Here is a 53210-nt window from a genome sequence, read left to right as displayed (position 1 = left end):
GCTGAGTTTCTCCAGCATTTTTGTCCACCTCAGAATCATATTAAATCTTTTCCCCCTCACCTTGAACCTATGTCGTCTGATCCTCGATTCCCATATTCTGGGCAAGAGACTCTAAGCATCGACCCGATCTATTCCCCTCATGATTTTATACATGATTTTGCCAGAGAGCTGATATAAAAACTGGAAGCGTTGGAAGGGCTCAGTGGGGTCAGGCAGCACCTGTGGGAAGAGAACCAACGCATATGTTTCAGATCGACTAGTTCCTTCCCACAGATGCTGCCTGACCCGCTGAGTGTCTTCTGCGTTGTCTGTGCTTATTTTACGTTGCTGTGCTACCGGAAGCTGGGACGTTGTCCTGGAGAGACATCATTCACTCAGCAGGTCAGGCAGCATCTGTGGAGAAAAAGGAATAGGTGACGTTTCGAGTCCGAGACTGCAGTCTGAAAAATCCCGAAACTTCACCTATTCCCTTTCTCCAGAGATGTTGTATGACCCGCTGAGTTACTCCACCATTTTGTGTCTCATCTTCGGTGTGAAGCAGCATCTGCAGTTCGTTCCTACACATAGTTCACTCGCTTCAGCAGCCCCGCAGTTGTGTTTCTTGCACTGACCTGGCAGGGGTAAAGAAGGGTCTCGACACTGAAGCGTCACCCATTCCTTCTCTCCAGAGATGCTGCCTGTCCCGCTGAGTTAGCCCACCATTTTGTGTCAATATCTCCGGTGCAAACCAGCATCTGCTGTCCCTTCCTGCACAGGGGTTGTTACTCAAACCTTCACCGCAAGTGAACCAGGGGGGGGTACAGGGAGAGGGCAATAATGTGGGCGGGATTGATGCCAAATCCTGGTTGCGGTCTGTGGAGGTGGCTTGTAAACTATTTCTCTGCTTCTGTTCCTTGCTGTTTCCATCCAACAGGACCAGGCAAAGCCTGACCGGTTGTTCATTTTGTTCTCTATCTGCTCTTAAAATGTCTGCAAGGGGCCACAGTTTCTTCAACATAATTCATAGAGGCATCTACTGTGTTTTTTCCCCCCACACTGTATTACTTAGATTACATTTTAACTAAAAGTCGCTGTTCCTCTTTAATGTCGGTCTCTTTCTCTGGTTAAAGGGAGAAGGGAAAAAATTGCAAATGCTTGCCAAAAAAAACTACAGGGCCTTCAGTCCAACCCACGGTCTCGACCCAAAACGTCACCCATTCCTTCTCTCCAGAGATACTGCCTGCCCCGCCGGGTTACTCCAGCTTTTTGTGTCTAAATACTTTAGTTTAGAGATACAACGTGGAAACAGGCCATTCGGCCCACCGTTTCAGAGTTCAATTCATTCCTTGCACACATAGCATCCAAAGTGAAGAATGGCTCTTTGGACTTTAGAGATACAGCGCAGAAACAGGCCATTCGGCCCACTGAGTCCGTGCCGACCAGCGACCCCTGCACACGATTAGCATCCAACACACGCTAAGGACAATTTACAATTTTACCAAAGCCAATTAACCTACAAACCCGTGGGTCTTTGGAGCTTGGGAGAAAACCGGAGCAGCCGGAGAAAACCCACGGGGAGAACGTGCAGACTCCATACAGACAGCACATCATATCAGCAGATGGCAGGCGTGAGCCAGGAATCCCATGATCCCACTCCGAGAGGAGTCCAACGGGTGTCGGCTACGGGAACGGATCCGCCCGGGCCGCAGGGGGGGGTGGCGAATCCGATCGGCCCCGGTGAGGTCGATATTGGTCGCCTCACCCGGCCTAGGCACCACATTTTATGGAGGACTTGTCTGGATTACAGGGGTGTCCAGAACAGCAGAAAATCGGTGGCAGTCCTATATCCCCCAGTTACATCAATGTGTAACCTCTAAAGATGCTTCTGGGGTGAGAGATTGCAACCTTCACGTGGTCCGCCCTGTTTCAACGAATCAACCCGGCGTGCACAATCAAATAAGATCAAATAGAACACGTCCTACAACTTTAGGCTGTGCATGCCATACGCAAGAAGGAGTGGCTTCTGAGCAAAGATCCTATAGCGGAGCAAGATAGGCCTCTCCTGCTAAATGCAATGGGCTGACGTGTATTACCATATAACCAATTACAGCACGGAAACAGGCCATCTCGACCCTTCTAGTCCATGCCGAACACGTATTCTCCTAGTCCCATATACCTGCGCTCAGACCATGACCCTCTATTCCTTTCCTGTCCATATAACTATCCAATTTATTTTTAAATGATAAAAACGAACCTGCCTCCACCACCTTCCCTGGAAGCTCATTCCACACAGCCACCACTCTCTGAGTAAAGAAGTTCCCCCTCATGTTACCCCTAAACTTCTGTCCCTTAATTCTCAAGTCATGTCCCCTTGTTTGAATCTTCCCTACTCTCAGTGGGAAAAGCTTGTCCACGTCAACTCTGTCTATCCCTCTCATCATTTTAAAGACTTCTATCAAGTCCCCCCTTAACCTTCTGCGCTCCAAAGAATAAAGCCCTAACTTGTTCAACCTTTCTCTGTAACTTAGTTGCTGAAACCCAGGCAACATTCTAGTAAATCTCCTCTGTACTCTCTCTATTTTGTTGACATCCTTCCTATAATTAGGCTACCAAAATTGTACCCCACACTCCAGAATTGGCCTCACCAATGCCTTGTACAATTTTAACATTACATCCCAACTTCTATACTCAATGCTCTGATTTATAAAGGCCAGCATACCAAAAGCTTTCTTTACCACCCTATCTACATGAGATTCCACTTTCAGGGAACTGCACAGTTATTCCCAGATCCCTCTGTTCACCTGCATTCTTCAATTCCCTACCATTTACCATGTACGTCCTATTTTGATTTGTCCTGCCAAGATGTAGCACCTCACACTTATCAGCATTAAACTCCATCTGCCATCTTTCAGCCCACTCTTCCAACTGGCATAAATCTCCCTGTGGACTTTGAAAATCTACTTCATTATCCACAACCCCACCTATCTTAGTATCATCTGCATACTTACTAATCCAATTTACCACACCATCGTCCAGATCATTGATGTACATGACAAACAACAGTGGACCCAACACGGAACGTGGGCCTTTTTTTCATCCATTTCCGTAACCGGACCCGACCGTAATCAACGTTGCGGGGGAACAGTTCGTGTTAATAAATTAAAATTCTGAAAATGAGGAGAAGATTTTTACCAAATAACTTTTATTTTTACGAGGATGTTTCCGTAACCGGCTTCCGTCTCCGCACTAGTATCTTTGCTCCGCTACGGGATCTTTGGTGCGGTGACGGAAGCTGATTACGGAAATGGGGCCGGAAATTACCCATGAATCTGCCCACGACCGTACTACGTCTTCTCCGTCGAGTGGACTATCTTGCTCGCTGTAGGGTCTTTGCTTCTGAGTGGTGCTATGTCGCAACCACCGGGCGGGCGGGCGCTAGGACCCGGCGGGCCATCGCCTCCCTTCGCTCCTATTTGCTGACGTGTCCGCTGTCGAGTCCCGCCCACCTCGGCCGGCGATTGGGCGTCACTGTGACGTTACCCCCAACGTCGGTTGGCTAAGCCACCCGTCGTTCAAATGAACTCTGACGTAATTCCCGGCCTCTGATTGACTGCGGGAACTGTCCGTCATGAAAGGCCGGCGAATCATTGATGTCCGCCTGGGGGCGGGGTTAGCGATGGTCCCGCCTACGGAACGATGCGATTGGTCGATGGTGAGGGGGAAGGCGGGCGCACAGGTGGCGGCAGCAGGTTAGGTTACGCCCCCTCCCCCCAGCTAAGTTTGGTTGACCTGCGGGCAGCAGCAGGTTGCGCTGGGTCTGGTTGACCCGCGGGCAACAGCAAGTTAGGTTGCGCTGGGTTTGGTTGAGCCGCGGATGACAGCAAGTTAGGTTGCGCAGCTGTTGGAGGCGGGGTTTGGTTGACCGATGGGCGGCAGCAAGTTAGGTTGCGCTGGGTTTGGTTGACCGGTGGGCGACAGCAAGTTAGGTTGCGCGGCTGTTGGAGGCGTGGTTTGGTTGACGGAGCGGATGGCAGCAAGTTAGGTTGCGCATTTAGGGGCGGGGTTTGGTTGAGCGGCGGGCGAGAGCAGGTTAGGTTGCGCTGGGTTTGGTTGACCCGCGGGCAACAGCAAGTTAGGTTGCGTGGCTGTTGGAGGCGGGGTTTGGTTGACCCGCGGGCGATAGCAAGTTAGGTTGCGCTGGGTTTGGTTGACCCGCGGGCAACAGCAAGTTGCGTTGCGCTGGGTTTGGTTGACCCGCGGGCGACAGCAAGTTAGGTTGCGCTATGTTTGGTTGACCCGCGGGCGACAGCAAGTTAGGTTGCGCTGGGTTTGGTTGACCCGCGGGCAACAGCAAGTTACGTGGCCGTTGGAGGCGGGGTTTGGTTGACGGAACGGATGGCAGCAAGTTAGGTTGCGCATTTAGGGGCGGGGTTTGGTTGACGAGTGGGCGACAGCAGGTTAGGTTGTGCTGGGTTTGGTTGACGGGGCAGGCGGCAGCAAGTTGCGTTGCGCGGCCGTTGGAGGCGGGGTTTGGTTGACCTGCGGGCGGCAGCAAGTTGCGTTGCGCGGCCATTGGCGGCGGGGTTTGGTTGACCCGCGGGCGGCAGCAAGTTGCGTTGCGCGGCCGTTGGAGGCGGGCGGGGTTTGGTTGAGCGGCGGGCGGCAGCAAGTTGCGTTGCGCGGCCGTTGGAGGCGGGGTTTGGTTGACCTGCGGGCGGCAGCAAGTTGCGTTGCGCGGCCGTTGGAGGCGGGCGGGGTTTGGTTGACCTGCGGGCGGCAGCAAGTTGCGTTGCGCGGCCGTTGGAGGCGGGCGGGGTTTGGTTGAGCGGCGGCGGCGGCGGCGGGCGGCGGGGAGGCAGCAGGTTAGGTTGCGCTGCTGCTGGGCCCGGAGCTGGGTTTGGTTGAGCGGTGACGGTGGCGACGGGCGGTTGGAGGTTCGCGCCCCCTCCTCCCCCCCTCAGGCCATGACGTCCACCCTCACCCACAGGCCCCGGCGGACAGAGGCGACCGCGGGCCGGGACGGGGAGCGATGGCGAGACGATGCGGACGACGAGGACGGGCAGCGGCGGGACGGGGAGGAGGAGGAGGCCGGAGACTGTAAGGAGCTGCGGCTCACGCTGATGGAGGAGGTGTTGTTGCTCGGCATCAAGGACCGTGAGGTCAGTCAGTCCGGCCCCCGGCCCGCACCGGCCCCCGGCCCCCTACACCGGCCCCCGGCCCCACCACCGGCCCCCGGCCCCACCACCGGCCCCCGGCCCCCTACACCGGCCCCACCACCACCGGCCCCCTACACCGGCCCCCGGCCCCCTTACACCAGCCCCACCACCGGCCCCCCTACACCGGCCCCCGGCCCGCACCACCACCGGCCCCCCTACACCGGCCCCCTTACACCGGCCCCACCACCGGCCCCCCTACACCGGCCCCCTTACACCGGTCCCCTACACCGGCCCCCCTACACCGGCCCCCGGCCCCCCTACACCGCCCCCCGGCCCCCCTACCCCGGCCCCCGGCCCAACCACCGGCCCCCGGCCCCCTCCACCGGCCCCCTACACCGGCCCCCGGCCCGCACCACCACCGGCCCCCGGCCCCCTACACCGGCCCCCGGCCCCCTACACCGGCCCCCCGCCCCCCTACACCGGCCCCCGGCCCAACCACCGGCCCCCGGCCCCCTACACCGGCCCCCTACACCGGCCCCCGGCCCCCCTACACCGGCCCCCTACCCGGCCCCCGGCCCCCCTACACCGGCCCCCTACACCGGCCCCTACACCGGCCCCCTACACCGGCCCCCGGCCCCCCTACACCGGCCCCCTACACCGGCCCCCTACACCGGCCCCCGGCCCCCCTACACCGGCCCCCGGCCCCCCTACACCGGCCCCCGGCCCAACCACCGGCCCCCAGCCCCCTACACCGGCCCCCCTACACCGGCCCCCGGCCCGCACCACCACCGGCCCGCACCACCACCGGCCCCACCACCACCGGCCCCCTACACCGGCCCCACCACCGGCCCCCCTACACCGGCCCCCTTACACCGGCCCCCTTACACCGGCCCCCCTACACCGGCCCCCCTACACCGGCCCCACCACCACCGGCCCCCCTACACCGGCCCCCCTACACCGGCCCCACCACCACCGGCCCCCCTACACCGGCCCCCCTACACCGGCCCCCCTACACCGGCCCCACCACCACCGGCCCCCCTACACCGGCCCCCACCACCACCGGCCCCCCTACACCGGCCCCACCACCACCGGCCCCACTACACCGGCCCCCCTACACCGGCCCCATCACCACCGGCCCCCCTACACCGGCCCCCCCTACACCGGCCCCCGGCCCCCTACACCGGCCCCACCACCACCGGCCCCCCTTACACCAGCCCCCCTACACCGGCCCCACCACCACCGGCCCCCTACACCGGCCCCCCTTACACCAGCCCCCCTACACTGGCCCCCACCACCGGCCCCCTACACTGGCCCCCGGCCCCCTACACCGGCCCCCCTTACACCGGCCCCCCTTACACCGGCCCCCCTTACACCAGCCCCCCTACACCGGCCCCCACCACCGGCCCCCTTACACCGGCCCCCCTACACCGGTCCCACCACCAGCCCCCCTACACCGGCCCCCTTACACCAGCCCCACCACCGGCCCCCCTACACCGGCCCCCTTACACCGGCCCCACCACCGGCCCCCTTACACCAGCCCCCTACACCGGCCCCCACCACCGGCCCCACCACCGGCCCCCCTACACCGGCCCCCACCACCGGCCCCACTACACCGGCCCCACCACCACCAGCCCCACCACCACCGGCCCCCTACACCGGCCCCCGGCCCGCACCGGCCCCCCTACACCGGCCCCCATACACCGGCCCCCGGCCCCACCACCACCGGCCCCACCACCACCGGCCCCCCTACACCGGCCCCCCTACACCGGCCCCCCTACACCGGCTCCACCACCACCGGCCCCACCACCACCAGCCCCCCTACACCGGCCCCCGGCCCCCTACACCGGCCCCACCACCACCGGCCCCCTTACACCGGCCCCCTTACACCGGCCCCCCTACACCGGCCCCCTTCCACCGGCCCCCCACCACCGGCCCCACCACTGGCCCCCTACACCGGCCCCACCACCGGCCCCCCCACCACCGGCCCCACCATGGGCCCCCCCGGCCCGCACCTACACTGCGCACACACACACACACACTGGGTCTATCACTGGGACACTGGGGTCACTGGGTCTAACAGTGGGGGCACTGGGTCTATCACTGGGACAGTGGGGGTCACTGGGTCTATCAGTGGGTCTTCCACTGGGGCTATCTTCTTGGTTACTTGGTCCTCCAAAATATTCCAACTGGAATTTAAACTGGAGGTGGTGAAGGGAGGGATTAAGCCGGAAAGGATTATTGGGAAGAAAGTGCTACTTTAAATGTAGTTGCATCTGGTTGGGAAACTATAGTTGGGTGAAGATTATTCCATGCTTTCATTGTGCGGGGGAAGAACGAATTGCTGTACACATCTGTCTTTGTAGCTGGGATCACAAATTGGATCGAATGCCCTCGTCTGCTCCTAATTGGTTTGGGGTTGGTGTAGGTCTTGTGATCACTGAGACAGTGGGTCTTCCACTGGGACAGTGGGGGACACGGGGTCTATCACTGGGACAGTGGGGACACTGGATCTATCACTGGGGCAGTGGACACTGGATCTATCACTGGGGGGGGGAGGGGGCACTGGGACATTCACTGGGACACTGGATAAGGCATTTTGTGGGCCAAGTGGATCAATCATTGGGTCCACTGGATCTAAGATAGAGGGCACTGGATCTTTTGGGGGTAAAGGGAACTGGATCAGGCATTAGGGTGCACTGGATCTGTCACTGGGGCAAGAGGGACACTGGATCCACCATATGGGCCTTTTGGGGTATAGGGAACACTGGACGAGGCATTAGGGTCCACTGGATCTGTCACTGGAGCAAGAGGTCCACTGGACCAGACATTGTGCCACTGGGTCTGTCTGGGGAAAGAGGGCCACATGGTCAGGCCACTGGATCTCACTGGGGGGTCAGGGTAAAGGAGGGCCACTGGATCTTACACTGGGGCAAGGAGTCACTTGATTTGTAATTGGGGGCATGGGCAGTCGATCTGGCAGTTAGTGCCACTGGATCTATCACTGGGGCAAAACGGGGGCACTGAATCTTTTACGGCAATGGGGCACTGGATGTTTGGGGCCAGGGGAGACCACTGGACAACTGGAGTGTCATGAGCCTGGGGTTGGAGTTGGGTCACTGGATGTTTGTGGAAATGTGGGCATGCTGCTGCCCTCTGTGAATGGGACTGGGGCGGCGTGGAGTCACACATTGTGGAAACGGGACCTTCGGCCCAGCTATACTAGTCCTACCTGCGTCCCTCTGAACCTGTCCGGTCCTTGCACCTGTCTGAGATGTTTCTTGAACGTTGCGATAGTCCCTGCCTCATCTCCGGCAGCTCGTTCCATACGCCCACCATACGTAGATGACCAGATCTCCTTGGAGAGCTGTGGATGGATTATTGGGAGTTTCCTAAATGCAGGGGAAGCGGTGGACTGCTGTAACTCTGGAGATGCGGGGAGTTGCTGGAGTAACTCAACAGGACAGGCAGCATCATCTCTGGAGGGAAGGAATAGGTGCCATTACGGGTCGAGGCCCCTTCTTCAGACCGAGAGTCGGGGGAGAGGGAAACTAGCCATGTGAAAAGGCACAGGACAAATCAGAGCCCGCAGATAATGACCCAGGGGAGGTGGAGCCCACAATGGTCCTTGTTGGCTCTGGAAGAGGTGATAACGAAGGGGAAATCTGGATGCGAACAGTGGAACTGGCAGGACATGAAAGTAAGCATGCAGGTACAGCAGGCAGCGAAGAAAGCGAATGGCATGTTGCCCTTTATAACAAGAAGAGTTGAGTCTAGGAGCAAAGAGGTACTTCTGCAGTTGTACAGGGCCCTAGTGAGACCACACCTGGAGTATTGTGTGCAGTTTTGGTCCCCGAATTTGAGGAAGTACATTCTTGCTATTGAGGGAGTGCAGCGTAGGTTCACCAGGTTAATTCCCGGGATGGCGGGACTGTCATATGCTGAGAGAATGGAGCGGCTGGGCTTGTACACTCTGTGGAGTTTAGAAGGGTGAGAGGGGATCTTATTGAAACATATAAGATTATTAAGGTAGACAAAAGTGCTGGAGAAACTCAGCGGGTGCGGCAGCATCTATGGATCGAAGGAAATAGGCAAAGGGTTTGGACACGCTAGAGGCAGGAAACATGTTCCCGATGTTGGGGGAGTCCAGAACCAGGGGCCACACAGTTTAAGAAAAAGGAGTAAACCATTTAGAACGGAGAAACACTTTTTCACCCAGAGAGTGGTGAGTCTGTGGAATTCTCTGCCTCAGAGGGCAGTGGAGGCCGGTTCTCTGGATGCTTTCAAGAGAGAGCTAGATAGGGCTCTTAAAGATAGCGGAGTCAGGGGATATGGGGAGAAGGCAGGAACGGGGTACTGATTGGGGATGATCAGCCATGATCACTGTGAATGGCGGTGCTGGCTTGAAGGGCTGAATGGCCTCCTCGTGCACCAGAGTAGGGGAGGGGCAGAGAGAGAGAGAGAGGAAATGGAATATTTGAAATTGGAGAAGTCAATGTTCATACCGCTGGGGTGTAAACTACCCAAGCGAAATACGAGGTGCTTTGGAACTCTGGATATCGGCAAACTCGGTGAACAGAGTCCATGGGATGCTTCCATTAGTAGGAGAGTCTAGGACCAGAGGCCACAGCCTCAGAGTAAGCAAACGGCCCTTTAGAAAGATGAGGCTGGAATTTCTCAATTGTAATCCTGTGTTGCCTTTCCAGAGCACAAAAGCTTTTCACTGTACCTCGGTACATGTGGCACTAAACTCAACTCAAACTCAAAGACTCGCTGGAGTTTAGAAGGATGGGGGGGATGGGGGGGACCTCATTAAAACATACCAAATAGTGAAAGGCCTGGATAGAGTGGATGTGGAGAGGATGTTTCCACTAGTGGGAGAGTCTAGAGTCTTGGACCAGAGGGCACAGCCTCAGAATTAAATGGCATTCCTTTAGGGAGGAAATAAAGAGGAATTTATTTAGTCAGAGGGTGGTGAATCTGTGGAATTCTTTGCCACAGACAGCTGTGGAGGCCACAAGTCAGTGGATATTTGTTGAATGTTAAAGAAGGAACTGCAGAAAAATCGAAGGTAGACAAAAATGCTGGAGAAACTCAGCGGGTGAGGCAGCATCTATGGAGCGAAGGAAATAGGTGATGTTTCGGGATGAGACCCTTATTCAGACTTAAGACGGGGATTGACAGATTCCCGATTAGTGCGGGTGTCAGGGGTTACGGGGAGAAGGCAGGAGAATGGGGTTGAGAGGGAGAGATAGATCAGCCGTGATTGAATGGCGGAGTAGACCCCACGTTCACTTCTGCTCCTCTGACTTCTGAACTTGTGGCGCTGCGGTAGAGGCGCTGGCTTGTCTGCAGGGCGTTTGTACATTCTCCCCGTGACCCGCGCGGGGTTTTCTCCGAGATCTTTGCTTCCTTCCCGAATTCCAAAGACGTGCAGTTTTGTGGGATTGGGCATGAATGTAAAATTGTCCCTGGTGTGTGTGTGGTAATGTCAATGTGCGGGGATCGCTGGTCGGCACGGGCTCGGTGGGCCGAAGGGCCTGCTTCCCCCTCTGTACATCTAAACTAAACTAAGATGCATCGCACATTGCTCTAGTATACATCACTTGCTCCCTGAACAGTCTGTGTATAGATCCGTCTGTGTGTGTGTGTGTGTCTGTCTGTCTGTGTGTGTGTGTCTCTGTGTGTGTGTATGTGTGTGTGTCTCTGTGTGTATGTGTGTGTCTGTCTGTCTGTGTGTGTGTGTCTCTGTGTGCGTGTCTCTGTGTATGTATGTATGTGTGTGCGTGTGTCTCTGTGTATGCGTGTGTGTGCGTGTCTGTGTGTGTTGTGTCTGTGTGTGTGTGTGTGTGCGCGTGTGTGTGCGCGTGTGTGTGTGTTGTGTCTGTGTGTGTTGTGTCTGTGTGTGTGTGTGCGTGTGTGTTCTGTGTGTGTGTGTTGTGTCTGTGTTCTGTGTGTGTGTGTTGTGTCTGTGTGTGTGTGTTCTGTGTGTGTGTTGTGTCTGTGTGTGTGTGTGCGTGTGTGTTCTGTGTGTGTGCGTGTGTGTTCTGTGTGTGTGTGTGTGCGTGTGTGTGTGTGCGTGTGTGTTCTGTGTGTGCGCGTGTGTGTTCTGTGTGTGTGTGTTGTGTCTGTGTGTGTGTGTGCGTGTGTGTCTGTGTGTGTGTGTGAGCGTGTCCAAGCATGCACCAATCTTTGTATTAAAAAAAAACTTTATTTAGTTCTGGAGATACAGCCCGGAAACAGGCCGTTCGGCCCACCAATTCCGTGCCGACCAGCGATCCCCGCACACCAACACTATCCTACACACACTAGGGACAATTTACACACACACCAAACCTGCGCGTCTTTGGTGTGCGGGAAGAAAACGAAGATCTCAGAGAAACCCCACGAGGAGAACGTGCAAACTCCATACAGACAGCACCCGCGGCCGGGATCGAACCCGGGTCTCCGCCGCTGTGAGGCAGCAACTCTACTGCTGCGCCACCGTGACTGACCTGAAGAAGGGTTTCGGCCCGAAACGTTGCCTATTTCCCTCGCTCCATAGATGCTGCTGCACCCGCTGAGTTTCTCCAGCATTTTTGTGTACTTTCAAATTTTCCTTCTCTTTCCCCTATGAAGGAAGAAGGTTCTGACAGGAGAGAGGATAGGATAGGGTTACCTCTTGTAAAGTTGATGAATTCATGAACGGTAACCCCATCTGCCCCTTTCATACATTTATAAAACTCTTATCGGATCTCCCCACAGCCTCTGACGCTGTTGAGATAACAATCCACGTCAGTCCAGCCACTTCCTGTAGCTGAAGCTCTCTCATCCAGTTCTGGCAAGCCCCTTCTGCACCCATCATTAGACAATAGGTGCAGGAGTAGGCCATTCGGCCCTTCCAGCCAGCACCCACCATTCAATAGACAATCGGTGCAGGAGTAGGCCATTCGGCCCTTCCAGCCAGCACTGCCATTCAATGTGATCATGGCTGATCATCCCCAATCAGTACCCCGTTCCTGCCTTCTCCCCATATCCCCTGACTCCGCTATCTTTAAGAGCCCTATCTAGCTCTCTCTTGAAAGCAACCAGAGAACCGCCCTCTGAGGCAGAGAATTCCACAGACTCACAACTCTCTGTGAGAAAAGGTGTTTCCTCATCTCCGTTCTAAATGGCTAACCCCTTATTCATAAACTGTGTGTGTGGCCCCTGGTTCTGAACTCCCCCAACATCGGGAACATGTTTCCTGCCTCTAGCGTGTCCAAACCCTTAACAATCTTATATGTTTCAATGAGATATCCTCTCATCCTTCTAAACTCCAGAGTGTACGAGCTTACCCCTTATTCTTAAATTCTGGTTTAGATGTTGACGTATTTGGCAGGTACGATCACTTTTTTTTCCACTCTCTCCCCTACTCTGGGAGTAAGGCCAGAGTTGCCACGGCAACGAAGGCAGGGCCGGCTCATGTTAGTGAGCTGGTGCAGATAGTTGAAGCAGTGTGTGTGTGTGTGTGTTTACTGGGCCCAGGAGCGCCTGAATGGCGGAACAGCCAGCTGAACACAAGAAAACATTTCTTCCCAAACAGCCGTGTCGTATAGCAAAGTGCCAACACAGGTGGTAATGAAGGTAGACAAAAATGCTGGGGAAACTCAGCGGGTTCAGCAGCAGCTATGATGCTGCTGCACCAGCTGAGTTTCTCCAGCATTTTTGTCTGCCTTCGATTTTCCAGCATCTGCAGTTCCTTCTTAAACAGGTGGCAGAGAACCAGGAGAGGCCTCTTCCACTGGAGAGAGAGTCTCGGACCAGAGAGCGCAATGTACTTGCTGGGGTTTAGAAGGATGGGGGGGGGGGGACCTCATTGATACGCACTGAATAGTGAAAAACGCAGATGTGGGGAGGATTATTTTCACCAATGAGAGAGTCTAGGACCAGAGGGCACAGCTTCAGAATAAAAGGACGTTCCTTTAGGAAGGAGGCGGGGAGGAATTTCTTCAAGTTCAAGTTCAAGTGAGTTTATTGTCATGTGTCCCTGGATAGGACAATGAAATTCTTGCTTTGCTTAAGCACACAGAAAATAGTAGGCATTTACTACAAAACAGATAAATGTGTCCATATACCATGATATAAATATATACACAAATTCTTTAATCAGAGGGTGGTGAATCTGTGGAATTCTTTGCCACAGACGGCGCTGGAGGCCACATGGTCAGTGGATATTTTTAAGGCAGAGATAGATAGATTCTTGTGTTTAAGAAGGAACTGCAGATGCTGGAAAATCCGAAGGTACACAAAAAAGCTGGGGAAACTCAGTGGGTGCAGCAGCATCTATGGAGCGAAGGAAATAGGCAACGTTTCGGGCCTGAAGAAGGGTTTCGGGCCCGAAACGTTGCCTATTTCCTTCGCTCCATAGATGCTGCTGCACCCACTGAGTTTCTCCAGCTTTTTTGTGTACCTATAGATAGATTCTTGATTAGTGCGGGTGTCAGAGGTTATGGGGAGAAGGCAGGAGAATGGGGTTTGGAGGGAGAGATAGATCAGCCGTGATTGAATGGCCTAATTCTACTCCTATTCCTTGTGTCTGCAATGGGGTCATATCCCCATATCCCCTGACTCCGCTATCTTTAAGAGCCCTATCTAGCGCTCTCCTGAAAAGCATCCAGAGAACTGGCCTCCACCGCCCTCTGAGGCAGAGAATGGCGGAGTGAATCGGAAGGACAGATGGGGAAGAAGCTGTCCCCCTCTGGTCTGATGGTGCGTGCCTTCTGACCACGAGTGGGGACTTGTTGTCCAGTGATACTGCCTGAGCCACTGCGTGACTCCAGCACTCTGTGTCCTTGGTTGTAAAACTGTGCTGGCTGCTCCTTGCCGTCTCCTGTAAACATTTGCAGGTCTCTCGCCTCTCTCGGGCACGGACTGCCGTGACCTGTTGAACCAGCCGGGCCGGTTTCTCGGCAGCTCCACCTAGAGATAGTCCTGCGGGTGTATATCGAGCCCAGCCCAATGTAACAGTGGAGTTCCTGCCTTACAGTAGCAATGTCACAGAATTTTGAGATTTAAAGTCTGCAATTTAGATAAAGCATAATAAGAAGTTTAATTTGACACCTAATTCACTTTCATATCTTCAGTATTAAAAAAGTTATGGCCATTTTCATACTCGGAAATTAGCATCTTGTTCCCTATTGCTTTTTCATTGACTTAACACAAAAGCTGTAATCGAGGACAGTCAAAAGCCCATAACTTTCTTCAAAATTAAGAGAACTGAAAGAAATGTTCAGTTATTATAGATTGAAGCATTCTGAAACAAATGTGAAACAATCTTACTTGGATGACCTGAAATTAAAGCATATAATTAGTTAATTACCTGATTGTAGCTAATTACAAAATTCAATTACTAGATCTAAACATCTATCCATTTCTTAAGAAAAGATGAACATTTTTAAATAGCCTAAGTGTCCAAATAACATTCACACAAGAATTCACAATATAACATGATTTTAAAATCTCATTGTCATGAATTTATAGGCCAAATGGAAGGAATTTAGTGTTTAATTCCCGTAAATTAATGGCCATTTTAATCATCTTGCGAGTGGGTTTTTGTGGAACGCGATCGATTGGAACGTTGCGGTTTGTGGTGAATTTGAACCCCATATCGGCAGGAAAAACACTGCCGGTTCGTATGGGGCCATAATCAAATTTTCGCCAATTAAATTTTGATTAAAGTCATCCTAAGAAGCAAGTTTATATGTAAAATAGACGACTTACCTTGTGTTTTGTCCCCTACGTGAGATCCGTCCCGTTGTCGGCGTTAGAAGTTGCTTTTTTATTTTACTCCAGCGATTAAATTGTCCCGCGATTTGTTTTAAAAACTTCCGCAAGTCGGAACAATTTTTCAGCATCAGCTGGCAGCCCGAGAAAATATATCTCGGACAGGCAGGAGAAATCGGCATTTTAATCCCGTCCTCTCCCCCCTCAAAGGCGCCAAAGTCGCGCACACGGCCAGTGGCAGAACTGCAGCGCCGCTAAAGGTAAGTATTATAACATACCTACTTACAGTGCCAGGGACCCAGGTTCGATCCTGACTACGGGTCCGACCAGCCATCACCCTGCACACTAACACTATCCTACACACACACACACACGCGCGCGCGCGCGCGCTAGGGACAATTTACGATTTTCAAAGATCCTATAGCAAAGCAAGATAGTCCACTCGACGAAAAAGACGTAGTACGATCATGGGCAGATTCATGGGTGATTTTCGGCCCCATTTCCGTAACCGGCTTCCGTCTCCGCCATCTTTGTCCGCCATAGCTGAGCAAAGATACTAGTGCGGAGACGGAAGCCGGTTACGGAAACATCCTCGTAAAAATCAAAGATCTTTGGTGAAAATCTTCTCGTTTTCTCTCTGCCCCTCTTTGCCCCGTTAAAGAGACTCACTGGTGGGGGGAAAAGAGGGCGGTAGGGCCAGATTTATATATAAGCCTCACAAGCTTAAGCTTAAGGCCTCAAGATCTAGGGGGGCCTCACATCGGGGATTGGGAGGGGTCTCACAAGTGGAATAGCCTAGGCTGTTCCTATTTACCTATAGGCTGATTGGGGGGGGCCTCGCATGTGGAATAGCCAAGGGCTTCTCTTCATCTAAATCCGCCCCTGGAGGGCGGGCATGACATCCAAAGCTGAGAACAGACGGCCCTTCGGTTTCTTCCCCCCCCCCCCATCACGCTCGCTGCCCGACTCCCAAACTCCGGACCGCTCTGCTCTTCACTACTGCTCTCGTGTCGCTGACTGTCGGACATTTATTCCTCTTTCTGCCAAAATGGCTGAGGTGCTGGAACGGCTCTTTTGTTCGTCCCGCCCCAGTGCTGCAGCAGTTTGCTGGGGGTCGGGCCCGTACCCCAGTGGATTGGAAAGGTCTCCCCTTTTACACTGCCGTGTAAAGGCACAGCCTCTTTGCCCTCCGTGCCCCCTCCCCTCTCCACCCTTGCACAGTCCGATCCCAATCCCGGGGGCTTTGAATCCAAAACATTAAAAAAGAAAATTAACAGAATTATAATTTATTAACGTATTAATCATTCACAAAAAATAACAGAATTATGAATCATGAATCTAACACTATCTCACACACACACAAACTGTTCCCCCGCTACGCTGATTACACTGCGAGATGGATATACAAAGTCGGGTCGGGTTACTGAAATGGCCGACGTTCCACTCCGTTGCGTACTACACATCAGCCCATTGATTTTCGCAGGAGTGCACTATCTTGCTAAACCCTTCGAAACCCCTCCAAACACTAACTCTCTCTAACCCCCCTCTGAACACCTCTAAGCCCCTCTAAATCCTAAACCACTCTAAACTCCTGTAAATCCCTCTAAACTCCTCTAAAACACTCTGAACCCATCTAGACCTCTCTAAAGCCCTCTGAACACCTATGAACCCCTCTAAACCTGTCTAAACACCTCTAATCCCTCCAACCCTCTGAACCCCTCAAAACGCCTCTGAACCCCTCTAAACGCATCGAAACACCTCCAACCCCCTGTAAATCCCTCTAAACCTCTCTCATCCTCTCTAAACCATTGTAAACCCCTCTAAAATGCTCTAAATCTCTCTAATCTCCTGTAAACCCCTCTAAACCCATGTAAATGCCTTTAAACAACTCTAAACACCTCTAACCCCCTCTAAAACCATCTAGACCCCTCTAACCACTGTGCCACCGTGGGATAACATGGAACTAGTGTGATCAGGGGATCACTGGACGGCACAGACTTGGTGGGCCGAAGGGCCTGTCTCCCTGCTGTTTCATTACAAGTAACGTCAGTCTCTGGCTGATTGTTTTTCATTGTACGCATCCTCTTGAGGAATCCTATTTTATATAAACACTGTTGACACAAGAGAACGCACGTGCTGGCATCCCCACACGAAAACAAACTGCTGGAGTAACTCAGCGGGACAGGCAGCGTCTCTGGAGGGAAGGAATGGGGCGACGCTTCGGGTCGAGACCCTTCGTCAGAGGAAACGGGAACACCCGGAGGAAACCCACGCGGTCACGGGGAGAACGTGCAAACTCCCCACAGACAGCGCTCGAGGTCAGGGTTGAACCCAGGTCTCTGGTGCGGTGAGGAGCGGGACTATCTCTAAAGGAATATACCAAGACCTTTCACCTATTCATGAATACAATCAAACACAGGTGACGGACTTCGCTCCATAGATGCTGCCTCACCCGCTGAGTTTCTCCAGTATTTTTGTCTACCAAACCAATCCTGGATAAAACTCACGATAGGCACTAATCTTGCTATTGAGGAAGTGCAGCATAGGTTCACCAGGTTAATTCCTGGGATGGCGGGACTGTCATATGCTGAGAGAATGGAGCAGCTGGGCTTGTACACTCTGGAGTTTAGAAGGATGAGAGGTTATCTCATTGAAATATATAAGATTATTAAGGGTTTGGACACACTAGAGGCAGGAAACATGATCCCGATGTCGGGGGAGTCCAGAACCAGGGGCCACACACAGTTTAAGAATAAGAGGTCGGCCATTTAGAACGGAGACAAGGAAACACTTTTTCCTCACAGAGAGTGGTGAGTCTGTGGAATTCTCTGCCTCAGAGGGCGGTGGAGGCCGGTTCTCTGGATGCTTCCAAGAGAGAGCTAGATAGGGCTCTTAAAGATAGCGGAGTCAGGGGATATGGGGAGAAAAGGCAGGAACAGGGTACTGATTGGGGATGATCACATTGAATGGCGGTGCTGGCTCGAAGAGCCAAATGGCCTACTCCTTGTCTATTGTCACAGCAGCTGAGGTCAGGATCGAACAGCGGCACTACCTGTTGCCTCTAAACATGGCGACTAGTGCGTTCCAGCAAGAACTGCCTGTGATGTACACGTCATTGGGGGTTCAGTATTGATGTGGATAGAGAACTGGCTGGCAAACAGGAAGCAAAGAGTAGGAGTAAACGGGTCCTTTTCACAATGGCAGGCAGTGACTAGTGGGGTACCGCAAGGCTCAGTGCTGGGACCCCAGCTATTTACAATATATATTAATGATCTGGATGAGGGAATTGAAGGCAATATCTCCAAGTTTGCGGATGACACTAAGCTGGGGGGGGCAGTGTTAGCTGTGAGGAGGATGCTAGGAGACTGCAAGGTGACTTGGATAGGCTGGGTGAGTGGGCAAATGTTTGGCAGATGCAGTATAATGTGGATAAATGTGAGGTATTCCATTTTGGTGGCAAAAACAGGAAAGCAGACTATTATCTAAATGGTGGCCGACTAGGAAAAGGGGAGATGCAGCGAGACCTGGGTGTCATGGTACACCAGTCATTGAAAGTAGGCATGCAGGTGCAGCAGGCAGTGAAGAAAGCGAATGGTATGTTAGCTTTCATAGCAAAAGGATTTAAGTATAGGAGCAGGGACGTTCTACTGCAGTTGTACAGGGTCTTGGTGAGACCACACCTGGAGTATTGCGTACAGTTTTGGTCTCCAAATCTGAGGAAGGACATTATTGCCATAGAGGGAGTGCAGAGAAGGTTCACCAGACTGATTCCTGGAATGTCAGGACTGTCTTATGAAGTAAGACTGGATAGACTTGGTTTATACTCTCTAGAATTTAGGAGATTGAGAGGGGATCTTATAGAAACTTATAAAATTCTTAAGGGGTTGGACAGGCTAGATGCAGGAAGATTGTTCCCGATGTTGGGGAAGTCCAGGACAAGGAGTCACAGCTTAAGGATAATGGGGAAATCCTTTAAAACCGAGATGAGAAGAACTTTTTTCACACAGAGAGTGGTGAATCTCTGGAACTCTGCCACAGAGGGTAGTCGAGGCAAGTTCATTGGCTATATTTAAGAGGGAGTTAGATGTGGCCCTTGTGGCTAAGGGGATCAGAGGGTATGGAGAGAAGGCAGGTACGGGATACTGAGTTGGATGATCAGCCATGATTGCATTGAATGGCGGTGCAGGCTCGAAGGGCTGAATGGCCTACTCCTGCACCTAATTTCTGTTTACACACTGCGACACGCCCAAGCCTGAAGCTCCAGGCTGTTGTTTGTGTCGGCGGCGATGTTAAGATGTCCCTCTCACCAGCTGATGCTTACTCATATACACTTTGAGGTTGGCCCGGCTAAATTTTTAAGAGCAGCTGCCTCTTTTGAAGTGTGTTTACTCAACCTTGCGAGGTGCAATAAGGCACAAAACAATTCCTCTCGTTCTCCCCTCTGCGGTTTCCAACTTGATTAATGAACCAGGATGCAATTATCAAAGGTGTGGACCACGGCAATCAGGAACTAGTTCCACAAACAATCCCTTCTTCCTTGTGACGTGGGAGGATATTCAGCCCGTCATGTCCATATCAGCCTGAAGAAGAGTCTCGGCCCGAAACGTCACCCATTCTTTCTCTCCAGAGATGCTGCCCGTCCCTCTGAGTTACTCCAGCATTTTGTCACTTAGAAACATAGAAAATAGGTGCAGGAGTAATCCATTCGGCCCTTCGAGCCTGCACCGCCATTCAATATGATCATGGCTGATCATACAACTCAGTATCCTGTACCTGCCTTCTCTCCATACCCCCTGATACCTTTAGCCACAGGGGCCTCATCTAACTCCCTCTTAAATATAGCCAATGAACTGGCCTCAACTACCTTCTGTGGCAGAGAATGTTTTTCTCATCTCGGTCCTAAAAGATTTCCCCCTTATCCTTAAACTGTGACCCCTAGTTCTGGACTTCCCTAACATCGGGAACAATCTTCCTGCATCTAGCCTGTCCAACCCCTTAAGAATTTTGTAAGTTTCTATAAGATCCCCCCTCAATCTTCTAAATTCTAGCGAGTACAAGCCGACTCTATTCAGTCTTTCTTCATATGAAAGTCCTGACATCCCAGGAATCAGTCTGGTCTATCTTCGTGACCAGACCCAATCAAGATATTCAAGAGAGTTTATTGTCATGTGTCCCAGATAGGACAATGACATTCTTGCTTTGCTTCAGCACAACAGAGTATAGACAATAGGTGCAGGAGTAAGCCATTTGGCCCTTCAAGCCATCACCGCCATTCAATGTGATCACGGCTGATCATCCCCAATCAGTACCCCGTTCCTGCCTTCTCCCCATATCCCCTGACTCCGCTATCTATAAGAGCCCTATCTAGCTCTCTCTTGAAAGCATCCAGAGAACCGCCCTCTGAGGCAGAGGATTCCACAGACTCACCACTCTCTGTGAGAAAAATTGTTTCCTCATCTCCGTTCTAAATGGCTTACTCCTTATTCTTAAACTGTGTGTGTGGCCCCTGGTTCTGGACTGCCCAAACATCGGGAACATGTTTCCTGCCTCTAGTGTGTCCAAACCCTTAACAATCTTATATGTTTCAATGAGATGCCCTCTCATCCTTCTAAACTCCATAGTGTACAAGCCCAGCCGCTCCATTCTCTCAGCATATGACAGTCCCGCCATCCCAGGACCTGGTATATAGTAGGCATAAATAAATACAGAACAGATACCATATACCATTTAATATATTTATATACACACATAAATAAGCATATAAAGTGCAGTAGGCTAATTAAAGTTCAGATTTTGTATGAGTTGAGTTTAATAGTTTCCGTGCTGTAATTGTTATATGGTTATATGGTTATGGTAATAGTCTGATAGGTGGGGAAGCAGCTATTCCTGAACCTGGATGTTGTAGATTTCAGGCTCCTGTATCTTCTACCTGAAGGCAGCGGAGAGATGAGTGTGTGGCCAGGATGGTGTGGGTCCTTGATGATGCTGCCAGCCTTTTTGAGGCAGCGACTGCGATAGATCCCCTCGATGGTAGCCGATGATGGACTAGGCAGTATTTACAACTTTCTGCATTCTTTTCCGCTCCTGGCCGCTCAAGTTGCCGAACCAGGCCACGATGCAACCGGTCAGCATGCTCTCCACTGTGCACCTGTAGAAGTTCGAGAGAGTCCTCCTTGACAAACAGACTCTCCGTAATCTTCTCAGGAAGTAGAGGTGCTGATGTGCTTTCTTTATAATTGCATCAGTGTTCTGGGACCAGGAGAGATCTTCGGAAATGTGCACGCCCAGGAATTTGAAGCTCTTGACCCTTTCCACCATCGACCCATTGATATAACCCGGTTTAGTTTAGAGATACAGCGCGGATAAGGCCCTGTCGACCCACCAAGTCCGCGCCGACCAGCGGTCCCCGCTCACTAACACTATCCTACACACACCAGAGACAATTTACACTTATTCCAAGCTTATTAACCACCAAACCCGCACGTCTTTGGAGTGTGGGAGGAAACCGGAGCACCCGGGGAAAACCCACGCAGATCACGGGGAGAACGTGCAGACTCCACCCGGACACACACACACACACACACTAGTTCTCACTGGTACACAGTGACAACGACAGTCACACACACACACACAGTTTCTCACACACACATAAAGTTTCACACACTCACAAACACACACACCCACACACACACTAGTTCTCACTCGTGCACAGTGACAGAGACACACACACACACATAAACACACACACAGTTTCACGCACACACAGTTACATACACGCACGCACACACACACACAGTTACATACACACACACAGTTTCACACACACACAATTACATACACACACACAGTTTCACATACAGTTACATACACACGCGCACACACACAGTTACATACACACACACACACACAGTTACATCCACACACACACACGCACAGTTTCACACACACACACAGTTACATACACACACACAGTTTCACACACACACATTCACAGATGGAGTTGGGGAAACGCTGGCTGCTCTGGGACACAGACAATGTTTCTACACAGTAGTTCTACTCTGCACCATTTTAGAACCAGCCGTTTTCAATGTGTTTACATCCTGCACCGCACCCTGTTTCACCTTTGACCACGAGCTACTTGCTTTCATCTCTGAGGCATTTGTAGCACCTGCTTAGTTTAGTTTAGAGACACAGCGCGGAAACTGGCCCTTCGGCCCATCGAGTCCGTGCCGGCCAGCGATCCCCCCGCACATCAACACTATCCTACACACACACACACACAATTTACACTTACACCAAGCCAATTAACCTACAAACCTGCACGTCTTTGGAGTGTGGGAGGAAACCGAAGATCTGGGAGAAAACCCACGGGGAGAACGTGCAAACTCCGTACAGACAGCGCCTGTGGTCGGGATCGTGCCCGGGCCTTTGGCGCGGTGAGGCCTGACTTGATCTCACTTCTCTGTACAGCCTTGTGGAGACATGGCAGAGAGATGTAGGTGGTGGATCAATCGTCCATGATATAACTCGATGAGACCACGGCTTAGAGAATGGTGGATGAATTCCACATCTTCAACTCTCTCTCTGCCTCTCGGTCTCTAACGGGGACCATCGCAGCGTTTAAGAAGCAGCTAGACAGGTACTTGGATAGGCCAGGTTTGGAGGGATATGGGCCAAACGCAGGCGGGTGGGACTAGTGTAGATGGGACGTGTTGGTTGGCGTGGGCAAGTTGGGCCGAAGGGCCTGTTTCTACACTGTATCACTCTATGACTCTCTCTATCTCTGCCTCTCTCTCTCTCCCAGTCTCTCTATCTCTCTCTCCCTTATCTCCTCTCTCTGCCTCTGTACCTCCCTCTCTTTCTCTCTCCCTCTCTCCTCTGCCTCTCAATCTGCATCGATGCCACCCTCTGTCTCTATCTCTCTGCCTCTCTCTAACTATCTCTCTCCAACTCCCCCATCACCATTGACCCCTGCATCTCTCTCTCTCTCTCTCCAACTCCCCCATCTCCATTGACATCTCTCTCTCTCCCTCCCGTGCAGGGCTACACCTCGTTCTGGAACGACTGCATCTCTGCCGGGCTGCGCGGGTGCATCCTGGTGGAGCTGTCGCTGCGTGGTCGCATCCAGCTGGAGCCCGCAACCATGCGCAGGAAATGCCTGCTCAATCGCAAGGTTAGTCACCCAAGACGGGTGGGGGGGTGAAGGGAAGCAGACCCCCCCCTTAACATAGAAACATAAACAGGTGCAGGAGTCGGCCCTTCCAGCCAGCACCGCCATTCATTATGATCACGGCTGATCATCCACAATCAGTAACCCCGTTCCTGCTTTCTCCCCATATCCCTTGATTCCGTTAGCCCTAAGAGCTAAATCTAACTCTCTCTTGAAAACATCCAGTGAATCGGCCTCCACTGCCTTCTGTGGCAGAGAATTCCACAGATTCACAACTCTCTGGGTGGAATCTCTCAGTCCTAAATGGCCGATCCCTTAATCTTAAAGGTACACAAAATTGCTGGGGAAACTCAGCGGGTGCAGCAGCATCTATGGAGCGAAGGAAATAGGCGACGTTTCGGGCCGAAACCCTTCTTCAGACTCTGAAGTAGGTCTGAAGAAGGGTTTCGGCCCGAAACGTCGCCTATTTCCTTCGCTCCATAGATGCTGCTGCACCCGCTGAGTTTCCCCAGCAATTTTGTGTACCTTCGATATTCCAGCATCTGCAGTTCCCTTTTGAACCCTTAATCTTAAACTGTGTGTGGCCCCTGGTTCTGGACTCCCCCCCCCCCCCCCCCCCATCCAACATCGAAAACATGTTTCCTGCATCTAGCCTGTCCAATCCCTTCAGGATTTTATATGTTTCTATTAAGATCCCGGCTCATCTTTCTAAACCCCAGTGAACACAAGCCCGCTGGGGGTTGGGTGTGAAGGGCAGGTTGATGGCGGGCTGGGCCCCAGAACGATGAGCGCGGGCCGTCAGATTACCAGCAGCTCGTTCGACGTGAACCACTGCCTCACAGCGCCAGAGGCCCCGGTTCGATCCTGCCCTCGGGTGCTGTCTGTATGGAGTTTGCACGTTCTCCTCCGGGTGCTCCGGTTCCCTCCCACACTCCAAAGACGTGCAGGTTTGTAGGTTAATTGGTCCCCTAGCGCGAGTAGGATAGTGCTAGTGTACGGGGTGATCACTGGTCGGCACGGACCTGGTGGGCCGAAGGGCCTGTTTCCGTGCTGTATCTACAGTTGAAAGGATTCAGTGACTCTCTCTCTCTGTCTGTCTCTCTCTGTCAATTCAATTCATTTCAATTTAAAAACTTAATTGGCATGATAAAAAAAACATTGTTATATCGCCAAAGTATAAAACATGACATCCATATTTGAAATGCATCAGTATAAATACAAGTCTACAGTGCATGGATAGATATGTCCCTGTACATAAACTTGCAATAGGCCGATAGCCCTTTATTGATGCTACACGTTCTTGCAGCTGTAAGCAGTACAACACAATAGCAAGTTTAGCAATTCAATATTAATTTCTTAGTGTTAGTTAATGTCGATTAGTGTGTGCGTCCATATGTGCATGTTGGTCATTCACCGTCTCTCAGGTTATGGCATGCTGTTACGTATTGTGCACCAAGATGGGCCGTATTTCCTTCGCCAAGGATTATTCTTAGTTTTGATGTATCATCTAGTTCTTTAAAATCAGGGGTTGCCACACTGAGTTTGTCAAAGTATGCTTTCCTTGTTTTGTCAAAATGTTTGCATTTTAGGAGGAAGTGCACCTCTGTTTCAACCTCATCTGACAAACAGTGGCCGCATATTGTTTTCTCTTGGTTGCCAGAATCTCTTCTGTCTTCCTTTTTCAACTGCCAAATAGTGGTCACTTAGCCTGTATTTGGTGAGGGTCTGTCTCTGCTTTATGTCTCTAACAGTTGAGAGATAGTCTGCCAATTTATAATCTCTTTTTAGGGAACGGTAACATTCTAATCTGCTTTGGCTTTTGGTTTCTTTATCCCAATGTTCCAAGTATGTTTCTTTACATTGTTTGATAATTTGGTTCACTCTAACTGGTGATTGGGGGTCAGTATTGATCTGGGGCCGGTCAGGGTTTAACTGGATAGGGGTAGTTAGTCTCAGTACCAACTGACACAGGGAACTCTTTTCTGGGTTCCCCTCTTGAGTTTGAAGGGCTTTAAACTGGAGGGTATCTGGGGGGCTAGATTTAAGGTGATTCCAAAAATTTAGTGCTCTTTTCTGGATATTTATTATCGGTGGGTATCTGCCTAGTTCCGCCCTATCTGTCTCTCTCTCTCTATCTCTGTCTTTCTCTCTCTCTCTCTCTCTGCCTCTCTCTGTCTGTCTTTCTCTCTATCTCTCTCCCCATATTAATAGCCCACTATCTGTTTATTTGCACTTTATCTGTTCTATTTATTCATGTGTGTATATATACATATATACAATGGTATATGGACACACGGATCTGTTCTGTAGTCATGCCTACTATGTTCTGTTGTGCTGAAGCAAAGCAAGAATTTCATTGTCCTATCTGGGACACATGACAATAAACTCCCTTGAATCTTGAATCTTGAATCAAACCCTCTCCCCTTCCCTCCGGCACGTGTTACCGCAGGTCCTCTTTAAGTCTGATGCCCCCACCGGTGATGTCCTGTTGGACGAAGCCCTGAAGCACATCAAGGCCACGGAGCCTGCCGAGACGGTCCAGAGCTGGATCGAACTACTTACAGGTAACGCTGAGGCTCCGTCAGGCCGTATTTGGTAATACTGTGAGCAAATGTGGGCCCCCGTATCTGAGGAAGGATGTGCCACTGGCTCTGGAGAGGGTCCAGAGGAGGTTTACAAGAACAGGTCCCAGGAACGAGTGGGTTAACTAACGTACGATGAGCGTTCGACGGCGCTGGGCCTGGAGTTTAGAAAGTTGAGGTGGGGGGGGGAACCTCATTGAAAAGTACAGGATAATGAAAGGTAGACAAAAATGCTGGAGAAACTCAGCGGGTGCAGCAGCATCTATGGAGCGAAGGAAATAGGCAATGTTTCGGGCCGGAAACCAAAGGAGATAGGTAACGTTTCGGGTCGAAACCCAAAGGGTTTCGGCCCGAAACGTTGCCTATTTCCTTCGCTCCATAGATGCTGCTGCACCCGCTGAGTTTCTCCAGCATTTTTTGTCTACCTTCGATTTTCCAGCATCTGCAGTTCCTTCTTAAACAAGGCCTGGGTGGAGAGGATGTTTCCACTAGTGCGAGAGTCTAGGACCAGAGGGCACAGCCACAGAATTATCGTCAGCGAGTCCCATTTGGCCCACATCCGGCTCGAACTTTTCCCATCTATCTCTGTACCTGTCCAAATGTCATGTAAATGCAGCTATTATAACCGCCTCGCCCACTTTCTCTGGCAGTGTGAATCATTCTATTTGAGACTGGTTTTGTTGCACGTCAGGAGGTTGGGTGGGGCGGTATTGACAATAGACAATAGGTGCAGGAGTAGGCCATTTGGCCCTTCGAACCATTCAATGTGATCCTGGCTGATCATCCCCAATCAGTACCCCGTTCCTGCCTTCCCCCCATATCCCCTGACTCCGCTATTTTTAAGAGCCCTATCTAGCTCTCTGTTGAAAGCATCCAGAGAACCGGCCTCCACCGCCCTCTGAGGCAGAGAATTCCACAGACTCACAACTCTCTGTGAGAAAAAGTGTTTCCTCGTCTCCGTTCTAAATGGCTTACCCCTTATTCTTAAACTGTGTGTGTGTGGCCCCTGGTTCTGGACGCCCCCAACATCGGGAACATGTTTCCTGCCTCTAGCGTGTCCAAGCCCTTAACAATCTTATATGTTTCAATGAGATACCCTCTCATCCTTCTAAACTCCAGAGTGTACAAGCCCAGCTGCTCCATTCTCTCATATATGACAGTCCCGCCATCCCGGGAATTAACCTTGTAAACCTACTCTGCACTCCCTCAATAGCAAGAATTTCCCCCGACTCTCAAGCCTGAAGAAGGGTCACCCATTCCCTTCTCTCCAGAGATGCTGCCCGTCCCGCTGAGTTACGCCAGGTCTAGGATTGTTTTCTCTGGAAAGCTGGAGGTTCCGATTATTGGAGGCATGGATAGGGTATTAGTCAGAATCTTTCTCCCTTCTGGAGGGGAACTTTGTCCTAAGACAGTCTGGACTCGCCCAACATTGGGAAAATTTTTCCTGCATCTAGCTTAGTCCAGTCCTTTTATAATTTTATATGTTTTCTATAAGAACCCCCCCCTCATCCTTCTAAACTCGAGTGAATACAAGCCTAGGTGGTTCCATCTTAAACAGGAATTTGATTAGTGTATAAATGTAAATAATTTGGTATACATATAGCTGCTGGTGTACATATGGTGTACATATCTATATTACTAAAAGTAAGATCTTGACCGCTTTTGACTCACTGCGATGTGATTTCCGAGAGAACGCTGCCAATTACGGCTGTCATTTTTGGCCACCTCGCTCAGAGCCCCCCTACGCCGGACTGGACCAGAGGATTTTTCCCATCGGTGAAAAATCAGAGAGATATTAATGTTTTTTTTAAATTCGCCACTCTCTCTGCTGCCCAGTCTCTCTGTTGGGTGACCAGCCCAACGGGTCCCACTTAGTCTAGTAGCTGCTAAATTTGTATAAGACAATTATAAGCAGTTGAATAAGGGGTGGGAATTAATAAGCTTTGGCTTCTCCCTGCTCCTTTTCGGACACGTGCGATTTCATTCATTTATAGATATTGTTTCTGACACTTTATAAAAATCTTGTTTTGTTTTTTTGTTTGCTGTTTCACACTTGCTTTTTATTCTTTTATTTTGTTCGAAATAAGTAAGTAAGTAAGTTTATTGGCCAGGTATTCACATAGAAACATAGACAATAGGTGCAGGAGTAGGCCATTCGGCCCTTCGAGCCTGCACCGCCATTCAATGTGATCATGGCTGATCATCCAACTCAGTATCCTGTACCTGCCTACTCTCCATACCCCCTGATCCCTTTAGCCACAAGGTCCACATCTAACTCCCTCTTAAATATAGCCAATGAACTGTGGCCTCAACTACCTTCTGTGGCAGAGAATTCCACAGATTCACCACTCTCTGTGTGTGAAAAATGTTTTTCTCATCTCGGTCCTAAAAGACTTCCCCCTTATCCTTAAACTGTGACCCCTTGTTCTGGACTTCCCCAACATCGGGAACAATCTTCCTGTCCAACCCCTGAAGAATTTTGTAAGTTTCTATAAGATCCCCCCTCAATCTTCTAAATTCTAGCGAGTACAAGCCGAGTCTATCCAGTCTTTCTTCTTATGAAAGTCCTGACATCCCAGGAATCAGTCTGGTGAACCTTCTCTGTACTCCCTCTATGGCAAGAATGTCTTTCCTCAGATATACTTCCTCAGGAATTAGCCTTGGTGCTCCGCCCACAAGTAACAACATGACACAGTGACAGTTACGAATGACTCAGAAAACACTAAACATTAGTAATAATAATAAAACATTAATGATAAAACACCATTGACCAAGCATGTGAACCAACAAAATACCAGATCAAAGGGAGGCTACAGATTTTTGGCTGTTGAGTAGAGCAACTACTCGTGGATAAAAACTGTTTGTGGCAGCTTTGACAGACCGGAGTTGCCTTCCAGAGGGAAGTGATTCAAAGAGTTTGTGGGCAGGGTGAGAGGGGTCAGAGATGATCTTGCCCGCTCGCTTCCTGGCCCTTTGATGTGGTATTTTGTTGGTTCACATGCTTGATCAATGGTGTTTTATCATTAATGTTTTATTATTATTAATGTTTTGTGTTTTCTGAGTCATTCGTAAAGGGCCTGTCCCACGAGCATGCGCCTGCATGCGGCAAGCGTGACCAAACCGGAAGCAGTGGCCGCGCGGAGGTCGAGTGAGTGACCTGAAGTTCGAGGGAAGTTAGCGCGTGACGTACGGCGTCGAGGCGGCTGCAGGCCGTTGCCGCGCGGAATTTTTAAACACGGTCAGATTTTCGGAGCCCCGCGCGATGTCGGGACCAGCTCCGCACAATTCCATACGGCTCTGGCGATCGAAGTGGGACCGGCCCCCGCGAGGCCGTACGGCTCAAGCGACCACATTAGGTCGCGCTTGCCGCATGGAGTCCCATGCTCGTGGGACAGGCCCTTAACTGTCACTGTATGTTATGTTGTGTGCGGAGCACCAAGGCAAATTCCTTGTATGTGAATACTTGGCCAATAAACGTACTTACTTACTTGCAATGTACAGTTCATCAATGGAGGGAAGGTTGCAGCCAATAATCTTCTCTGCTGATCGGACGATCAGAAATAAATTAAAAAATAAAATAAAAAAGAGAGATATTTCAGTTCCATCTTGTGTGCTTGTGTTCCCTGGAGCAGGAGAGACCTGGAACCCGCTGAAGCTGAACTACCAGATCCGTAACGTGCGGGAGCGCCTGGCCAAGAGCCTGGTGGAGAAGGGGGTGCTGACCACGGAGAAGCAGAATTTCCTCCTCTTTGACATGACCACCCACCCGGTGACCAACGACACCCTGAAGCAGCGGCTGATCAAGAAGCTGCAGGCTGCCTTCCTGGACAAGTGGACCAAGGAGCCCCAGCGCATGGACAAGCGCCTGCTGGCCCTGGTCCTCCTGGCCCACAGCTCGGACGTGCTGGAGAACGCCTTCGTGCCGCTGCTGGACGAGCAGTACGAGCTGGCCACCACCCGCTCGCGGGAACTGCTGGAGCTCAACCCCGACCACGAGAGCACCAAGCCCAACGCCAACGAGGTGATCTGGGCCGTCATGGCTGCCTTCACCAAGTAAACTCCCCCCCGCCCCAAACGGCGGCCCATTCCGTTCCCCTTTCAGACGGCGGGCCTGCCGGTTGGCTGCGGGGGAACTCACTCTCGATAGCAAAGTCTTTTCTGCATTCCTTCACCACCAATTGTCTCGCCTTCCCTCTTTGATTCCCCCCTTTGATAGGCGCAAAAATTCTGGAGTAGCTCAGCGGGACAGGCAGCATCTCTGGAGAGAAGATAGATACAACATTCTGGAGTAACTCAGCGGGACAGGCAGCATCTCTGGAGAGAAGATAGATACAAAATTCTGGAGTAGCTCAGCGGGACAGGCAGTATCTCTGGAGAGAAGATAGATACAACATTCTGGAGTAACTCAGCGGGACAGGCAGCATATCTGGAGAGAAGATAGATACAAAATTCTGGAGTAGCTCAGCGGGACAGGCAGCATCTGGAGAGAAGATAGATACAACATTCTGGAGTAACTCAGCGGGACAGGCAGCATCTCTGGAGAGAAGATAGATACAAAATTCTGGAGTAACTCAGCATATCTGGAGAGAAGGAATGGGTGATGTTTCGGGTCGAGACCCTTTCTTCAGACGGAGTCAGGCGAGAGGGAGACAGATAAGGAAGGGTGAGGTGTGAATCAGGTGGGATGATCAAGGAGATTATAAAACGGATTGTTATTTGCTCGGGGAAGGTCAAACTCGATCAGGGGGGCAGTCAGACTAGGATGGGGGAGGGATGGAGAGAGAGTTTCCTTGAAGTTCGAATAGACAATATTCCTTCTCTCCAGGGAAGCAAGAGGTGACGTTTCGGGTGGAGACCCCTTTCTTCAGACTCCCTCTCTCTCCCCCTTGACTCTCAGTCTGAAGAAGGGTCTCGACCGTTCCTTCCCTCCACAGATGCTGCCCATCCCCGCTGAGTTACTCCAGCGTTTTGTGTCTACGGTTTAAACCAGCATCTGCAGTTCCTTCCTACACAATAAATGGGTGAAGTTTGTACGATAGGATCCTGAGGGCAAACCAAATCTTTTCCCCCACCCTCCATTCCATTCTTGGCTACCAATATTTAAACTAGAGTGAGATTGCTTTCCTGCCTAAAGTTAACCAAATCTTCTCCCCGTCTCCTCTCCACTCCTTTCAACGCTAATTTGACCAAGATTTAAACTGAGGTAGAGTGCGATCTTCCTGTCTAAATTTGTAAATCTTCCCCCTGCCTTGCCTCTAACCCCGTTGCAATCCGTTCAAGACAACCTTAGTCGAGTGAGGCTTTAGATTCAAAGTGCTGGAGTAACTCAGCGGGACAGGCGGCGTCTCTGGAGAGAAGGAAAGGGCGACGTTTCGGGTCGAGAAACCCGAAAATCATAAGCGATAGGGCCAGAATGAGACCATTTGGCCCATCAAGTCTACTCCGCCATTCAATCATGGCCGATCTATCTCTCCCTCCTGACCCCATTCTCCTGCCTTCTCCCCCTGACCTGACACCCGCACTGATCAACAATCTATCTATCTCCGCCTTAAAAATATCCACTGACTTGCCGTCTGTGGCAAAGAATCCCACAGATTCACCACAACCTCTGGCTAAAGAGATTCCTCTTCATCTCCTTCCTAGAGGAACATCCTTTAATTCCCCCCCCCCCCCACATCTCCGGCCTCTCTTTTCAAACAATGAATAAAAATGAAGAGAGACAAAGTGCTGGAGTCAGGCAGCACCTCTGGGGAACGTGGACAGGCGACGTTTCTGGTTGAGACTGATTGCAAAGGCCCCAAACCAAATCCTCACCTACCCATGTCCTCAAGAGATGCTGCCTGACCCGCTGAGTTACTCCAGTACGATGTGTCTTTTTTGTGTGTAAACCAGCATCTGCAGTTCCTTGTGTCTCGCAAAGCAGTTGACATCGGACCTAAAGCCTCTCGTCAGAACCCTCGTAAGGAAGGGTGGAAAACACACTCGCCTATCTCTTTTGTCAAAGGAGCTTTCATTAGCAAATCACTTTTTAGATGGGACCTAGAATTTTACATTTATTTACTTTTTATCCCACTATTTTCCGGATATTTCTGATCGGGATGAGAACAGGTCTCGTGTGTATGTGAGGTTCGAGCTGTTTGCCTCTCCGCCCCAAAGCTCAAACGGGACTCTCCGTATCCCAAACGGAAATGGGGACCAGGGATAAAGAAGTCCCTTTGCCAGCGTTGGAGGAGGTGACAGAGTACCCCACGTGTGGGCTCTCTGGTCCAGGGGGTGAGGCGACAACATTCCAAGCAGTTCACACCTTCGAATCTTGGCCGCCCCCTTCCACCAAGAGTCAGAAATGTCAGGTGTTGGTCATCTGTTGGGTCGCAGGTTCACCTGAACCGTATCTCTTTATTTTTCCCCCTCCGGTTTCCATGTAATCAATGATAATGTAAAATAAATTTAAACCTAGTTTAACAAAAACTAAATTACAACTTCTTAAAATAAGGGGCATTTGCAGAAGGTGTTTGTTGATTTTTTTCAGAAACGCACGCACACACTCCCACTCGCACGCACGCACACACAGACACACTCGAACGCACGCACACAATCGTACTCACGCACGCACACACTCACACGCACACACAGTGGCGGACTGGGTCTCAAAATATTGGTTGCCAGGAGACAAAGGGGGCCCACTTCATCAGGGGCCCACTTGATATAGGGGGCCCACTTGCCATCGGGCAAGCTGACACCCTGGCCAGTCCGCCACTGCACACACACAAACGCACTCACACACACACACTCGCACGCACGCACACAATAATACGCACACACACAATCGCACTCACACACACATTCGCACGCACACACTCACACTCGCGCACACACACACACAGTCACGCACACACTCACACGGAGACACGCGCACACACACAGAACCACTGAATGAGGGGGGACCTCATTGAAACTTTACAGAATAATGAAAGGCCTGGATAGAGTGGATGTGGAGAGGATGTTTCCACTAGTGGGAGAGTCTAGGACTAGAGGGCAGAGCCTCAGAAGTAAAGGACATACCTTTAGGAAGGAGATGCAGAGGAATTTCTTTAGTCAGAGGGTGGTGAATCTGGAATTCATTGCCACTGATAGACAATAGGTGCGGGAGTAGGCCATTCGGCCCTTCAAGCCAGCACCGCCATTCAATGTGTCCATGGCTGATCATCCCCAATCAGTACCCCGTTCCTGCCTTCTCCCCATATCCTCTGACTCCGCTATCTTTAAGAGCCCTATCTAGCTCTCTCTTGAAAGTATCCAGAGAACCACCCTCTGAGGCAGAGAATTCCACAGACTCACAACTCTCTGTGAGAAAAAGTGTTCCCTTGTCTCTGTTGGCTGTGGAGGCCAAGTCATTGGGTATTTTTAAGGCAGAGATAGATAAATCCTTGATTAGTACGGGTGTCGGGAGAAGGCAGGAGTGTGGGGTTGAGAGGGAAAGATAGATCAGCCATGATTGAATGGCGGAGTAGACTTGATGGGACGATTAGCCTAATTCTGCTCCTTGAACTCATGAGAATAGAAACAGGTCCTTAGGCCCGCAGTCTGGCCATTGGCCGCCCATTTGCAACAAAGGGCATATTAGTTGGCGTGATAAAGATGGGCTGAAGGGCCTATTTCCACGCTGGATGACTATGACTGGAATATAAAAACTGGGATGTAACGCTGAGGCTCTATAAGGCGCTGGTCAGGCCGCATTTGGAGTATTGTGAGCAGTTTTGGGCCCCGTATCTGAGGAAGGATGTGCTGGCTCTGGAGAGGGTCCTGAGGAAGTGCACGGAAACAGGCCCTTCGGCCCATCGAGTCCATGCTGACCATCGATCGCCCGTTTACACAAGTTCTACATTTCTCCTCCACTCCCTGCACACCAGGGGGACAATTTTACACCGGGCCAATTAACCTGCTCAAGCACGCCTTTGAGATGTGGAAGGAAACCGGAGCACCCGGAGGAAACCCACGCGGTCACAGGGAGAACGTGCAAACTCCACACAGACAGACAGCACCCGAAGGTCAGGATCGAACCTGGCTCTCTGGCGCTGTGAGGCAGCAGCTCTACCCACTCACTACGCCAGCCCTTCTTGTGATGCAAGTGTGTCCAATCTCGTCCCGTTTGCCTGCGATGTGGAGTTTGCACATTCTCCTTGTGACTGCATGGATTTCCTCCGGGTGCTCCTCCCACCTCCCAAAGCCGTGCCCGCGCGGGTTTGTGGGTTAAAATGGCCCTGGGAATAGAGGGACCGCACTGGAAAACGTCCTCTCTCCATTTCCCTCCGCAGATGCTGCCTCACCCACCAGCAGTTTGGTTTTTGACTCGGCATTACAGCATCTGCCGTGTCTTGGGAGAGGGAGAGGAAAGGGAGGGGAGAGGTGGAGATGGGGAAGGAGGGAAGGAGAAAGGGTGGGGAGGGACAGATTCACTGGAATTTAGAAGGATGAGAGGGCATCTTATAGAAACATATACAATTCTTAAAGGTAGACAAAAAGCTGGAGAAACTCAGCGGCTGAGGCAGCATCTATGGAGCGAAGGAGATCCTTCGCTCCATAGATGCTGCCTCACCCGCTGAGTTTCTACAGCCTTTTATCTACCTTCGATTTTCCAGCATCTGCAGTTCCTTCTTAAAATTCTTAACAGGTTAGATGCAGGAAAAATGTTCCCCATGTTGGGGGGAGTCCAGAACCAGGGGGTCACACACAGTTTAAGAATAAGGAGGACCAAGATGAGGACAAACTTTTCCACCCAGAGAGTTGTGAATCTGTGGAATTCTCTGCCACAGAAGGCAGTGGAGGCCGATTCACTGGATGTTTTCAAGGGGAATAGAGTTAGATTTAGCTCTTGGGGCTAACGGAATCAGGGGATATGGGGAGAAAGTAGGAACGGGGGTACTGATTTTGGATGATAGATCATATTGAATGGCCTACTCCTGCATGTATGTTCTATGTTTCTATGAAGGTCCAATTGGCAGATGGCACACCCCCGCACTAACAAAAACCGCCAGGAGGTGGCAGAGGTGGCCCGTTTATGGGAGGAGGAGGAGTGGATTATTGTACCCAGAGACCTGGTCCAGCCCTGGTGAACCTGGTTCAAGTCCCACACCAGGAGGATGAGACTTTTACACTTGTAGTGACATTTTAATGATCTGCTCAGAGTGTGTGTGTGGGCAGGGGAGGCAGGAACAGGGCCAAGACCCAAAAAGCTGGAGTAACTCAGCGGGACGGGCAGCATCTCTGGAGAGAAGGAATTAGATGACGTTTCGGGTCGAGACCCTTCTTCAGTTTGGGTCTAGACCCCGAAACGTTAGCTGGGGCTTCTCCCCAGAGATGCTGCCCGTCCCGCTGAGTTACTCCAGCATTTTGTGTCTGTCTTCGGTGTAAACCAGCATCTGCAGTTCCTTCCTCCCTCCCTCCTCACCGCCCGTCTGCCTGTCACTCATCCTCTCACACTCCAAAGACGTGCAAGTTTGCAGGTTAGCGTGCAGGATAATATTCTTCGGTGGGCCGAAGGGCCTGTTTCCGTGCTATCTCTCTGAACTAAACTACACAAGGGTTGGTGGACAGTGAGGAAAGCTATCACAGTAAACTGCCGGATGCAGATCAGCGACAGAAATGGGCAGAGAAGTGGCAGATAGAGTTTAATTCAGGCAAGCGTGAGGTCAAGTCAATTTTATTTCTATAGCTCATTTAAAAACAACTCCCGTTGACCAAAGTGCTTTACATCAGTGCAGGAACTAACATGCTACATACAGTGGTACATAGATCTAACAATACATACATACATACACACATACAGCGCTCCCTCAGAGGGCCTCAAGAAACGCTTGTGAGTAGAAATAAGTTTTAAGTCTAGACTTAAAGGAGTCGATGGAGGGGGCAGTTCTGATGAGGAGAGGGATACTGTTCCACAGTCTAGGAGCTGCAACCGCAAAAGCGAGGTCGCCCCTGAGCTTATACCTGGACCGCGGGATGGTCAGTAGCCCCAAGTCGGCCGACCTGAGGGACCTGGAGGTGGAATGGTGGGTTAGCAGATTTTTGACGTAGGTGGAGGCAAGCCCGTTAAAGGGTTTTGTATACAAATAAGAGGAGCTTGAAGTTGATTCTGAATCGTACTGGGAGCCAGTGGAGAGAGGCCAGAATCAGGGTGATGTGGTCCCTTTTGGGAGGTCAATAGACAATAGACAACAGGTGCAGGAGGAGGCCATTCGGCCCTTCATGCCAGCACCGCCATTCAATGTGATCATGGCTGATCATCCCCAATCAGTACCCCCGTTCCTGCCTTCTCCCCATATCCCCCGACTCCGCTATATTTAAGAGCCCTATCTAGCTCTCTCTTAAGAATTTTAAGCATCCAGAGAACCGGCCTCCACCGAGGCAGAGAATTCCACAGACTCACAACTCTCTGTGAGAAAAAGTGTTTCCACGTCTCCATTCTAAATAGCTTACCCCTTATTCTTAAACTGTGTGTGTGGCCCCTGGTTCTGGACTCCCCCAACATCAGGAACATGTTTCCTGCCTCTAGCATGTCCAAGCCCTTAACAATCTTATATGTTGCAATGAGATATCCTCTCATCCTTCTAAACTCCAGAGTGTACAAGCCCAGCCGCTCCATTCTCTCCCCAGGGAGGAGGCAGCCGCTCCAGACTTCTCCAAGCCGCTGAGGAATGTTTCACCCGACGCCGAAGTTCCATCTTCACAGCAAGAGGGCTCTGAAAATCATCGGACTGGCTGCAAGGCCACAAATGGGCCCCGACCTCGGGCGTCTCACAGAGGAAGAGGACTTAACTTTCTGGTGCCTTTCCCCACAGTGGAAAGTTTTGATTCTGTTGTGGGGGGACGTTTGTGTTGAACTCTAAAATGTGTTGTGTCCATTTTATTCATTTTTTTTTTAACCTTTTTCTATGGTTTGTAATGGAACTTATTATTTAATTTATGTAAAGCACTTTGCTGTTATGTTGTCTGTTTATGATGTCTTGTTTATTCTTCTGTACAGCACTTTGGTCAACATTGGCTGTTTTAAAGTGCTTAACAAATAAAGTTGGATTGGATTGGATTCTCTCAGCATATGACAGTCCCGCCATCCCGGGAATTAACCTTGTAAACCTACGTTGCACTCCCTCAATAGCAAGAATGTCCTTCCTCAAATTAGGGGACCAAAACTGTACACAATACTCCAGGTGTGGTCTCACTAGGGCCCTGTACAACTGCAGAAGGACCTCTTTGCAGGAACATTGTCAGCATTGATGTACAAAGGGACCATGCGGCCCATGTCCATAACTCCCTGAAAGTGGCGCAATGCAAGTAGATACCACACGGTGGCGCAGCGGGTAGGGTTGCTGCCTCACAGCACCGGTGACCCGGGTTCGATCCCAGCTACGGGCGCTGTCTGCACGGAGTTTGCACGTTCTCCCCCCATGACCTGCGTGGGTTTTCTCCGAGATCTTCGGTTTCTTCCCACACTCCAAAGACGTGCGGGTTTGTAGGTTAATCAGCTTGGTGTGAGTGTAAATTGTCCCTGGTGTTTGTGTGTGGGATAGTGTTAGTGTGCGGGGATCGCTGGTCGGTGCAGACTCGATGGGCCGAAGGGCCTGTTTCCATGCTGTATCTCTAAGGGGTTCAAGAAGGAACTGCAGATGCTGGAAAATCGAAGGTACACAAAAAAGCTGAAGAAACTCAGCGGGTGCAGCAGCATCTATTGATGCTTCTACACCCGCTGAGTTTCTCCAGCTTTTTTGTGTACCTTAGTAAAGATGGGGGAATGCTTGCCTTCATGGGTCCGGGGCAGAGTATGTATTGGTCGGGCCGCATTTGGAGTATTGCGTGCAGTTCTGGTCCATTATAGCATTGCTGGGATTAGAGGGTTTCAGCTACAGGCAGAGGCTGGACACACTTGGATTGTTTTGTCTGGAACGTGGGAGGTTGAGGGGAGACCAGATAGAAGTTTAAAATATTATGAGAGGCGTAGATAGGGTAGACAGTCAGAACCTTTCCCCCCCCCCCCCCCCCCCCCCCCCCCCGAGTGGAAATGTCAAAGATTAGAGGGTACAGCGTCAAGGAGAGAGGGGCAAAGTTTAGAGGATGCAGGAAGGAACTGCAGATGCTGGTTTACACCGAAGACAGACACAAAGTGCTGGAGTAACTCAGCGGGACAGGCAGCGTCTCTGGAGGGAAGGAATGGGTGCGTTTCGGGTCAAGACCCTTCTTCAGACTGGTGAGTGTGTGTGTGTGTGTATGTGTTACTGTATTTGTGTCTGTGTGTATCTGTGTGTGCGTTAGTGTGTGTATCTGTTCGTGTCTGTTTGTGTGTCTGTGTCCGTGTGTATCTGTGTGTTAGTGTGTGAGTGTGAGTGTGTGTGTGTGAGAGTGTGTGTGTGAGTGTGTGTGTGTGTGTGTGTGGGGGGGGGAGTGAGTGTGTGTGTGTGGGAGCGTGTGTGTGTATGTGGGAGTGTGTGTGGGTGTGTGTGTGTGTCAGTGTGCATGTGTATCTCTGTGTGTTAGTGTGTGTGTGTGGGAGTGTGTGTGTGTGTGTGTGTGGGAGTGAGTGTGTGTGGGAGTGAGTGTGTGTGTGTGGGAGTGAGTGTGTGTGTGTGTGTGTGTGGGAGTGTGTGTTACTGTATTTGTGTCTGTGTGTGTATCTGTGTGTGCGTTAGTGTGTGTATCTGTACGTGTCTGTTTGTGTGTCTGTGTCCGTGTGTATCTGTGTGTTAGTGTGTGTGTGTGTGTATCTGTGTGTTAGTGTGTGTGTGTGTGTGGGGGGGGAGTGAGTGTGTGTGTGTGGGAGCGTGTGTGTGTATGTGTGTGGGAGTGTGTGTGTGTGTGTGTGTGTCTGTGTGCATGTGTATCTCTGTGTGTTAGTGTGTGTGTGTGTGGGAGTGAGTGTGTGTGTGTGAGTGTGTGTGTGTGTGTGTGGGAGGGAGTGAGTGTGTGTGTGTGTGTGTGTGTGTGTGTGTGTGTGTGTGTGTGTGTGTGTGCGTGAGTGTGTGTGGGAGTGTGTGTGGGAGTGTGTAAACGGTCTGATAAACACCCTTCCCATTGATTTAATCTCAGAATCTGTTCCACTTTGAGAAGTCTGGATTCGGCCCAACATTCACTCGGTGAAAATCAATGTCCATTCAGTCTGTGGCGTCTGCAAGGAGCAGAGGGCGGAGGGGAGAGAGAGACAGACAGAGAGACAGAGTGTGTGTGAGAGCAAGAGAGAGTGTGAGAGAGAGAGAGAGAGAGAGAGAGAGAGAGAGAAGGGGAGTGTGAGAGAGAGAGAGAAAGAGAGAGAGAAGTGAGAAAGAGTGAGAGTCAAAGAGAGAGAGTGTGAGAGAGAGAGAGAGAGAGAGAGAAGGGGAGTGTGAGAGAGAAAGAGAGAAAGAGTGTCAAAGAGAGAGATAGAGTGTGTGAGAGAGAGAGAGAGAGAGAGAGGTGGAGAGAGGAGTGAGAGAGAGAGTGAGAGAGAGGTAGCGAGAGAGAGAGAGAGAGAGGGAGGGAAGGAAGGGCAGAGGTTCCTCGTTGAATCCTCTGCCCAGATTGGAGATGGATCAACAACTGGGTTTGGAGCCGGAGCTGGAACCGGCTAGACTGCAGCATCTGACCCACTCCAGAGACGGCCAGTGTCCTCTGGGTGTCTCCCAGCCGGTAAGCGGCGTGGGCTCGGCACCGGGCTCCCGGGACTACCGGCCAGACCTGACCCTGCCGGGCCCGTCCGCTGGCCACTACTCTGCCCTGGTCCACCCTGGCCCGGCCGCGGACAGATACCGAGACCTGCTCCTGCCCAACAATCTCACGGCCGGCTTCGCCTGCGCGAGGGAGAATGGGGGCTGCGCCGATTTCTACGGCCTCCACCTCAAGGGTCTTGGCTTGGGTCAACCGATGGTCACCCAAGGACCTGGTCCCTACGGGCTCTGCCCCGGCCAACTGGGCGTGGAGAAGCTATCTCACATCTTCTCAAGTGGACCGACATCAATGTTCTCACCAGAAGATCACAGCTTGATGTCGCATCCGCCCGCTCCAACGTTGTTCGCTCAAGACCACCAGGACGTGGACCTCCTTGCCCACAGGTCCTACGCTGGAGCCTCACCACCAGGGACGTCCAAGGTGCAAGCCTTCGGACAATCGGAAGACATCAACACCAAAGAGGTGGCCCGCAAGGTGATGGGGGAGTTGAAGAGGTACAACATCCCGCAGGCTGTCTTCGCACGGAGGGTCCTCTGCCGTTCACAGGGAACTCTGTCCGACCTCCTGAGGAACCCCAAGCCTTGGACCAAACTCAAATCCGGGAGGGAGACCTTCAGGAGAATGTGGAGCTGGTTGCAGGAGCCAGAATACCAGAGGATGTCCTATCTCAGGCTGGAAGGTAAGAAACTTTTTTTACGTTGAGGGGTGAGAGGAGAACAAGGTCGTGAGAGGGGAAACCGCTTCACCAGAACCACCCCGGAGATGGTCGGAGTGAAGTGTAGGAATGGAAGGCCACAGATCCAGAACCAGGGGCCACACACAGTCTTAGAATAAAGGGGAGGCCATTTAAGACTGAGGTGAGAAAAAAACTTTTTCCGCCCAGAGAGTAGTGAGTCTGTGGTATTCTCTGCCTCAGAGGGTGGTGGAGGCCGGTTCTCTGGATGCTTTCAAGAGAGAGCTAGATAGGGCTCTTAAAGATAGCGGAGTCAGGGAATATGGGGAGAAGGCAGGCATGGGTTATTGATTGGGAATTATCAGCCATGATCACTATGAATGGCAGTGCTGGCTCGAAGGGCCGAATGGCCTCCTCCTGCACCTATTTTCCATGTCCATGTTTCTATTCCTTTGCACCAGAGATGCCGCCTGAATGGCAGTGCTGGCTCGAAGGGCCGAATGGCCTCCTCATGCACCTATTGTCTATGTTTCTAGGACTTATGAACTTGTGCAAGCCTTTCACAATAATAATCCTAAACCATAACCGGATACCTGTCGAAACGTCTTCCAAGTATCATTTTACCCAGCCTCAACTACCTCCTCTGGCAACTTGTTCCATACACTCACCACCCTCTGTGTGAAAAAGTTGCCTCTCAGATTCCTACTAAATTGATCCCCTTACCTTAAACCCATGTCCTCTGGTTCTCGATTCCCTGTCTCTGGGGCAAAAGATTGTGCATTTATCTGATCTATTCCCCTTATGATCTTGTACGCTGTAAGCATTTATCCGATCTATTCCTTGCCCTGTAGTTCGAGGATATCCCACTCTCTCATCCCCTCCCTACACGCTAGGGGGAAATTTTACAGAGGGGCCGATCGACCCAAAACATATAAGATTATTAATTCCTAATTTGAGGAAGGACATTCTTGCTATCGAGGGAGTGCAGCGTAGGTTCACCAGGTTAATTCCCGGGATGGCGGGACTGTCATATGCTGAGAGAATGGAGCGGCTGGGCTTGTACACTCTGGAGTTTAGAAGGATGAGAGGATATCTTATTGAAACATATAAGATTGTTAAGGGTTTGGACAAACTAGAGGCAGGAAACATGTTGGGGGAGTCCAGAACCAGGGGCCACACACAGTTTAAGAATAAGGGGTAAGCCATTTAGAACGGAGACGAGGAAACACTTTTTCTCACAGAGAGTTGTGAGTCTGTGGAATTCTTTGCCTCAGAGGGCGGTGGAGGCCAGTTCTCTGGATGCTTTCAAGAGAGAGCTAGATAGGGCTCTTAAAGATAGCGGAGTCAGGGGATATGGGGAGAAGGCAGGAACGGGGTACTGCTTGGGGATGATCAGCCACGATCACATTGAATGGCGGTGCTGGCTCAAAGGGCCGAATGGCCTACTCCTTCACCTGTTGTCTCTATTGTCTATTGACCTACAAACCCGCACGGATCCGTCTTTGGGCGGTGGGAGGAAACCGGAGCACCCGGAGTAAACCCACGCGGGTCACGGGGAGACGTGCAAACTCCACGCACCCGCTGAAAGACCTGCCGCTCTGCTCGCGATTCCAGCGTCGATCGATCTTTGGATCTCATGCTGGTTTTCCTCCTGCCAACATCACCATCGGCAAACATGAAGGGCATCATTTGATGAAGGCGGAGAGGAAGCAAGTTGGCAGCTTTTGATTAATTTTGCGGTTTCAATGCTTTCCGCTGTGCGATTGTCTTTGGCAGGTGTAGATTTATAGTCCCTTTAATGCACCGGGGATTCCACCAGCAGTCACTGAGTGTGCAGGGAAAATTCACCATGCTGAATCTGAAGGGGGGAACTTTAGTGTAGTTTAGTTTAGAGATACAGCGCGGAAACAGGCCCTTCGGCCCACCGAGTCCGCGCCGACCAGCGATCCCCCTCCCCCCCGCACACTAACACTACCCTAGGACGGACATCCTTGTGATTGAGGCAGTGCAGCGTAGATTCACAAGATTGAACCCTGGGATGGCGGGACTGTCATATGAGGAAAGATTGAAAAGACTTGGCTTGTATTCACTGGAGTTTAGAAGGATGAGTGAGGGGGGATCTTATAGAAACATATAAAATTATAAAAGGACTGGACAAGCTAGATGCAGGAAAAATGTTCCCAATGTTGGGCGAATCCAGAACCAGGGGCCACAGTCTTAGAATAAAAGGGAGGCCATTTAAGACTGAGGTGAGAAAACACTTTTTCACCCAGAGAGTTGTGAATTTGTGGAATTCCCTGCCACAGAGGGCAGTGGAGGCCAAATCACTGGATGGATTTAAGAGAGAGTTAGATAGAGCTCTAGGGGCTAGTGGAATCAAGGGATATGGGGAGAAGGCAGGCACGGGTTATTGATTGGGGACGATTAGCCATGATCACAATGAATGGCGGTGCTGGCTCGAAGGGCCGAATGGGCTCCTCCTGCACCTGTTTTCTATGTTTTTATGTTGGTGGGACTGCTGTGGATGGGGCACGTTGGCCGGCAGGGAGGGACGAGTCGGGCCGAAGGGCCTCTGCGGCTACAGGGCCTGTGCGGCTGTGGGACTGGGTGGGCCATCACACCTGAGGGAGCAGGTGTCCCAGGGCAGGACAACCTGGACTAGGAGATACCTGTGGCTTGCGGGCGGAGTGCCGGAAAGGGCGTGGAACTGGGACATTACAGTGCTGGAACGGGCCGTTCCATCCACAATGTCCCTCCACCGAATCGTACACAAGCCATCTACCTCCCTACGGTTCCTAACTATCCAGAGAGAGCATTTTACTGTCATATGTCCAATGAAATTCTTACTTGCAGCAGCACTACAGAATATGTAAACATAGTACATTATAAGCAGTATAATAAATAAGGAAAAAAAAGTGTATACACACAATAGACAATAGGTGCAGGAGTAGGCCATTCGGCCCCTCGAGCCAGCATCGCCATTCAATGTGATCATCCCCAATCAGTACCCCGTTCCTGCCTACTCCCCATATCCCCTGACTCCGCTCTCTTTAAGAGCCCTATCTAGCTCTCTCTTGAAAGCATCCAGAGAACCGGCCTCCACTGCCCTCTGAGGCAGAGAATTCCACAGACTCACAACTCTCTGAGAAAAAGTGTTTCCTCATCTCCGCTCTAAATGGCTTACTCCTTATTCTTAAACTGTGTGTGGCCCCTAGTTCTGGACTCCCACAACATCGGGAACATGATTCCTGCCTCTGGCGTGTCCAAACCCTGAATAATCTTATATGTTTCAATAAGATTCCCTCTCATCTTTCTAAACTCCGGAGTGTACAAGCCCAGCCGCTCCATTCTCTCAGCATATGACAGTCCCGCCATCCCAGGAACTCGTATAAATAAAAAACAAACAATGTTCATGCAATAATGTGTATTCAGAGGGCATTTGAGGTTGGAGAAGGTACTGTGAATAGACACAAAACTGGAGTAACTCCAGCGGAACAGGCAGCATCTCAGGAGAGAAGGAATAGGTGACGTTTCGGATCGAGACCCTTCTACAGACTGACGGTCGGGGGGGAAGAGGGAAACGAGAGGGAAAAGACGGTAATGTAGAGATATACTGCTACAGGGGCCACACACAGTTTAAGAATAAGGGGTCGGCCATCTAGAGCGGAGACGAGGAAACACCTTTTCTCACAGAGAGTTGTGAGTCTGTGGAATTCCATGCCTCAGAGGACGGTGGAGGCCGGTTCTCTGGATGCTTTCAAGAGAGAGCTAGATAGGGCTCTTAAAGATAGCGGAGTCAGGGGATATGGGGAGGAGGCAGGAACGGGGTACTGATTGGGGATGATCAGCCATGATCACATTGAATGGCGGTGCTGGCTCGAAGGGCCGAATGGCCTCCTCCTGCACCTATTGTCTATATAGAACAAATGAATGAAAGTTATGCGAAGAAACGATGACAAAGAATATTGGTCAATGTTCGCTGTGGCCCAAGAGAAAACGAGTTGTAGACAATGAGACACATCGATCTACAGTTGCTATCTAACTATCTGTAGTTTCTCTCTACCTATCTAGCTACAATTCATATCTAACCCACTAGGGGCGCCTCATTGATGGCAGCCTCTGCCTACAGTCTGTCTGTTTTTCTATATATTTTTTAGTCTGTTTTAAAAGTGTCCTTCTTTAGTTTTTCTAAGTGGGGGAGGGGTGTAGGGTAAGGGGGAAACCATTTCCCAGTCGCCTCCTGGCGAGGATGCGACTATACTCCGAGTCGCGTCCCCCCCCCCCACCCTCGCGGCCATTTTAGACTGAGGTGAGAAGAAAAAATTCGCCCAGAGAGTTGTGAATTTGTGGAATTCCCTGCCACAGAGGGCAGTGGAGGCCAAATCACTGGATGGATTTAAGAGAGAGTTAGATAGAGCTCTAGGGGCTAGTGGAATCAGGGGGATACGGGGAGAAGGCAGGCACGGGATTGATTGGGGACGATCAGCCATGATCGCAATGAATGGCGGTGCTGGCTCGAAGGGCCGAATGGCCTCCTCCTGCACCTATTTTCCATGTCCATGTTTCTATTCCTTTGCACCAGAGACGCCGCCTGACCCGTTGGGTTACTCCAGCACTTGTCTTTTGGTAAAGCGACAATTTAAGAATAAGGGGTAAGCCACTTAGAACGGAGACAAGGAAACACTTTTTCTCACAGAGAGTGGTGAGTCTGTGGAATTCTCTGCCTCAGAAGGCGGTGGAGGCCGGTTCTCTGAATACTTTCAAGAGAGAGCTAGACAGGGCTCTTAAAGATAGCAGAGTCAGGGGAGAAGGCAGGAACGGGGTACTGATTGGGGATGATCAGCCATGATCACATTGAATGGCGGTGCTGGCTCGAAGGGCCGAATGGCCTCCACCTGCACCTATTTTCCATGTTTCTATGTCTTTGCACCAGAGATGCCGCCAGACCCGTTGGGTTACTCCAGCACTTGTCTTTTGGTAAAGCGGCATCTGCAGTTCCTTGCGTCCATAGTGTTTTTTAGGTTCAGAGTTCAAAGTTCTTCTCCTTTCTCCCGCAGCTTCCCGGAGGAAGGAGCAGGAGGGAGCAGGGGTCGAGCATCATCGTTCGCCCAAGAGGCACCGGCTGGTCTTCACCGACGTGCAGCGCCGCACCCTCCTGGCCATCTACAAGGAGAACCCGCGGCCCAACCGGGACCTCCAGCTGACCATTGCCCTCCAACTTGGCCTGGAGTTATCCACCGTTGCCAACTTCTTCATGAACTCACGCCGCCGGAGCCTGGACAAGTGGTCGGAGGAGGGGACACAGGTCACAATCGACAACAGGCAATAGGTGCAGGAGTAGGCCATTCGGCCCCTCGAGCCAGCACCGCCATTCACTGTGATCATAGAAACATAGAAAATAGGTGCAGGAGTAGAGGCCATTCGGCCCTTCGAGCCTGCACCGCCATTCGATATGATCATGGCTGATCATCCAACTCAGTATCCTGTACCTGCCTTCTCTCCATACCCCCTGATCCCTTTAGCTACAAGGGCCACATCTAACTCCCTCTTAAATATAACCAATGAACTGTGGCCTCAACTACATTCTGTGGCAGAGAATTCCACAGATTCACCACTCTCCGTGTAAAAAATAATGTTCTCATCTCGGTCCTAAAAGATTTCCCCTTTATCCTTAAACTGTGACCTCTAGTTCTGGACTTCCCCAACATCGGGAATAATCTGTTTAAGAAGGAACTGCAGATGCTGGAAAATTGAAGGTACACAAAAAAGCTGGAGAAACTCAGCGGGTGCAGCAGCATCTATGGAGCGAAGGAAAAAGGCAACGTTTCGGGCCGACTTCATCATAATGTATGGCGGTGCTGGCTCGAAGGGCCGAATGCCCTCCTCCTGCACCTATTTTCTATGTTTCTATGTTGGTGGGACTGCTGTGAAACGGGTCTGAAGAAGGGTTTCGGCCCGAAACTTTGCCTATTTCCTTCGCTCCATAGATGCTGCTGCACCCGCTGAGTTTCTCCAGCTTTTTTGTGTACCATCGGGAATAATCTTCCTGCATCTAGCCTGTCCAACCCCTTCAGAATTTTGTAAGTTTCTATAAGATCCCCCCTCAATCTTCTGAATTCTAGCGTGTACAAGTCGAGTCTATTCAGTCTTTCTTCATAAGAAAGTCCTGACATCCCAGGAATCAGTCTGGTGAACCTTCTCTGTACTCCCTTTATAGCAAGAATGTCTTTCCTCAGAAAGAATGTCTTTCCTCAGATTGGGAGACCATTGGGAGATCATGGCTGATCATCCCCACTCAGTACCCCGTTCCTGCCCTCTCCCCATATCCCCTGACTCTTAACTCTCTCTTGAAAGCATCCAAGTCAAGTCAAGTCAAGAGAGTGTATTGTCATGTGTCCCAGATGGACAATGAAATTCTTGGATGCAAAAATACAGAGAATTGGCCACCGCTCTCTGAGGCAGAGAATTCCAGATTCACAACTCTCTGTGTGAAAAAGTGTTTCCTTATTCTTAAACTGTGTGTGGCCCTTGGTTCTGGACTCCCCCAACACCGGGAACATGTTTCCTGCCTCCAGCGTGTGCCCCCTCCTCTGGATGAAAGACTCTATCGTGTGCACCTCTACCAGATCACCCCTCATCCTCCTGCGCTCCAAGGAATAAAGTCTGAGCCTGTTCGACCTCTCCCGATAGCTCATCCTTGTAGGTAGGCAAAAGTGCTGGAGAAACTTAGCAGGTGCAACAGCATCTATGGAGCGAAGGAAAAGTACAATGTTTCGGGCCGAAACCCTTCTTCAGACCCGTTTCACAGCAGTCCCACCAACATAGAAACATAGAAAAGAGGTGACACAAACGTCCCGAAACGTTGCCTATTTCCTTCGCTCCATAGATGCTGCTGCACCCGCTGAGTTTCTCCAGCACTTTTGTCTACCTTCGATTTTCCAGCATCTGCAGTTCCTTCTTAAACACTTTGTCTACTCCACTGCGAAATCTCCTCAAGGTATGCCTACTTTGAAGAAGTAAGGGTTTCGGCCCGAAAAACGTTGCCTATTTCCTTCGCTCCATAGATGCTGCTGCACCCGCTGAGTTTCACCAGCACTTTTGTCTACCTTCGATTTCCCAGCATCTGCAGTTCCTTCTTTTAAACTGCTCATCCTCGTAAATCTTCTCCAGGTTGTCAGCGGCTGTCCGACGAAGATGGACGCAAGATGCTGGAGTAACTCGGCGGGACAGGCCGCATCTCTAGGAAACGTCGTTCCTAAGACCAAAACTGAACATGGTAGCTCCCAAGGTACACAAATATGCTGGAGAAACTCAGCGGGGTGCAGCTCCCAATGTGGCCTCCCCCCAAAGTCTCTTGCTCAGCTGTGCCAGTTCTCCGCCCTAGGTTTTAAGAGGAAATGGCTGGTCTGGTTACAGTGACACTAGTACATTTGGAGGTGTCGGGGACAGGTACAGGACTCCAGCTGGGTGGCGGCCAAGTGTGATAAGACTCCTCCACTCCCTTCCTGTTCTCTCTCCCTTGTCACAGACCTCTTGTCACAGACCTGCCAACCCAATGCAAGGAACCAAGGCTCAAGAGAGATACTGCGCTCACAAGCTCGATTATAATCATGTATTGTCTTTCCGCTGGTTGGGCGGCACGCAACAAAAGCTTGTCACTGTGCCTCGGTGCGCGTGACAATAAACTCAACTGTTCAAAAGTTTGTGAATGGCATGTCAATAGACAATAGACAATAGGCGCAGGAGTAGGTCATTTGGCCTTTCGAGCCAGCACCGCCATTCAATGTGATCATGGCTGATCATCCCCAATCAGTACCCCGTTCCTGCCTTCTCCCCATATCCCCTGACTCTGCTATCTTTAAGAGCCCTATCTAGCTCTCTCTTGAAAGCATCTTGAAGGCAGAGAATTCCACAGAATCGCCACCCTCTGTGAGAAAAAGCGTTTCCTCGTCTCTGTTATAAATGGCTCACTCCTTATTCTTAAACTGTGTGTGACCCCTGGTTCTGGACTCCCCCAACATCGGGAACATGTTTCCTGCCTCTAGTGTGTCCAAGCCCTTAACAATCTTATATGTTTCAATGAGATGCCCTCTCATCCTTCTAAACATGTTTCCTGCCTCTAGCGTGTCCAAGCCCTGAACAATCTTATATGTTTCAATGAGATACCCTCTCATCCTTCTAAACATGTTTCCTGCCTCTAGCGTGTCCAAGCCCTGAACAATCTTATATGTTTCAATGAGATCCCCTCTCATCCTTCTAAACATGTTTCCTGCCTCTAGTTTGTCCAAGCCCTTAACAATCTTATATGTTTCAATGAGATCTCCTCTCATCCTTCTAAACATGTTTCCTGCCTCTAGTGTGTCCAAGCCCTTAACAATCTTATATGTTTCAATGAGATACCCTCTCATCCTTCTAAACATGTTTCCTGCCTCTAGTGTGTCCAAGCCCTTAACAATCTTATATGTTTCAATGAGATCTCCTCTCATCCTTCTAAACATGTTTCCTGCCTCTAGTGTGTCCAAGCCCTTAACAATCTTATATGTTTCAATGAGATACCCTCTCATCCTTCTGAACATGTTTCCTGCCTCTAGTGTGTCCAAGCCCTTAACAATCTTATATGTTTCAATGAGATGTCCTCTCATCCTTCTAAACATGTTTCCTGCTTCTAGTGTGTCCAAGCCCTTAACAATCTTATGTTTCAATGAGATTCCCTCTCATCCTTCTAAACATGTTTCCTGCCTCTAGTGTGTGCAAGCCCTTAACAATCTTATATGTTTCCTTATATGTTATATAAGGACACAATCTATTAAATCTTCCCCTCCCCCACCTTAAACCTATGTCCTCTGGTTATTAATTTTTCTCCTCTGGGCTAGAGACTCTGCATTTATCCGATCTTTGTACACCTCTTCTAGATGTGCATGGCTTTATGAATCGGATTATGAAGTGCGAAGGGAACAGACTTTTGCGACAAAAACTGCATGTGAAAATTCTTGCTTTCTTCGGATCAGATCCTTGTAATACCTCATGGCTTTTATCTGCCTTGAACATGCCAAAGAAAAGCAATAAAGACTGTTTGAAGCGAGCTGCCGTACTTACTTTCCTTATGTTGTCACCCTTAAATACACATCAAATGCTGGAGTAAGTCAGCAGGACAGGCAGCATCTCTGGAGGGAAGGAATTTTTTTTTTCTCTTTTAATTTAAAATATATACTTTATTCTAGAAATAAATATATTCGACACACGATACATTCGATACAGGAGGACAGCCAGACTGGTGGGAGAACTAGGGTGGGGGAGGGATGGAGAGAGAGGGAAAGCAAGGTAGAGAAGTCGATATTCACAGCGTAGACACAAAATGCTGGAGTAGACTCGATGGGCCGAATGGCCTAATTCTACTCCTATAACTTGTGAACTGGTGACTCGAGGGCCTGAGCGATAGGGAGAGGTTGAGCAGGCTAGGATTTTATTCCTTGGAGCGCGGGGGAGGATGAGGGGGGTCATCTTATGGAGGTGTACAACATTGAGAGAGGGATAAATCGGGCAAATGCAGTCTTTTGCCCAGAGTAGTGGAATCGAGAACCAGAGGACATGGAGGGCATGGTCTCAGAATTAAAATACGTACCTTTAGAAAAGGAGGATTTCAGTATAGGAGTAGAGAGGTTCTTCTGCAGTTGTATAGGGCTCTGGTGAGACCACATCAGGAGCATTGTGTACAGTTTTGGTCTCCTAATTTGAGAAAGGACATCCTTGTGATTGAGGCAGTGCATCGTAGGTTCACGAGATTGATCCCTGGGATGGTGGGACTGTCATATGAGGAAAGATTGAAAAGACTAGGCTTGTATTCACTGGTTTTGAAGGATGAGGGGGAGATCTTATAGAAACATATAAAATTATAAAAGGACTGGACAAGCGAGATGCAGGAAAAATGTTCCCAATGTTGGGCGAATCCAGAACCAGGGGCCACAGTCTTAGAATAAAGGGGAGGCCATTTAAGACTGAGGTGAGAAAAAACTTTTTCACCCAGAGAGTTGTGAATTTGTGGAATTCCCTGCCACAGAGGGCAGTGGAGGCCAAATCACTGGATGGATTTAAGAGAGAGTTAGATAGAGCTCTAGGGGCTGGTGGAATCAAGGGATATGGGGAGAAGGCAGGAACGGGTTATTGATTGGGGACGAACAGCCATGATCACAATGAATGGCGGTGCTGGCTCGAAGGGCAGAATGACCTCATCCTGCACCTATTTTCTATGTTTAGAAGGGGTGGGGTGTAGGAGGTCAGAGGTGGGCAGGGTAGCGTTACAGGGAGGGGATTAGGGGTCGGACGGGGTTGCAGAGACGGGGAGGGGAGTAGGGGTCGGTTACAGAGGCAGATAGGGGTGTAGGAACCGGAGGTTGGGGGGGTTTGCAGAGTCGGGGGAGGAAGTGGGAACCTGAAGGGAATGGAACATGGGGTCAAGAAGTTTAAAATGGAGGCGTTGGTCCGTTAATCATTGTCTTGGAAGGAGGACAAGATTGAACAAACATTCTGCAGCCATCTGCAAAACAAACTGGTGCTCACTGAGGGTCAATGGGTCTCAGAAAGTTCTACAAACTTATCGGGGGGGAGCCAGGAAGAGATGCTGATAAGTTTGCCGATTTGAGATAACGAGCTGCAGCAACTGTGTGCTTTGAAGTCACCACTTAGATGAGGAAATTCCACGTTAAGAATTGCAGTACACTGGCTTGATATTTGTGACAGATCGGTAACACTAGTAATTTTCCGAGGCTTAGGGGTCGCACACAATGACAGGACCTCCTACCCTCTACTCTGTCCAGGGACCCCCACAGTGAGGCAGAGGTCCACGTACAGCAGGCAGTGAAGAAAGCGAATGGCATGATGGCCTTCATAACAAGAGGAGTTGAGTATAGGAGCAAAGAAGTCCTTCTGCAGTTGGACAGAGCCCTAGTGAGACCACACCTGGAGTATTGTGTGCAGTTTTGGTCCCCTAATTTGCGGAAGGACATTCTTGCTATTGAGGGAGCCCAGCGTAGGTTCACCAGGTTAATTTCCGGGGTGGCGGGACTGTCACATGCTGAGTGAATGGAGCGGCTGGGCTTGTACACTCTGGAGTTTAGAAGGATGAGAGGGTATCTTATTGAAATGTATAACATTATCTAGGCTTTGGACATGCTAGAGGCAGGAAACATGTTCCTGATGTTGGGGGAGTCCAGAACCAGGGGCCATAGTTTAAGAATAAGGGGTAAGCCATTTAGAACGGAGACGAGGAAACACTTTTTCTCACAGAGAGTTGTGAGTCTGTGGAATTCTCTGCATCAGAGGGCAGTGGAGGCCGGTTCTCTGGATGCTTTCAAGAGAGAGCTAGATAGGGCTCTTAAAGATAGCGGAGTCAGGGGATATGGGGAGAAGGCAGGAACGGGGTACTGATTGGGGATGATCAGCCATGATCACATTGAATGGCGGTGCTGGCTCGAAGGGCCGAATGGCCTACTCCTGCACCTATTGTCTATTGTCCTCCAACCTCCCCTACAATATCAAGATAGACACAAAATGCTGGAGTAACTCAGCGGGGCAGGCAGCATCTCTGGAGTTCGGTTCCAGACCCTACTTTATCCGTAGGTGTGGACTCCTCCTCAAACGTACTGGCCGATCGTTTTGCTGAACGCGTCCGCTCAGTCCGCCCGTTGAAAAATGTCCACGAGAGCCCCGAGTACCGACGAGTGTCCACGACCGTCAATCTCCGAGTTCGAATCAGGGCAAACACGGGAGAGCTCTTGGAATGAACTGGCACCGTGGGACAGGGCAGTTAGTGTGTAAGGACAGTGCCAGCGTATGGGGTGATCGCTGGTCGGCGCGGACTCGGTGGGCCGAAGGTCCTGTTTCCGCACTGTGTCTCCAAAGATTACAGCTTAAACTCCCTCACCCATCTCCCCGCTTGCTGCCAACTCATTCTGACTGTCAGTTATTAACCCGATACCCACCCTGCTGAATCCTTGGATCCGGACGGCCGATGATTAAGAGAATTTGCCATTGTTTCCTTAGGTGAAGAATCAATAGGTATAACGGAATGGTGCCAAAGCGATTAATCAGTTTTACTCTGTCAAGATGACTGAGCAAACACAGATAAGGAAAGATATCTACCCAACTGTTCGCAGGCAACTGAACCATCTACCAACAACTAGAGAGACATTCTGACCTACCGTCCACCTCATTGGAGACCCACGAACTATCTTTGATCGGACGTTATTTTAGTTTAGTTCAGAGATACAACCCGGGAACAGGCCCTTCGGCTACCGAGTCCGTGCTGATCGGCGATCACCCCTTACACTAACGCCATCCTCCTACACACATTAGGGACAATTTAAAATTATACCAAGCCAATTAGACTGCAAACCTGTACGTCTTTGGAGTGTGGGAGGAAACCAGAGCACCCGGAGAAAACCCACGCAGGTCACGGGGAGAACGTGAAAACTCTGCACCGACAAGCACCCATAGTCAGGATCGAACTCGGGTCTCCGGCATTGTGAGGCAGCAACTCTACCGCTGCGCCACTGTGCCGCCTTGCACTAGACGTGATTCCCATTATTCCCTTAGTCCTGTATCTGTACACTGTGGACGGCTCAATTGCAATCATGTATTGTCTTTCCGCTGACTGGTTAGCGCGTAACAAAAACGTTTCACTGTACCTCGGTACACGTGACAATAAACTCAATGAAACAATTTTTTAATTAATTGATCATCGTTGAAAACATTAGCGACTTCCGCCGCTGGAAGTATAACATTATGGTGTGTGTGTGTGTGTGCTTTGTCATCATTCCTTACAATGCCGTGTACGACAGTGATCGCAACTTCTACTGACGAGGTTACTTCCCGGGATGGCGGGACTGTCATATGTTGATAGATTGGGCGGCTGTGCTTGTACACTCTGGAATTTAGAAGGCTGAGAGGGGATCTTATTGAAACATATAAGATTATTAAGGGTTTGGACACACTAGAGGCAGGAAACATGTTCCCAATGTTGGGGGAGTCCAGAACCAGGTTAAGAACTTAGTTTAAGAATAAGTGGTAAGCCATTTAGAATGGAGATGAGGAAATACGTTTTCACACAGAGTTGTGAGTCTATGGAATACTCTGCCTCAGAGGGCAGTGGAAGCTGGTTCTCTGGATGCGTTCAAGAGAGCTGTTAGGGATAGTGGAATTAAGGGATATGGAGAGAAGGC

General features: G+C 50.7%; 2 protein-coding genes and 1 long non-coding RNA gene across 4 annotated transcripts; all 3 read left to right on the top strand.

Annotated features, from left to right (window-relative positions):
* The first annotated feature begins 3827 nt into the window (after window positions 1-3827).
* On the top strand, window positions 3828-4597 carry LOC116968906. Its single transcript, XR_004410550.1, has 3 exons — window positions 3828-3985; window positions 4064-4333; window positions 4437-4597. It is a non-coding gene; the product is annotated as an uncharacterized LOC116968906 (long non-coding RNA).
* A 235-nt stretch (window positions 4598-4832) lies between these two features.
* Window positions 4833-34999, top strand: LOC116968904 (Golgi phosphoprotein 3-like B). 2 transcript variants are annotated; one of them, XM_033015886.1, is made up of 5 exons: window positions 4833-5138; window positions 22918-23049; window positions 25496-25610; window positions 29261-30545; window positions 34984-34999. In XM_033015886.1, exons 1-4 carry the CDS (start codon window positions 4944-4946, stop codon window positions 29683-29685), a joined length of 867 nt encoding a protein of 288 aa, XP_032871777.1. In that variant the 5' UTR covers window positions 4833-4943; the 3' UTR covers window positions 29686-30545; window positions 34984-34999. The 2 variants fall into 2 exon arrangements, with proteins under 2 accessions (XP_032871777.1, XP_032871778.1); XM_033015887.1 differs by lacking the exon at window positions 34984-34999 and adding an exon at window positions 31460-31472.
* A 4095-nt stretch (window positions 35000-39094) lies between these two features.
* LOC116968902 (hepatocyte nuclear factor 6-like) lies at window positions 39095-45330 on the top strand. The gene is made up of 2 exons (XM_033015885.1): window positions 39095-39999; window positions 45051-45330. Exons 1-2 carry the CDS (start codon window positions 39180-39182, stop codon window positions 45320-45322), a joined length of 1092 nt encoding a protein of 363 aa, XP_032871776.1. The 5' UTR covers window positions 39095-39179; the 3' UTR covers window positions 45323-45330.
* Window positions 45331-53210: the final 7880 nt, after the last annotated feature.

The sequence above is a fragment of the Amblyraja radiata genome, chromosome 47, assembly GCF_010909765.2.
Source record: "Amblyraja radiata isolate CabotCenter1 chromosome 47, sAmbRad1.1.pri, whole genome shotgun sequence".
Taxonomy (NCBI): Eukaryota; Metazoa; Chordata; class Chondrichthyes; order Rajiformes; family Rajidae; genus Amblyraja; species Amblyraja radiata.
Note: the sequence above shows the minus strand (reverse complement) of the source record. Positions and strands in the feature narration are given on the sequence as shown.

Bases quoted from the DNA above. Each gene is read 5' to 3' on its own strand.
- LOC116968902 (XM_033015885.1), top strand. From the start codon at position 39,180: ATGGATCAACAACTGGGTTTGGAGCCGGAGCTGGAACCGGCTAGACTG. The intron at 40,000-45,050 runs GTAAGAAACTTT...TTTCTCCCGCAG, and splicing joins GTCCTATCTCAGGCTGGAAG to CTTCCCGGAGGAAGGAGCAG.
- LOC116968904 (XM_033015886.1), top strand. From the start codon at position 4,944: ATGACGTCCACCCTCACCCACAGGCCCCGGCGGACAGAGGCGACCGCG. The intron at 5,139-22,917 runs GTCAGTCAGTCC...CCTCCCGTGCAG, and splicing joins TCGGCATCAAGGACCGTGAG to GGCTACACCTCGTTCTGGAA. The intron at 25,611-29,260 runs GTAACGCTGAGG...TCCCTGGAGCAG, and splicing joins CTGGATCGAACTACTTACAG to GAGAGACCTGGAACCCGCTG.